Source organism: Lissotriton vulgaris, chromosome 3_1, assembly GCF_964263255.1.
Source record: "Lissotriton vulgaris chromosome 3_1, aLisVul1.2, whole genome shotgun sequence".
In the NCBI taxonomy this organism is placed as follows: Eukaryota; Metazoa; Chordata; class Amphibia; order Caudata; family Salamandridae; genus Lissotriton; species Lissotriton vulgaris.
Genome location: NC_141689.1, coordinates 668,082,316 through 668,154,404, shown reverse-complemented (window position 1 = coordinate 668,154,404; position 72,089 = coordinate 668,082,316). Strand labels below are relative to the sequence as shown.

At 46.2% G+C, this 72,089-nt stretch overlaps 1 protein-coding gene across 1 annotated transcript; it reads right to left on the bottom strand.

The window, feature by feature from the left end:
- Window positions 1-18,812: 18,812 nt before the first annotated feature.
- On the bottom strand, window positions 18,813-54,288 carry LOC147726900 (uncharacterized). The gene is made up of 4 exons (XM_086963532.1): window positions 54,246-54,288; window positions 21,858-21,947; window positions 20,189-20,332; window positions 18,813-19,234 (listed from the first exon to the last, which is right to left on the bottom strand). Exons 1-4 carry the CDS (start codon window positions 54,286-54,288, stop codon window positions 18,864-18,866), a joined length of 648 nt encoding a protein of 215 aa, XP_086819658.1. The 3' UTR covers window positions 18,813-18,863.
- Between the last annotated feature and the right edge of the window lie 17,801 nt (window positions 54,289-72,089).

The following is a 72,089-nucleotide window of genomic DNA, read 5'->3' as shown; positions in this document are numbered from 1 at the left end:
CTCAAGGCGACCCCAAGGACCTCAAGAACTTCTGGCCCATCTCCCTGCTCCCTTTCCCGGCGAAAGTCACGGAGAAGACTGTCAACAGACAGCTGACCCACTACCTCAAAGACAACAACAACCTGGACCCATCCCAGTCCGGCTTCCGCAGCAACCACAGCACCGAGACCCCCCTCATCGCCGCCACCGACGACATCAGGATCCTGATGGACAAAGGAGAAACAGCCGCCCTCATCCTTCTGGACCTATCAGCAGCCTTCAACACAGTCTGCCACCGCACCCTAACAGCACGCCTCCATGATGCCGGAATCCAAGAGAAGGCCCTGGCCTGGACCACATCCTTCCTCTTCGGCAGAACCCAGAGCGTCCGCCTCCCACCCTTCCGCTCCAAGGCTACTGAGATCATCTGCGGTGCCCCAGAGGGATCTTCTGTCAGCCCGACGCTGTTCAATATCTACATGGCACCACTCGCCCACGTCGCACGACAACATAGCCTCAACATCATCTCCAATGACGACGACATCCAGTTGATCATATCCCTCACCAAAGACCCCCACACCGCCAAAGCCAACCTCCACAGAGCAAAGAAGGCCGTCGCTGAATGGATGAAGGACAGCAGGCTGAAGCTAAACTCAGACAAGACGGAGGTCCTCATCCTCGGCCCCACCCCATCGGCCTGGGACGACTCCTGGTGGCCAACATCGCTAGGAACAGCCCCAGAACCCACCGACCACGCACGCAACCTGGGGGTCATCCTCGACTCCGCCCTCTCCATGACCAAGCAAGTCAACGCCATCTCCGTGTCCTGCTTCAACACCCTCAGAATGCTCCGTAGGATCTTCAAATGGATCCCCTCCAACACGAGAAAAACCGTCACCCAAGCCCTCGTCACCAGCAGACTGGACTAGGGGAACGCCCTCTACGCAGGAACAACAACCAAGCTCCTGAGACAGCTACAACGCATCAAGAACGCCTCAGCACAACTGATCCTCGACGCCCCCGACGCAGCCACATCACACCCCACCTGAGAGGCCTGCATTGGCTCCCCATCAACAAGAGGATCACCTTCAAACTCCTCATCCACGCACACTAAGCTCTACACAACGCCTGACCAGCATACCTCTATGACCGACTCAGCTTCTACACCCCCACCCGCAGCCTCCGCTCTGCCAACCTCGCCCTCGCCCTCGCCACAGTTCCACACATCCGGAAAACCACAGCCGGCAGCAGATCCTTCTCCTACCTCGCCGCCAAGACCTGGAATACTCTCCCTACCGACCTACGACAGACCCAGGACCGGCTTGCCTTCAGAAGACTTCTCAAGACCTGGCTCTTCGATCAGTAGCAGCCCCCTCCTCCCCCCAGCGACTTGAGACCCTCACGGGTAAGTAGCACGCTTTACAAATGTTTTGATTGATTGATTGATTGATTGATTGAAAACGACATTCATAACATCCTTACAACACTTAAACCCTCAAACCACTTCAATGACCCTTTACCATCAAACATCTTTAGGGAGATCAAATCCTCTTTACTCCCACTTTTCACCAAGATAGTAAATGCCTCACTTCACCAAGGTACTGTCCTGGACTGCCTAAAAGTTGGACAGGTAACCCCTATTCTGAAAAAAGCACTGCTGAATGCTCGGACCCTAAGACCTTCTGCCCTATTTCTAACATTCCAACTTAAGCTAAGCTCATTGAAAAATGCTTTCAGATCAAACTTTGCGATCACATAATTTCCAACTTATTGACTAATTCTAATAAAGCTTCTGTCAAGGCCACAGGTTAATCAGTCCCTGCTCAATGCCAGTCCCACAAAGATCTTTCTCTCCCCTGTCCTCTTCAAATTTTCATGGAGCCTCTAGCCAAAATGTCTCCAACACTCACTATCACGTGTATGCAAATGAAACCCAACTATACTTGAAAATCTCCTCCCCAGAAGATTTTGAACCCCTCAGCACAACCCTTCTAAAACCCCAAACTGGCAACCACCTCAAACTTAATGCCATCAAAATGAAATTCCTTCAAATCATCTTACCCTATCACTTGCCCGATATTGATCTATGCTTGAATCAGCTAAACGCATTTGGTAGTATTCTTAAATAGCTATACTGAATTAAAAGTCCTTAGTAACACCTGGAACTCTTGATAAATTCCGTTCCGCCAATGGATTTCACAAAGATTTGCCCACTTCACATTACGAAGTTCTGGCAAAACTCTGCCAACCGCCGTGTGGCAGAGTTTTTTCCCAGGTGCAGCTCGCCAATGTTAAATTGGCAAGCATGCGTGAGAATTTGCGTCCCCTATTGTGAATTTCGGGCAGTAAAACTGTACCCACCAAGATATTCTCAACATGGGCAGTCACAGCAGGTTGCAACCATTTGCGCTGAGAAAGCTGCAACTCAAGTAGAAAATCTACTTGAGTGGTAGAAAGAATCAACATCTTCTGGCGTGCTACATGGTGCCGTATGTGCAGATTTTACTGTGTGGAACAAGCTCCCGGCACTAAAAATCAGAGCAAGCAGCTCAACATGCCGATGTTCACCTGTTTGCAGAACTATGCGGAATCTCGCAGAGTTTCATGTAACTGAGGAATTCTGCAGAGTGAAACTCTGCGAGTTCTGCCCATCCCCAATAAAAAGAGCATATCAGTATTGGAGTTTGTAAATATGGATCCTTACAGACACATCCCCTAAAGCCTCAACTATGTAGTACCATGAGATTCAATTGTGTCCTGTTGAAGCTGGCCCTCCCTGCAGGGTCATCCTCAAACGTTTTGACTCTACCCTCTACTTTGTTGCTGAACTTGTTGGCCCTCAGGACTCTGTGCACTTTAGCACTACTAGCTAGTGCTAAAGTGTGTGTGCGCTCTCCTCTAAATATGTTAGAATTAGCTCACACCCAATTGGCCTATTTAATTTACTTGTAGGTCCCTAGTGAACCGGTGCTACATGTGCCCAGGGCCTGTAAATTAAATGCTACCAGTATGCCTGCAGCACTGATTGTGCCACCCACACAAGTAGCCCTTTAAATATGTCTCAGGCCTACCATTGCAGTCTCTGTGTGCCATTTTAAACTGCCATGTTGTCCTGGCAAAATAATCATTTTGCCAGGCCTAAACCTTCCTTTTTGATACATACAAGCCTCTGCTAGGATAGGCCCTGAACAGACCGGATGGCAGGGTGCAGTGTATTTAAAAAGTTGGGCATCTACTTTTAGGTTTTACATGTCCTGGTAGTTAAAAACTCCTAAACTCATTTTTAACTACTGCAAGGACTATCACTCCCATTGGATAACATTGAAGTTACCTTATTACATTTAATAAGCTGTAACTTCCAACTGTCAGGGGGTTGACAGTTGATTTTGGTGTCTAAAGATTTGTCATAACCATTTGGTGTCTGCTGCCTGTATCCTGGGTCACATGACTAAGTCTAGTTGGCAGTTAGTCTGTTGTGTATTGATCCCCGACAGTGAAACAAAGGAAAGATTGGGCCGGGGTTAAGATGCCCTTGTAATTCCATTCCTTGAACTTCCTTATTGTAATCACCTGTGGAGAACGATTTCCCAGCCACAATGGGGCTTCATCTGTATTTTTCTGTTTCCAGTTAGTTTAAAATACACTTTCGAAGTGGTGATCATTAGCCTTGTTGCTTGGTGTGTCTCATTTGAGTTTCCCTCTATATATATATATATATATATAGTTTAAAGGACATTTATTTCCCAGTATCGACATTTCACCTCTATATGCTTGTCCATCTGCATGGCCATATATCTCACCCTGGGCGAAGAACTACGCTCCGTTTGCGGAGTTTCGGCAACTCCGCGTTCCGCGGACAACGCGTAGCTGTCGATTACTCCTCGATCCGGTGCGTAGCGTAGTTCTCGCACGCTGAATAGCATTATCGCGTGCGCGGCAATGGCTTACCTTGGTTCTGCGTTCGCTTTTTCCCGGTCGCGTGTGCCACCATGTTTGTAAACCCTCCTGCACAATTCCGTGCGACTGTGCGAACGCGATAACGTCATTTGGATGCGCAATAGCGTCATAAGGACGCGCGAGGATGCTTGTTGGTAAGATCGAGTTGCCGAACACGCAGAAACTGCAATCTTGCACAGAATAACTCGCGAGCATGTTAAAAGTAAAACCATAATAATAAATTACCATTTTGGTTCGCAAAAAAGTGAGAAAACCCTTAAAGTTGTACCTTTGGCTGTATTTTTTGGGGGGAAGGAGTCCTCTTTTTGTTTCTACTCCTTTTTTGAAGAGTAAGGAGGAAGGGCCCTTGAGTTTACAACTTCCTGTTCCTGTCCACCAGGCTCCTCCCAGTGCTTTGTCCATGAGGTGCTCACTTTCATTTGGATTTTGAGCTGGAAGGATCACTTTCTGTGTGTGTTGGCTGCATTACTGCTTTTTCTTGAATTTTATTGAGGACTTTTGGATTTGGAATTCTCTTTTTCAAGTAAGTTTGAGTAATGTATGAGTGAGTATGATGTTGTAGACTTGTGTTTGTATGATTTGAGATTTTTTTAACTACAGTATTCAATCCTGGATTTAAATTATTGATGGGGGCCTGTACTTTTATGAGGTCCCAACTTGTATTTCTTTTTAAATTTCATCCAGGCTACATAGAGAGGTACCCATGGGTCCAATCATGTTTCTGTGGTCTGTGTTTAAATTTTTATTCAAGTTTGTAAACAAACATCATGGATGGCATTGGATTATGGTCATTATGGAATGTCTGTTGTGGAATTTCTGTTTGTGTAATTTAAATGTTTTTATTTTTTTTAAGCCAATAGCTGACCCTAGTACTCCATGTAGTTACAGTGTGTAGGCATGCTTGAGTTCATTGTATTAACTTTCTGTGGTTGGCCTGGCCATGTGTTGGCGGCCATTTTATGTTTCCAGCCACTTTGCTCTTGCCATAGGCCTCCAACCTTGTGGCCTACTCTGCCAGTAGGCCAGAGGTACTACTCATAGGGTCATGAAAGTTAATCAACTGTTTTTGTGGTGTACCCTTAATTAGAAAATCATGGATGGCTTGGATTGATTTAGAAAATCTTATTTTTATGTGTGGGGTATTTCAGGTTTTGGGTGTGTTTAACTAATCTGTCAATTTCTGCCATTAGGTAACCCTAGGAATACAGCTTGGGTAGTTTTGGTAACTTCGCACAGTGTGAGAACGTGACCTTACATTTTTTGTCTTGTTCGCGCGCTTAATGTTCATGCTCAGGAACTCGATAACGACGTTTGTACGAATTCGCGCTGCCGAACACGCCGATTTTGCAATCTCGCGAACAATATGTCCCGAGTTGCATAAAAGTTTCTCGAAAATGTTTAATGTGTTTCTTGTGCTACAAAAAGTCCTCATTTATGTGTCATTTGGTTGTAGTTTTCTCTTATTGGAGCATGGACCACTTCCAGTTTCTGTCCTCTATGTAATGATTTCTTGTTTATGGGTGGGGTGACCAATTTGGGCGGTGGTGTGCCCATTTTGTGAAGCTAAGCATTGTCCCTTTGCCATAGGCATTTATTGTCTGTCTTCTCTTTCTTTTCATGTTGTTGTGGGTGGCCAGGCCATGTGGTGTTGGCCATTTTGTGTGTACTTCCTTTGTGATGATTTTGCCATGTTGTTGTTGGTGGCCAGGCCATGTGGTGGCGGCCATTTTGTGTATGCTTCCTTTGTGACTGATTTTGCCATGTTGTTGGTGGCCAGGCCATGTGGTGGTGGCCATTTTGTGTATACATCCTTTGTGATTTTTCTATGTTGTTGTTGGTGGCCAGGCCCTATGGTGGTGGCCATTTTGTGTGTTCTTCCTTTGTGCTTTTGCCATAGGCATCCAAGGTTTTTGACTATTCTGGCAGTAGGGCAGAGGTACTACTACTCATAGCCATAGGTGCATTAAAGTTAATCAACTCTTTTTGTGGTGTATCTTTAGTTACATCGTGTATGGCTTTGGATTGCTTCACATTTTTTGTAAGTTGGTACTTTCAGCTTTTGGGTGTGTGTAACTAATATGGCACTCCCTGCCAGTAGGTAACCTTAGGAATACAGCTCGTGTACTTTTGGTAACGTCGCACAGTGTGGACACGCGACATTACATTTTTTGTCTTGTTCGCGCGCTCAATGTACTGGCTCGGGAACGCGATAACGACGTTTCATTCAATTTGCGCTGCCGAACACGCCGATTATGCAATCTCGCGAACAATATGTCCCGAGTTGCATAAAAGTTTCTCGAAAATGTTTAATGTATTTCTTGTGCTACAAAAAGTCCTCATTTATGTGTCATTTGGTTGTAGTTTTCTCTTATTGGAGCATGGACCACTTCCAGTTTCTGTCCTCTATGTAATGATTTCTTGTTTATGGGTGGGGTGACCAATTTGGGCGGTGGTGTGTCCATTTTGTGAAGCTAAGCATTGTCTCTTTGCTATAGGCATTTATTGTCTGTCTTCTCTTTCTTTTCATGTTGTTGTGGGTGGCCAGGCCATGTGGTGGGGGCCATTTTGTGTGTACTTCCTTTGTGATGATTTTGCCATGTTGTTGGTGGCCAGGCCATGTGGTGGCGGCCATTTTGTGTATGCTTCCTTTGTGACTGATTTTGCCATGTTGTTGTTGGTGGCCAGGCCATGTGGTGGAGGCCATTTTGTGTATACATCCTTTGTGATTTTTCCATGTTGTTGTTGATGGCCAGGCCCTATGGCGGTGGCCATTTTGTGTGTCCTTCCTTTGTGCCTTTGCCATAGGCATCCAAGGTTTTTGACTATTCTGGCAGTAGGGCAGAGGTACTACACTACTCATAGCCATAGGTGCATTAAAGTTAATCAACTCTTTTTGTGGTGTATCTTTAATTACATTGTGTATGGCTTTGGATTGCTTCACATTTTTTTTTATGTTGGTACTTTCAGCTTTTGGGTGTGTGTAACTAATATGGCACTCCCTGCAAGTAGGTAACCTTAGGAATACAGCTCGTGTACTTTTGGTAACGTCGCACAGTGTGGACACGCGAAATTAAATTTTTTGTCTTGTTCGCGCGCTCAATGTACTTCCTCGGGAACGCAATAACGACGTTTCATTCAATTCGTGCTGCCGAACACGCCGATTTTGCAATCTCGCGAACAATATGTCCCGAGTTGCAAAAAAGTTTCTCGGAAATGTTGAATGTGTTTCTTGTGCACCAAAAAAAACTGGAGTTGTCATTTGGTTGTAGTTTTTGGAGCATGGAACAATTCCTGTGTCTGTCTTCTTGTTTCTGGGTGGGCTGACCACGTGGGCAGTGGTGCAGCTACTTTGTGAAGCAAAGCAAAGCATTGTCCCTTTCCCATAGGCATTTATTGTCTGTCTTCTCTTTTCTCTTTCTTTTCATGTTGCTGTGGGTGGCCAGGCCATGTGGTGGTGGCCATTTTGTAGGTACTTCCTTTGTGCATTTATCATTGGCCTCCCTGCTTTTGGTCTGATCTGACAGTAGGCCAGAGTCCCAGAGGTAGTAGTTAGCGGGGGTGCTTTATGTAGCTGTTTCTATTCGGTCTATTCAATTAACATCATTAGGGCATGTTTGTATGGCATTGCTTTCCCAAATGTGTTGTCTGGGCAGGAGTGTAGGTAACTTTTTTGTGTGTGTAATAATTTTATGCCTTGTATGTGTTTTTGCGGTGTAGGTTTCCAACCTCTTAGCCATGGGGTATTTTATTCCTTGCATTAACCTGTCATGTGTAGCGGGCATCCTCCTTTTTCTGTCCATATTGGTATATATAGGCCTGCTTGACTTTATTGGTTCTTTCTGGACTTCATGTGGCTGGGAGCTGTGGTGCTGGTAGTATTAGTCTTCTGCTTTTTGTTTTATACATTGGCCTGTGTGTCTTTCAATTGTTCATGTTGGCTTACTGCTTGTTTGACTGATGTTGTTCTGCCTTCTTTGCTTGTAGGTGCACAAAAAAAGACTGATGAGGTGCTGGTTGTTTTCATCCATCGCCCGTTCTACTGCCAGACGGACGTCCTTCAGTTGTACGCCACGTGTGGTGTGTGACTCATCTGACCAGACATCTCTGCAATTTTTGCTACTGAGTGCTGCTGTGTGCTGACATCAGAAGAAGATGGGCCCTAAGAAAGCAGGTACCAGGTCATCCACCACCAAGAAAGTTGCTGAGAAGAAGGTACAGAAGAAGGAAGTGTCACTTAAGTCTGGTATGGACCCCAAAACCTTTTTTGTGCCCCCAAAAGGTACGCCTGCAGCAGCGGTGTCCGGGGTGCAAGATGGGGCCAGCACATCCGCATTACCGGGGGCAAGCCACCAACCCAGGGCCAAGCACATGAGGGTCGAAGAGGTAGCCAGCCTAGTGTTACAAAGCAGTGATACTGAGCCTGAACTAAACTTATCGCTGTCTCAAAGTAGTACACAATCCACGCAAGATGAAAGTGCTCAACAACCACCGCCAGCAGTAGATGTTCAACAACCACAACCACTTCCCGCAATAGTTGTTGAACAACCACAACCACCGCCCGCAATTGTTGTTCAACAACAACAACAACCAAATCCCACAATAGTAGTTGTTGAAGAACCACAGCCCGCAATAGTACTTCCTCAAGAACACCAACCACCATCTCCGCACGCAATAGTAGTAGTTGTTCCTCCCGAAGTCGGGGCAGTTCAGGAAGTAGAGCCTCATTCCGAGCAAGAAGAAAAGGAAGCCACTTCTGGAGGTGATCTATTGTCTTTCAATTCACCAAGGGAAAGGAGGGTTAGTGGCAGTGCATCGAGTTCTTCGCCAAGTATCCCTTCAGATGACCTTGATAAGGATTGGCATCCACAACTATCTGAGCATTCAAAGGAGAGACATCCCAAGACCAGGCTAGGAAAAAGGAAGGATCCACCAAGGCTTGAACTTATGGAGGTCGATGTAGGTGAGCAGGATACTGCTGGTGATAAAGACGGGTCTGACACTGTCATCATCACGAGCGTTATTCCTGGTGCAGAGGATGTAGAGACCAACATTTTCACCCTATCCAGAAGGGCTGCGATTAGTGATGAGCAGGTAGCACGTATAACTTCTACACACTCAGCACCCAAAGTAACACCAGCTCCCATTTTTTCATCAGCGAAGGCCCGGCAGCGTCCGACATCCAGCACAAGCGCCACCTCAACAGAAGGAGGTAGTGGCAGTACTAGTACTGAGCTGTCACATAGGGAAATTCAACAAAAATCCTCCAGTTCATCCGGCATTGGAAGTGGGTCCTCTTCCTATGGCAGGAGACAAAAGTTTACTTCCCCAGTGTGGGACCTCTTTACGGTTCACCCACATCAGGAGAACATTGCTATATGCACCATTTGTCATGTCAATGTTAGTCGTGGTAAGATTGGTACAAACTATGGTACTGGAGGCCAAACGACCCATTTGAAAAAAACACACTTAATCACGTGGGAGAACCACCTTGCAAGCTTAAAAAATGTAAGCACTGGTGTTGGTGGGGATACAGTACTACAAGGTCCACTCATGGTTGACCAGGAGGAAGAAGAGGGAGACGATGACCTTCTATCTGGGAGTGGTATACAAATGAGCCCTGTCGCCAGCACTGGAGTGGTACAGTCCACATCCTCCGCATCAGCAACTTCTCAGTGGCACCAGAGTCAGCCGGAGACACCAAGGAGTGCAAAGTCTGCGATGCAAGGTGGTCCGTCTAGCATAACTGAAAGAAATACCAAGCAGCGTACCATTACTAGCATGTTTAGGCAGGAGGGAAAGTACGAGCGGAACCACCCAATAGCACGTTTGTACAATGCGAAACTTGCAAAAATGTTGGCACTCGACCTTCTCCCATTTTCATTTGTTGAGGCAGTGGGATTTCGGGAATTAGTGGCAACACTCGCCCCAAAATGGGACGTTCCCAGTCGCTACTATTTTGCAAGAGTTGCTATTCCAGCACTACACCACGACGTGCTGGAATTGATTGGGAAAGCCTTACAACAGAGTGTTGTCCATTGTATCCACCTGACAACAGACATGTGGAGCAGTTGCGAAGCCACAGATTACATGTGCATCACCGCACACTGGATCTCTTTTGCAGGTGTTAAAGACAAGTTAACTTCAGGCCTTGACGTTGATACTCGCAGACATGCAACTGTAGCCATGTTTGGTATGGAGAAAACTCATACTGCTGAAAACATTTTGTCTGAGTTTAACAGCGAGGTCTTTGAATGGCTGCAACCAAGAGGCCTTAAGATTGGTTTTGTTGCCACCGACAATGGCAGTAATGTTATTATTATTATTATTATTATTATTATTAAATCAGTTTTGTACAGCGCACGGTTACCCTAGAGCATCCCAGCGCTTTGCCAGCAGAGAATGTCGGAAGTAGCAAAGACAAGAAAGGTTAATAGAAGAGGAAAGTTTTGAGTTGTTTTCAAAAGCGCAGACGACAAGGTTCCGCGCGTAAGCCTAGAGGGAGGGCATTCCAGAGGGTGGCGACGTTAACGGAGAATCTCCTTCCTCCTGATCGGGCCTTTTTTACCCTAGGAACAACAGTCAGGTGTTGATGGTCTGAACGTAAGGTTCTACTGGCTTTATACGGGATCACCATCTTTTGAAGGACGAGGGGGCCTTTGCCTTGCAAGATTTTGTGTGCAAGGCAAAGGGACTTAAATTTCACTCTTTCCCGTATTGGCAGCCAATGTAGCGCCCTCAGTGCTGGTTTTGCAGAACGAGACATGGGGATGTTATAGAGCATTCGTGCTGCCGCATTCTGAACTTGTTGGAGTCTGTTCAGAGTGCTCTCAGGGGCACCGAGGTACATCGCATCACTGAAGTCTAACCTAGACATAATCAGGCCCTGGATTAAGAGCTTCCTAGATGGAAAAGGGATGAGGGGTAGTACCTTACGTACCGATCGGAGGAGACCAACACAAACGCCCGCTAATTTTGAGGCCTGGGTTCTGAGAGAAAGATCTTGTTCCAGCCAAATGCCAAGGCTCTTGATCTCAGCCTTTGGTTCAGGAAGAGGACCTAGGCAACTGGGCCAGGCCAGGCGTGAAGTATCTGGGAGTTTTCTATGGATTGGGAGAGGGCGAACACCAGTTGGGTGTCATCGGCATAGCTCACGATCTTGATGTTGAAGGGAGCCACCACTTCCTCCAAGGGAGCCATATACACATTAAATAGTGTAGGGCTCAGGGAGGAGCCCTGAGGCACGCCACAGTGGAGGTGGGTGGATGCCGATCGTGCGCCCCCTTCCCAAACCTGGAAAGATCTTTCGCTGAGGAATGACCTAAGCCAATTCAGCGCTGTCCCCCTCACTCCGGCATCCAACAGTCTCTGGAGTAACACTCGATGGTTAACAGTGTCGAACGCTGCACTCAGGTCCAGGAGGATCACTGCCACTGATCCCCCCGAATCCAAAATGCAGCGTGTCTCCTCCATGACTGCCAGCAAGGCGGTGTCAGTGCCTTGACCCGGGCGAAAACCTGTTTGAGAACTTCTTAACACCCCATTGGACTCAACGAAATTAGATAACTGAGAGTTAACTAATTTTTCCGCGATTTTACTCAGTCCTGGGAGGAGCGAGATAGGCCTGTAATTGGCCATATCTAGGGGGTCTAGGGAGGTTTTTTTTAAGAGGGCTTTCACTATTGCGCTCTTCCAATTAGGTGGAACCGTACCCGTACCTAATGAGGCGTTGATAACTTCGGTGATGGGCTCCACGATGGAAGGGGCAACCTGTTTGAAGATCCTCATGGGGGCAACATCCCGGGGGGAGCCACTCTTGATTGAGCATAGGACTTTAAGGACTTCATCCTTAGTGACTGGCCCAAAGGATTCCAAGGTTATCTGAGGACGACCGTCCTCCTCCAATAACTCAGGTCCTATCTTGGGCTGGGGTAGAGAAATGAGAATATTTTCAATTTTTGAGTGGAAGTATTCTGCCAGATTGTTGCATTTAACTTCCAAATTGTCAGTGGGGGCAGAAGGTGTAGGAACCTTCAAAAGTTCTTTGACCACCAAGAAAGTTTCTCTTGAGGAGTTGGAGGCATTACTAATTTTTTCCTCGAAAAACTGAGTTTTAGCCAGCCGGATGGAGATCTTGTAGCTCCTCATTGCCGTTCGGTATTCCATCTTACTAGCTACCTCCCAGTTTTTTCTCCAGGCACGCTCTAATTTTTTGCATGCCCTCCGCATAACCCTCAGCTCAGGTGTGTACCAGGGAGCGGTGTGTAGTCTTTTCTCCTTTATTCCTGTCGATCTTATAGGGAGGACGGCGTCTAAGGTGTTCGACATCCACCTACAAAAGTCTGCTTCGGCTACGACAGGGTCCTGTGACAGTAGTGGTCGTGAGGCTTCCAGGCTACAAGTGAAAGTTTCCACTGATAGCCTGGCCCATGGTCTGTCAGGAGCACCAACAGTAGAGGGGGGGATGCTCTCAGACTTAGTTTCCCAGGTGAAAGGGATCAGGAAGTGATCCGTCCATGGCAAAGGAATAGGAGGGGAGGCTTTCATGATCGAAATATTAGCAAAGATGGGATCTAACAAATGGCCTTTGTTATTAGTAGGCTCCAGGTTTATAAGGTCCATCCCATAGGTTTTGAGGTCATGTAAGAGGGCAATCGCCGACCGCTCTTCCTGGTCATCAGAGTGGAGATTGAGGTCTCCCAGAGCAATGAAATTTGTGGCAGAGGCAGCACAAACCATTACCGTTTCCGTAAGTGAACTGGTGAAGTTTCCATTATATCCTGGGGGGCGATAAACTAACAGCCCTGACATGGCAACAGTAGGTGAGATTTGGAAAGAGAACTTACAGCTCTCGCAATCTTCCACCTCACCTTTCTGAATTCTGCAGGTAAGTGAGTTCTTGTACAGAATGGCAACGCCTCCTCCTCGACCCAACGGTCGATCCTGTGAGAGAATAAGAAAGCCAGGGGGAAGGGCATTAACCATATCTGCTTCTGAGCCCTGCGTCAGCCATGTTTCTGTTAGAAACAGGATGTCTAACTTCTGTTCCAGAATGAGGAGATTGACCTCAAGCGAGTGCCTGGGGAGAGATCTGCAATTCAAGAGACCGAGACGTAGTGTATGTTTTCCCACTACTTGATTAGGGGGGTGACATAGAGCACAATAAGTAAAAGATAGAGGGTCCGTCTTACAAAGGGTACAATATGAAGGTGGCAGGGGACGCAAACGAAGTAGTGCATCTCTGGAATAAGTGCGAGGGGTACCTGGTAAAATCGGCAGAGTGGCTGGCCCTAGGCTCGTCTGGGCTCGGACGGGCGTAGACGGGCCTGACTGGCTCGACTCCGGCGCGAGTCAGGCGCGTCAGCTGTGCGCGTTCGCTGCGCGAAGGCATGGCCATCCCCTTTTATGCGCAACTAGAGCGCACTCGATCCTACCCAACACACAAGATGGCCGCCGCTATTTTTATGCTCGAGGACCGGCTCCACAGCGTCAATGCTCGGCTGGTAGTGGTCCTAGGCTGCTGAAAAGAGGGGGAGCAAGGTAGTCAGCTAACACTTATTAAAATCAAGCTATTTAGCTAACATTTCAGTGCAATAAGTAAAACGCCGATTTTGGCTGCAAATACAGTTAAAAAAACGGGATTAAGAAGTAATACAGCGCAAAATGTACAATATCATGCTACAGCCTCCCGGCTTCCGCCTCAGGAGGTGCTCAACAATCAGGCAATCAAGTGCTAGGTGTTCTGGGACCCCTTTTATGCGCAACTAGAGCGCACTCGATCCTACCCCACACACAAGATGGCCGCTGCTATTTTTATGCTCGAGGACCGGCTCCACAGCGTCAATGCTCGGCTGGGAGTGGTCCTAGGCTGCTGAAAAGAGGGGGAGCAAGGTAGTCAGCTAACACTTATTAAAATCAAGCTATTTAGCTAACATTTCAGTGCAATAAGTAAAACGCCGATTTTGGCTGCAAATACAGTTAAAAAAACGGGATTAAGAAGTAATACAGGGCAAAATGTACAATATCATGCTACAGCCTCCCGGCTTCCGCCTCAGGAGGTGCTCAACAATCAGGCAATCAAGTGCTAGGTGTTCTGGGACCCCTTTTATGCGCAACAAGAGCGCACTCGATCCTACCCCACACACAAGATGGCCACCGCTATTTTTATGCTCGAGGACCGGCTCCACAGCGTCAATGCTCGGCTGGGAGTGGTCCTAGGCTGCTGAAAAGAGGGGGAGCAAGGTAGTCAGCTAACACTTATTAAAATCAAGCTATTTAGCTAACATTTCAGTGCAATAAGTAAAACGCCGATTTTGGCTGCAAATACAGTTAAAAAAACGGGATTAAGAAGTAATACAGCGCAAAATGTACAATATCATGCTACAGCCTCCCGGCTTCCGCCTCAGGAGGTGCTCAACAATCAGGCAATCAAGTGCTAGGTGTTCTGGGACCCCTTTTATGCGCAACTAGAGCGCACTCGATCCTACCCCACACACAAGATGGCCGCCGCTATTTTTATGCTCGAGGACCAGCTCCACAGCGTCAATGCTCGGCTGGGAGTGGTCCTAGGCTGCTGAAAAGAGGGGGAGCAAGGTAGTCATCTAACACTTATTAAAATCAAGCTATTTAGCTAACATTTCAGTGCAATAAGTAAAACGCCGATTTTGGCTGCAAATACAGTTAAAAAACGGGATTAAGAAGTAATACAGCGCAAAATGTACAATATCATGCTACAGCCTCCCGGCTTCCGCCTCAGGAGGTGCTCAACAATCAGGCAATGTAGTGAAGGCAATGAGAGAAGGACATTATTTCAGGGTACCCTGTTTGGCACACTGCATTAACTTAGTCGTGCAAGACTTTCTGAAAACTGAAGCCAAAGTCAGCAACATACTGACCATCTGCAGAAGAATATGCACGCATTTTAACCATTCTTTTAAAGCACGGAAGCTGCTACGGGTCATTCAGCGTGAGCATAAATTGCCAGTCAAAGCACTGATCCAGGAGGTCCCAACACGTTGGAACTCTACTTATTTCATGCTTGAGCGTCTCTTTGAGCAGTACATACCACTGAATGCTTATGTCATGTCAAGAAGATTAGGGGATCCTACTGTTAATCTTAAAACCCTGACTGTTGAGATGTGGCAGTGGGACGTCATTAAATGCTTGATAGAGATGCTACTACCTTTGAGGTCTTCACACGTGCAGTTAGCAGGGAGGACTGTACTATGGGCCAAGCCATCCCATTGTTGTACATGCTTGAGCTACAGCTGAAGGAGGTCTGTGAAACATACGAAGGTGACGAAGAAAAAGTTGATGCATATACCTTGGCCAAGGCCTTAGCCAACCGCTTATCTCTAAATGCAAGGCTTCAAATGATTGTGTCAGATCAACATTACATAACTGCAACAATGTTGGATCCACGGTACAAATTATTTGTCAGCAGTAGCACAGTAATTCCTTTTTCAGATGGGGATGTTGCCAATTACAAAACTTCCATAGCTGTGGAAGCTAATGATTTAGAAACTGAACGGCTGTTACTTAAAGGCCTGCCAGTGCGAGCCCAGGACAGTCAAAGTACTCCAGGCCATCCTCCTGAGGCAAGTTCTTCAAAGCATGAGAGCAGTGCGTCTGCTTCCCAGCAGGCACCAACAGTACCAAAAGCAGCACCTACACGATCTGATTCAGCAGACACAACCAAAAGCATAACTGCTTTTTTTCTACAAAAAGGGATGGGTAAGTCCGTTGCTGTTGCAAAGGGGAAAGAGGACCAGCAAAGCCGAGCACCAATGAACACTGAGCGGATGGTTCAGGCCTATCTGGATGACACAACAGAGGTGTTCATGGAGCAAAGCCCATTGGTCTATTGGTATGAAAGAAGGAGACAGTGGCCAGTGCTGAGCAGGCTGGCGATAAAGTATCTGGCTTGTCCTGTAGCCAGTGTCCCTTCTGAGCGGGTTTTCAGTGCTGCTGGTGCTATTGTGACATCGAAAAGGACCAGTCTCTCCCCCAAAAGCGTGGAGAGGCTGACAATGATAAAAATGAATCAACACTTCATACCACCAGACTATAAAGTACGTGAATCAGAGCAGGATGAAGAAAGCGAGTCCGAAGACATCATCACTACTGTGTTAGATGACCTACTTCTGTCCGAACCCCCAGAGTTTGAGGACGAGCTCCTCTTCCCTGACAACTAGGCTTTTAAATTGTTACTTTCTCCCTTCCTTTATTTGTGTTATTTATTTTCTTATTAACAATGGCTATCAGGTGCAAAACTGCTTTTAAAAAACATAACCAAATCCATCCCCACCACTGATTATTTTTATGTACCTACTGGAGTTGCACGCCTGTGCATTTATTTTCACTGTATCTTTTTATTTACCTCCTGGAGTTGCACGCCTGTGCATTTATGTTCCATGTTGACTGCACTCCTCAGAGTCTTGCTCCATCTTCTTGACTCCCACTCAAGTCAATACAATTCCATCTTGCCAGCCATACATTGGATGTTGTAGATGGAGTATAGTACAATAATGTAGCCTCTAACAGTCCCTCCATAACAAGTGAACCGTACATGACTACAGCCATCCTCTATTTCATTTGAAATCTGCAACTCATCACTGTCTTACTCTTAAGGCTACCACCTCTGTCTGCAGGCATTCATAGACGACTCTTCAGTGTCAAAACTTGAGCAGGCATCCACAACTGAAGTCAACTTGTTGTGACTCGTCATTACTTTTAAAAGGCTCAGCAGCATCTGTGATCAATCATCTGACAGTGAAAGAGAAGTGCAAGACAGGTATATTAAATGAATGATGCCATGCATTGCATTGGATGTTTTGCTGACTCTGAGCAAATGTGCATGGAGTTGAAGTATACTAGTAACTTCAGACTCACGTGATAGCCAATTTTTCCATGTTATTTAATAATATAAATTATTTACGCACTTGTGTTCCTACTACTACAGGTGCAGTCAGGACTTAATTTATCGTAGTCACTCACTACAGACTGAGTTGCTGTTGCTGTTGGACTAGACGTGCCACACCTGATAATGATGGTGACCACCATATCTTTGCACGCTGTCAGGCAGTTGGATCTGAGCTGATTGATGTACGATGTTTCTTGGAGTGGAATACAAGGTAATAAATACAAATAAGAGGCACAGCACAGTAGACCCAGGCTACTACATGTGTGTGCACTGTGCAGTGGTAGAGTACAATAGTGGTATGATTGATTACTGAGAATGACGCATTGATTTTGTTGATTAATTTTGTAAATGCTAGGTTGCTTTTTTATGCCCCTTTCTGTGGCTCAGTGAAAATTTTAGGGAAATGCAGTTTGTGTTACGGGCGACCCTGTGTCGTGGGCCTGTTCTGTGCTGGCTCCTGTCTTTTCTTGTACTTCTAGATTAATAATGATGTGCAACTAGTAGACTTATACATATTGTATCGAAGCCGCCTCAGTCTGAAAGTCCTCTCTTACGACTACTCCTCTTGTATTATTTTTTTGATCTTCACTGTATTACAATTTGTTTAGGTCATTCACATTCTTTTGTATTTGCCTTTTCTTTTTCAGGCTGGACGTTTTTCACCCACTGCTATTATACTATGAGCATCAACTCACCCTTACCACTAATCCTCATCATCAAGCAATTGGATGGCGGGAAACCAAGAATGATATTCAGTGTGTCCTTTTCATACGTTTATTCCTTACATTCATTGGCTAGTGGATCAACATCAGAAATCATCGTCTTCATTGTTTTGCTTTTGTTGTCTCCATGCGTACTGTTTTTCTTTCTCAAACCTTTCCCAAAACCCCCGTACCCATCCATTCAACAAACCCTAACCCTCTTCCCCCGGGCTGCGTGGTTTCATTGAGGTGTGATGTTTGTTACATTAAATATACACACCAACAATTTGATCACGCGCTTGCTGGGGCAGATGTGGTGAAAGCAACAATAGTGAAATTTCAACAAGGCATTGCCAGGATCTTCTTCGGCTTCCCAACTCAAGCTCTGTGTATAATGCCAAATAATTTACCATTACCATCAAACAACGAATACATCTAATGAATTGGCGTCATTGTTTGGGTTTAAGTTTAAAGCATTATGATTTAGAAAAGTTTGACGTTGCCGTGAGTACTACAACTACAGTTGAACTTCTTACCTTCTCTTGCACTTAGTTTCCAGTCCCCAAAACCATTGCTTTGTTTCAGTTTAGCAGTTGCAATATTGTTGTTGGGTCAGTCGTGTAATGTACTGTACTTAATACTTATACTACCCCCACATTGTCTGTCACGCAAATGACTGCCTCTTTCTTTTTGTCTCAAAACGCTACTGGCAGGGTCTGTCTACTACTAGTACTATCACAGAAGTTCAGAACCACAGATTCTTCTCCATTGTCTTGGGAAACAAATGCAGCCCTTGCAGTGCCACACTTCATCATCAATCATCATCAGCAATCACAGGTAAGATAAGTTTGCTGTGAGGTATAACGCAAGACAGACTGGTACTTCTTCTAATACTACAAATATAACTCGGTGAGGGTTTACTGCATCTATCTGTCTGCATGTTAAAGATGTGGCCAATATATTTTTTTATTCGAAAGCACTGTCCGCTGACCTGCATGGCCAATTAAACCTTGCGATGTTGCACAACGTACATTATTTGGTGAAACAGTCCCCCCTCCACCCCCCCAACAAACACAAATGAACTTCAAATGTTTTCTTTTGAACATAACTTTGTGTCTCATTTATTTTAACATAATATAAATAAAGATGATACAAAAATAAAATATATATTAAATCTTACCCCACAGCTGTCCCTACCCTCCCCTAACCCCAACCAAATTTCCAGGTTCAATGTAATGTAAACCAAACACCCAATTCCCACCCACCAACAAAAGGATTGAAAAAGGGGCAAACAAACAGGGTCCATCTCAAAGCCGGCGGGCTTTCAAGTGTTTGTCCACAATGAGCTTCACCCGCTCCTCTATTTCATCCTCAAGCCTCGCTACCCGGAGGAGAATCTTTGTTTGGAATTGACGGCACCTACATTGGCATGCATGTTGTGGGGGGGTGGCCGATGCTGAAAAAATCTGGTGGCGTGCGGCTGCCTGACCACGGCGACGTACTCCTGCAGGCTTGGGGGCCGGGGCATTGGAAGAGGCAGCAGCTGCTGCCGCCGCCTCCTCCTCCTCCTCCTCCTCGGCCTGAGCCACCAGCCGGCGGTAGGCCTCAACGATGGCCTGCAGTTTCCGCTGCCGGGCCCGGACTGCCAATTCCTTTCTTGTTGGTTTTGAAGGAGTAACTATAAAGAAATAGACAGAATTGTTGTAATCCAAAATCCCAGCAAATCAAGAACACAAAATTTATTCAACACATAGTGGCACATTACAGTAGCACTAGCAAGCAAGCTGAGTACAAAAAATGGTGTTGTATCTATCTTGAACATTCTACGGCCTATATAATTAATTTGTTGGACTTTTTGGCACGGCATTATGCCTGCCCTAGTAGCAAAGCATGGGTGTACTTCAACGGTCACACACATACGAACACCTGTCTTTTTCATATCTCGTTTTATATCATATACTCTGTGCTTCCGGGAACAGTGACAGTCTCAAACTAACATTAATTACCAGGGGCCAGCTAGTACTAGTAAATGTCTAGTAGAGACTATCATTCTTTATATCGCGCAACAAACCTTAGGTGGTTTGTGTTTCGCCAGCAACGACCCGGAATGCATCCAGTCGTACCCTCCTTCCCTTGCCTTTGGGTTTGACCAAAACACCGCTGCTGAGACTATCCACTACCCACCGATATTGGGTGTGTCTCCCACCCACGCAGGCAGCTGTGTTTTCCCCTTTCCATGCTTCCACAACAACCCATGCATCCGACTGCTATCAGCCACCTGCATTGCTGATTCCAAAGTATCCTTCTATATTAGATGATTGGTGCTTTTTCCTTGCTCCTTTCATCATACTTAAAATCGATCTCCTTAGTGTTAATCCATCGCGGTCATGTAATGTTGTGGATAAGACTTTTAGTCTGCCACCAACCTTTCACAGCTGAGTTGTAGTCAGATAGAAGAGGCCTGTTATTTGATCAATTATCGCCGGTGGTAATGCTAAGCTTGGTAATGACAAATAAAGGTGGCGTCATATATTGTCCAGTAGAACTTCAAGTTCATTATAAATATCAGAGTACAGTGAGGAAGTTTTCCCCACCCACCAAGTAATGCGGATCACTATTGAATGTAACTTACCATCGCCCACCGTTGTTGGCTCCTCCCCCACTGCTGCTGGTGCTGGTGTAGGTGCCTCTGGTCCTCCTGTCCCCTCCGGGTTCGCCTCTGCTGACGCTGCGCAGCTGTCCCCGTCGGCACTGGTGGATGGTACTGGTTCTGCACCTATAAAAATAAGTACAACTTTTTAGATGGATGCACAGCCCCCATTGTACTTTTTCACCAAGAATGGAGTTCTGCAAAACAGTTAAGTACAACGTAATCAGTAGTAGTCCACATTGCCTAGTACAGCAGAGTCACTACACATATTAGCATTCATTTGTTATGGTATGGTACCCAAGCTCATCTCATCTCTACTGCTACTCTAGTCCTTGGAAATTTAGACTGAACCATGTAACCAGTTTGTACATCAATGTCTACAGTTTTGCGCATGCTACCTCGCAGCTTGTTGCGCAGTACGAGAAGACGCCTTTGAGGCCACATGATTGTTCAAAGCATACACCTGAAGAGTTTGGAAAATAAAAAGGCCTGTATTTACTTTTTGAATGTGGATTGTGGAATCGAGTTTGCTTACAGCCTCAGGTTACACCTTTTTTTTAGCATGACTGCTAAAAACTTGCACAAATGTATTTATTTTCATACTGTCTAACGTGCACCACTTTTGTCATTATTTTTCGGCAGCTGAGAAGATTTCCTTCTACGAAGCAGATATTTCCAGAGCTTACCAAAAAGAGGCATATGTAACCAGTATACGTTCAATGGTGAGGGGTCTCCGACATTTCCCACATTTCCCTATCGTGCACTGGTAGCTGTACAAATGTAGATTACTTTATTCAGCCTTTTTTAACTCTGGATTTTTTCTGGTGGGCCTTGACGTATTTCACGGAACAACTTAAAAACATTGATGTTACTTACTTAGTTACTTCTAACAAAATAAAGCTTTTGAAGTACCACATTGACTCGGAAGTATATTTTCAGTGTCTGTTGTCTTGTAGACTTACACGAGTGAGTGAGCAAAAGGGGGTTACTTAGGTTATGGATTGTGTAATAAAAGCATTGGGCATCTTGGTATTGGGGTTCAGGAGTGGGATAATTGAATAATTGACCAATGACTGAGCCCATATAGGTTGTCGTTCAGTGAATTGTGGGTTCCTCAGAGTTCTGTGACTGAGGTGTAAGTAAGTAAGGTCCAACCTGCCTATCACCAACATCCAATTTTCTGGATTGGATAGTTATGTATGTGACTGCATAGAAGAATACCCGCAAGAGTAGTAGTGGTATACTAACGTTTACAAAATACTAGACCAACATATGGATGCATACTTGGTTGGTGTCAATTGGCAAAGAAGAGACATTACAGAGGAAAAAGCATAAGACAGGAGTGGACCCTGTGCCTACAGCTATTCTATCACAGATTTTTTGAAAAGATTAATACCTTAACTAAAGAGTGGGCAACAGGGCAAGCTTACCTACAGACAGTCTAGTAGTAGCACAGAGAGTCATAGCAGAGAACAGAAGGAACAGAAAGGCAGGGACAGATACCCAACATTTTGAAAACATAATCAAAATCAAAAAAGCATTTGTCAAAATTTATTTAGGAATGAAATGTCATTAATCGGTTGGAAAAAAAAGCTCAGTTAGAAAGTTAGGGAAATTTCATAGTTCCAAAAGAAAGCACTGTTGGACTTACTGGGGACAGAAGCAGGATCCTCAGTAGAGGAGCTCTGTGCCTGTGGTTCACCCGCCGACTCGGTCCCAGCCTTCTGCTTGCCCCTGGGTTCTGTGGTTCATGTAAGAAATAATAAAGAAAGAGAAAAACATTGAGTGCTGTGAAACATAGACATCATTTCAAAAACCACTGCTAGAACATTAAAAGAAACAAACATTGATCTACCAAATGACTACTGCCTTGCATGATTCACTGACTGTATATACTTGGAGAAAACAAATCAAATGTTCCATAAACATTCTGATTGCAGATTACTAAGTAACACAGAGGCAGTAACACCTGAACAACACCACCGATTCAAGAATGGGGTAATTTCTTTTTTATTTTGTCAGCAAAATGCATAGATCACAAGGAAGAGACATGCTTAACTTTGTGCATACTAACACGAAATTGTACGTTCGTTGCATCATATTTTGTTCTGCTACTGACTGAATGCTATTGCTGCTAAGCCTACCCACTCACTAAACAAACTACATCAGTTCTATGGAGGGCTGAGGCAGGGGCGGCTCTAGGCTCATGGTGGTCCTGGGCAGGGAGCGTAGGTAGGGGGGCCCGGAAGAGGAGGTCGGGGCGGAGCATGGAGGCCAGTGAAGAGGGGGGAGTCAGGGTGTTTGGAAGTGGAACAGAGCCGGAGGCACCAAATCCCTGCCAGGGGCCGCCACGCAAATATGTATCCATCCTCAAAGGATTATTAAATTAAGGATATATATTGGTGTGGTGGCCCCTGGCGTTTGGTGGCCCTGTGCAGTTGCACAGCTTGCACATGCCTAAAGCCGGCCCTGGCTGAGGTAAGAAGAACAAAGTAACTTTAGCATTCATTGCCAGAGGAGGATTCATGCAGAAGAGAAGTCCGTGAAAAAAAAATGATACAATATGCAAACTACGTACAATTATCCATCAACCGCTATTTCACTGACGGACAAAGGAAGGACAAGACTTTATTAATAGCATTAACTAACTTCAGTTCTCTACAATAAAGAAAATCTCACATCAATAAACAGCAAAAGCTAGCGCCAAATTGAACACGCAAGAGTCAGTGAAGAAGCGCAGCACAGACCAGTGTCATACAATTACAGTAGATATAACGGAATACATCGGATATGTAACTAGGAGCACCAGTCATCGCGTTACTTATTCAGCCAAGATTTAGAAAGATACAATAACAATACTTATACTACTATAGATATATATACACACACTTTTTTTTTGGGTAGCCACTCACCAAGACCCACGACCTCGACACCAAGCAGGTCCAACAGGTCCTGCTCCCGGTCCAAAATGTCTGCCCAGCGGTGGGTCAGCTGATGGTGGGTACGCCGGATACCGGAGCAGCGGAAGACTGCCCGGCGCACCTTCGCCCACCGCCGGAGACGCTCTTCAATCTGGTGGTAGCCGGAGCCCGGCCTGCCGCCTGCTGCCAAGATCAAGGGGAGGTGGCGCTGGAAAAAAAGACCAGGGCAGCCACCTCCTCCTCCCCAAAAAGTTGGCGGACCCTCACCCCTAGGGGGCACATTCTGCCGCAAGGCAGCTGGGTTTTTTGGGGCACAGGCGCCTTGCCCTTTGAGCCGCCGCTGCTGCTGGCGCCCTTGACCATGGTTCTGGGTGGAGGGGAGAAGAAAAGTTCAAGACAAAAAGGTAGGGGAAAGAAGAAGCAAGGTAAAAGAAGGAAGTAAAATAAAACAATAGAAAAGTTGTAAAAGTAGAAATAAAATGAAAAATATAAACCTAGGCACAGAGAGAGATAGGTAATAACTAAAGAAAGTTTGAAAAAGTGGGTAAAAAGAGCAGGATTGAAGAGATATGAGCTAGATGCTAAAGAAGGCCCAAAACCATAGCCAGAGTGTGTAATCCAAGATGGCTGCGCCCATCGCGACCGCGTGGGTATGTTCGCGTGATATTTAGCGCGATCACGCACTTTTGTAGTGCGAACGAGAAGATGAGTTCCCGAACATGTCTTGCACAACCCGAACACGTTACTTGTGACCCGGAACAGGAAATAAGGGAACGCAAGCGGGCGGGACAAACCTCTTGGGTAACTTAGCGCGCTAGCCATCCCGAGCATGCAGGCAACGCCCCGAACACGCGCACCGCGCTCCCGAAGATGAAAAACGGCACGCGAACGGGTCTAGCAAGCAACTACGCATGGCTGCGGAGCTACGCGTGGGTCGCAGAGTGCAAGTGCGTCTTCGCGTAGCTCCGCGGAGTGCGACTCCGCGAACTACGCCCAGGGTTACATATATCCAGTCATTTAATAAATACAGTTTGACCGCCATGTAGCATGATATAAAGTCCACCATATATATTGTTGTAAGTAGATTTGCAGCATTTAATAAAGCTCACCTTCGGGGATCCACCCTGCCATATGAATCTTTTCAACTATAGAGTTAGTGTTTCCGAAGTGATGTCGTACATATGGAATCGATAGTTCTGAAGTGTTTATATAACTTTGGGTACCACCAACATCTTAATCAAAATAATTCTCATGTATATTGAGATTGGGAGTTTCCACTAATGAAGTGTTTGTTTATGCTCTTGATTTAGTAGTTGGAATATTATTTCGGTTCTAGAAACCAAGTTGTTTTTTGCAATTTGGATCATTGAAGCATTCGCACGGGCACACCTTGCTCCTTCCTCTTCTGTCTTTATTAGGGGAAAGAATTGTGTCTTGCTCCAATTCACTCTGTGATCAGATTATCCCCAAATTTGTGTATTGTTTTTTCTTCTCTTTTAAGATGTGCAACATTTGACATTATTCTCCCCGTTATAATATCTATGTAAGCTTCCCAAATAGCTGAACTGCTCATTGTGCTAGAATTTAATTGAAACTACTTCATTGTTTCATCCTTAAGCGTGTTAATGAATTTCTATTTGGTTAACCAGCAGGAGCTTCACATCCATGTAGGGTGGGTCCTTATGTTGATGCACTGTATCTGTATGTCAATTGGGGCATGATCTGATAATCCATGTGAATGAATTTGCATTTTGCTTATTGCGTTTATGTATGATTAGGAGTTAAGGTTCTAAGAGGAAAAAGTACTTGGGCACCCCAGGGAAAAACATGTATCCTCCCACCTTTGGGTTTGCAGTGATTCTATTTGTCACTAAGGTCCAGGACTTTTAAGAAGGGCACTAGCTGATCTAGCTCAGGTGCTGTTGTTTAGCCCTCTGAAGGACTGTACCCCTTTTGATTTTATCGAGAAGGTATTTTTCATTCCAGGAGCACCTACTTTTGTGGGGTATCAAGAGCCTGTGGGTGAGTAACTAAAGCCATGTGCAGACACTGTAGGTGCAAGACTGTTAATGCCAAGCGGAAACTATTGGTATGAATGCCAGAAGTGAACATTATAGATTGCTAACATATCACTCCATGCAGTTAAACGGAAAGTATCTACTGAACAAACAAGCACAACATGCCCAACTTGTGTACAGGTATAGGTACTGAAATCCACCTTAACCTACATCATTATAACCTCTACTGGGTGTAATTTTTTGGTCTCGGTTCTAGACACCACACATGCGCTGTCTCAAAAAGAGACCTGTTGTATGTACGTTGTAGGCTTCAGCCTGCCAATACGATTGGCTGGGTCCGTCGTCCCTCCATTATTTGTTCTCCCTATTTGTTCATGGCATGAATGCGTAATGCCTTTTCCAGGGTTTAGCCCTACCCAAGAGCGGCGACCAATAACTGCTAAACATATGCAGCAGTCATTTTAAGGCATTGTTTTTGGACTACGTTTATATTTCTTTAAAATAGTTTTTCATGAGTGCTACTGTTTTTATTCACACCGTTCTTTGTTACCTGCTAATGCCACCTCTTCATTTCTTTAAGAGAGCTCTCATGATCACTACTGTTGAAAGATTTATTTTAATAGTTATAACCATAGAGACAAAAGTACTATACCAAGTGTAGCAGGGATTCTGCTCCTACACAGAACTGTGCATAGAGACTTAGAACCTCAGTGAATTAGGGTGTACCAAAACTCACCTTAGTATCCAAAATCCCCTACCAGACTAGCAATCAGTGTCTCATTGGTACTTACAAAACCCCAATGATTTAGACAACCCAGAACATGGACTTAGAACACCTCAGTAAACGTAAAACACATGAACACTCTTTCGTTATACTAACATATCAATCCAGAACGAGGAGTCAATGAGGACACGTGCGAGTTTGAAATGTTTATTTCTAATGCAATGTCCTCAAATGCAGTATCTTAGCTAATACAAGCAAAAATATTATAAAGATCAAGGTCAAAAGCATAGTTACTATTCCATAAAATACAAAGGGTGAAAACATGTTAAAATGCTAAAGGAAACAGGTCTAAATAGAACCTCAGTTTTCCCTCCCTAGCTAGTATATTATAATATATCTACAGAAGGTCTCTTTGGGTTTAGAAGGGCAGGCCCATACCTTTAGGTTCATTGGAAATGGATCACATCATCTCCTACACCAACACTTTGCATATGGATATTCATCAAGTGTGTGTCTCCTGCCTTGCGCAGTGCAGTATCATTCGCGCCTAAATCCAAAGTTGGCCACAGCTGCATCCATATTATGTCTACTCTGTGCGCTGATCAATCCACACAAAAAGCGCTGTGTTGAGATAACCTTGAAGGCCTCGGTACTCACTGTACAGACATAGCTTACAAAGCAAGACTGATATTATAAGCAAACATGTTATTCTCGTTTAAAGCAAAATACAAAATGTGTCGTGTGCAGAGGCAGCAGGAAAGGAAAAATGGCGTTTAAAACTCTAACTAACACATGCCAACTTAACACAGTGCAAAGGTGAAACCAATACACAAGACACCCTCCCTTTGATCCAAGCACTGATAGGACAAGTATAAAGGGGCAATTTAGGAACGCAGAGTTCAAGTTCGATAATTCAAACACAAGTCTCCAATTTGTCACTTAAAAAATCGAAGGAGATAATAAAAAAAACTGCAATAGTCGTGAAAAAACTCATCATTGGACATTGATAAAGTCAATAGGCAATCTTTTCCCAAACATTTTTAAGGAGAGTCCAAAAAAAAAATTCTAATCCAACGAGATGTTCAGGTCAAAAACGTGAGACTGCAAACCCAGTTCATCCTAATAATGAATAGGCAAAATAAGTCGCAGCAGCCTCCAACAGGAAGTCACTGTTATCATCTGAGAACAGATCAGCCATCCAATTTAACAAAGGGAAAGAACATTCGATTCGATTACCGGAGCCTCTTGCACCATCAGAGGACAACTCTGTGGGTTCTCGAGGAAACTGCAAGCCAAGAAATCGTGCGCCGCTGCGAACACATTCCAATGACCCAGAACACCATGCATCGCTGCAAGGGCCATAATCCCTTCATCAGAACAAAGCAATTCATGAGCATCTAAGAGACTCATAAGCTGATTATAATCCGCTTCGGGAGATACCGTATTGCAGAGACACAAATCCATGGCCCATTCGAAATTGCAACTCATGCACTGGAAAACAGGCTGAACGCATGTAAAGTAGGAAAATCGAAACGATAATCCATACACTGCACTCAGTGTGGCAAGCGGCAGCGCACCATAGTACTTCAGCATCCGGGCGCGAAAAAGCTCTAGCCGAGACAGCCCGTCTTGCAACACAGGTTGTGCATCCATTTCGAAATAGGCAGAACAGCAATAGTAGGCCAGCAGCAAGAGCCAGTAGTAAGGGAAATCCACCAAACAGGCTGGAGAAAATAGAATGGAAAAACGCTGGAATGACTCCGAAAATATTTTGGAAGGAAGTCACTAAGCCACTGCTTACAACTTTAAAAAAGTGAGCCAGCCCCGAAGTGGAAGACGCATTGAAGATTGTATGAATTAATTCACCAAAGTGCAAGGGCAGATCAGTATTTAATAAGGCATGTACTTCTGTGCGGGTGTTAGCCACGTGAAGGACAAATGTTTCAAGCGCAGAAGTGAGGGCAACTTCTTTCTGGGACAATAGAGCTCTTATGCGACTCATCTTATTGAACTCTGCCTTCAAGGTCGGAACCTTAGGCCAGATGGAAACATCAAGTTTCCCATGCGGGGGTGGATACATTACATTCATGCAACAAATTACTGACTGTAACGACATAAGCAATCCCTTTAATTAACCCACAGCAATCCTCATTGTTTAAAAGTAAATAACTCCTGTTAGCCAGCAATGTGAATGTGGGAACTATTGCAGGCACAGGTGTACCTTTCAAAACACAAGCTAAATTAGGCTTGTTTTGGTTGCAAGAGCCATGTATTTGGATATGTCGACACATTAAGGAATGATCTGGTGCTTCAGTGCATTCTTCACCATTTAAATAAACTTCTCTTCCTTCCCTAAGACATCTGTATGTAAAAGGAAGCGACCAGGCTTCATGGAGGTAAGAACTTCCTAGAGGCTTGTATCTGCCAATGGCAAAGTACTTCACACAATTTGTAAATGCAAATAAAGGAAAAGGAAGAGTAATCAAACCATGAATAAGCCAAGTAGCAGCATTGGATTCAGCCACAGAAAACGGTAAAGGTTCTAACTTCTCAATGTGTAGCATTGAAAAAGAAGCATCCTTCATTGATAGTAAGCGTTGCTTGTCAGTCAAATTAAAGGGGGCAAACAAGGCAGATGTATTCATGTAATGCCATGGCACTTTAGAGGCTTTAAGTGCCTGCAAGGTCCATGCAAACTTCATAATGGAACATAATTGATTTTGACCATGGTACAGGGCAGATACCTCATCTTGCACAATATCCACAACGGATGACACAATATTATCTAATGTGTAAATGCAGGAAGAGAGCGTGTTAATGCTATTATCTACAACTGCTAGTACTTTTTCTAAATTAGCATGATCTATAGCCCTAAGGCGGGTAGCCGCCTCAATCTGGGAAGCTTTCCAGAATTCGTTATAAACAGCATATATCTATCTTTTTGATCTACCTTTAGCCGGGCCTTTCATAAAATCATTCTGATCAACATCATCAGTCAGTTTAGATAAATGTAGTTTAACTGATGCCAAGTTAGAATGTCTGAGCCAGTTCTGACACAATTTTCCCACAGAATAGGTAGTTACAGAATGGCCACTTTCAAAACGGGGATCTACCCTGACCTGTGTATAGCCGTGAGCTAAACCAAGAAAGCACTTCTGTGTCAGAGCAACCAGCTTTCAGGATCTAAACTTGATATGTTAAAGGAGGAATTCAATAATAGAGATAGTAACTCTCTCATGGAAAATTTAGTAAAATGACCCCAAACGGAATATTCCTCTAAGTCAGGAAAGGAAGGAGTATTCAATCTTTTAGGAGTAGCCAATCCAAAGCATGTTGTCTGAGAAATACTAGAATTCAAAAACAACATAGGGTTCGGGATGAGGCATGCTCAGTGCAAAGCCAATGGGCCCAATTCACAGAATGAACTTAAGACTCAATCCTAAACTTACTACTGTTTTGGTATTCACAGTTTGCATTTACTACTTTTGGTATTCACAGAATGAACTTACTACTTTTGGCATTCACAGAATGCACTTACTACTTTTGGTATTCACAGAATGAACTTACTCATTTCGGTATTCACAGAAGTTAGGAGTCCTAACTTTAGGACTCCTAAATGCCTTCTGTGAATACCGAAAATCTTAAAATTAGGATTTTTCTCAATTTAGTAGTAGTAAAGTTATGAGTCCTAACTTTACTACTACTAATGTGTAAATGCAGGAAGAGAGCGTGTTAATGCTATTATCTACAACTGCTAGTACTTTTTCTAAATTAGCTTGATCTATAGCCCTAAGGCGGGTAGCCGCCTCAATCTGGGAAGCTTTCCAGAGTTCGTTATAAACAGCATATATCTATCTTTTTGATCTACCTTTAGCCGGGCCTTTCATAAAATCATTCTGATCAACATCATCAGTCAGTTTAGATAAATGTAGTTTAACTGAAGCCAAGTTAGAATGTCTGAGCCAGTTCTGACACAATGTTCCCACAGAATAGGTAGTTACAGAATGGCCACTTTCAAAACGGGGATCTACCCTGACCTGTGTATAGCCGTGAGCTAAACCCAGAAAGCACTTCTGTGTCAGAGCAACCAGCCTTCAGGATCCAAACTGGATATGTTAAAGAAGGAATTCAATAATAGAGATAGTAACTCTCTCATGGAAAATTTAGTAAAATGACCCCAAACGGAATATTCCTCTAAGTCAGGAAAGGAAGGAGTATTCAATCTTTTAGGAGTAGCCAATCCAAAGCATGTTGTCTGAGAAATACTAGAATTCAAAAACAACATAGGGTTCGGGATGAGGCATGCTCAGTGCAAAGCCAATGGGCCTAATTCACAGAATGAATTTAGGACTCAATCCTAAACTTACTACTGTTTTGGTATTCACAGATTGCATTTAGTACTTTTGGTATTCACAGAATGAATTTACTACTTTTGGCATTCACAGAATGCACTTAACACTTTTGGTATTCACAGAATGAACTTACTCATTTCGGTATTCATAGAAGTTAGGAGTCCTAACTTTAGGACTCCTAAATGCCTTCTGTGAATCTTAAAATTAGGATTTTTATCAATTTAGTAGTAGTAAAGTTATAAGTTCTAACTTTACTACTACTAAATTGAGAAAAAATCCTAATTTTAAGACTTTCGGTATTCACAGAAGGCATTTAGGAGTCCTAAAGTTAGTAGTCCTAACTTTACTACTACTAAATTGAGAAAAATCCTAATTTTAACACTTTCGGTATTCACAGAAGGCATTTAGGAGTCCTAAAGTTAGGAGTCCTAACTTCTGTAAATACCGAAATGAGTAAATTCATTCTGTGAATACCAAAAGTAGTAAGTGCATTCTGTGAATGCCAAAAGTAGTACGTTCATTCTGTGAATACCAAAAAGTAGTAATGGCAATCTGTGAATATCAAAACAGTAGTAAGTTTAGGATTGAGTCTTAAGTTCATTCTGTGAATCGGGCCCTCTGTGCATTGCACTTGCCAACTTTTAGAACCTCAAACTGATTTAAGGTCAATTGTATCCTTCCACAACTCGTAGCCCCCAACAGCAAACTGGTCTAGAAAGAACTTCGAATACAGTAATTTAGTATCGGTAAGTCTAACTTTGGAGATTGACTTTTAAGCTATTTTAAAATAAAAGGCATTAGGATTAGATTGATTAAAATCTGTAAAGTAAGTGGACCTTTTCAAAAAGGTAGCAGAACTGCCTTGTATAGGAGCTGGACAGTGTTCCCACTGGGTGTAATTTACAGTGAGTCTCCTGGTATTAGCTTTATGCAGGTAGTGATTGCCAAAATGTTGATAACAATACAAATCACCGTAATTAGCAGACTCCAAGTACAAATCTTCAGCATCAAAGGCAGCATAATATTTAAAGTCAGAGAACAATGATTCAACGGCCTGAACACCCCAATCATCAGAATGTATATTTTGTTCAAGCACATCCCCCATTGACACTCTAAGCACATTGGGGACATTTATAACCTCAGTGGGCCCATGAATTTGAAATCAAACCACATCCCACACAACCCCATCTAGGACAGGCCAAGCTGTGATGTTAACAAAAGCTAAGTCTCTTTGCACTCTGTGTGATGAGGAATGGGGAGCCAAAGTTCCATTGATATGTCGAATGTCAGTTCTTTCCTCGACATAGTGTCCATTGATGAGACGGAAAAAATAAAACACAAAACTAATTGTCGTAAAAAGGTAAATCGAAAAAAGCGCCATCCAAATATAAGTTCAAGGGGGAATCAAAAAATGTTTTTTAAACAGTCTTGCCAAATTAGAAATCTTTAAGGGCTTATTAGATGTTTGTGATACAGTGTCAAATGAAAATCCGGATTCTGTAGCCAATCGAGTTTGCAAATCAGGCATCGATAAGTCAGTAGGATAAGTATAGTCAGTTCCATCATGTTGAGTACCAGGCAGTACACTCAGTAAAGGACTGGAAATTTCCGGCAACTTGAGAGCAACATCAGGCGCAGGACTGGAAACCCGGGCCAAAACAGAATTTCTCAAAATCAAAGGACATGAGACTGCCGGTGTTATACTAAGAAGAATCGGCCACTCTGTGTATCTTGACATTGTCAATGGAGATATACCTGTTCTCCTTACGAGCTGGAAGTGGTGGTAAAACAACTGTTCTTGTGCCCTTCACACCAAGCACTGGAACTGGATCTCGATAAGAGGGACCAAATTCTTTCTTATTATCGATCTTCTCACAAACTAGTTCTCCAACTTGGGGTAGCCAGCCAACTACTGGGATCTGCAACGCATCATCCGAGGTGGAGGGCAAATGTTCCTTTGCAAGACTGTCTCTTGTATTTTGTAGATCCTGTAAAACATTGCAATGTTCATCTACGTCAAAGGAGGCGGCTTGAGCCACCGAGTCTAGACCGTCAAGGTCCGGTACATACATCTTGATACCAAAGAGCATTTCGTATGGGGTCCGCCCACCCAGAGACCTACTAGGAAGATTATTAAGAGCATGTTGCACGCCATTGAGATGGGCCAGCTAGTTCCTGCCAGTGCCTATAACTCGAGCCGTCAAGGACTGCTTTAAATCTCGGTTCATCCGTTCCACAATACTATTATCCTCAGGTCTGTATGGAGACGAAAACTTGACTTGTACCCCCAGCGAAGTCATGGCATCCTTATACGCCTTAGAGGCGAAAGTCGGACCCTGATCCGAATGGAAGGTACCACAGGCAAAAATCCCTACAAAGATACGCAAGTCTCTTATGACTGTCCGTGAATCAGCGCTGCGGTGAGGCCAGACCCACACAAAGCGTGAGCATGAATCAACTGCTACTAAGATGTACTTATACGCAGTATCAGAAGAAAAGGGACCGCAGTGATCTAAATAAACACACCCAAGGGGTTTATTAGAAATGTACAACTATGTCTGTGGCGGACGCGCAGCAGTTGAAGGCTTAATCTGCTGGCAAATGTCACATTGAAGGACATAATCACGTGTCTGTTTGTACAGTCCGCGCCACCAGAAACGTTGTTGTAACTGAGCTACAGTAGCCGAAGCGCCCGCATGCGCAGACGCAACACCTTCATGGGCTGCGGTAATCAGAGTAGGCATGTGGTCCGCATTAGAAAGCAATTTCTCACCAACATCAGGAATTTTCACATAAGGAATTTTATCAGGACTTAAGTGGTATGAATACTTCGAAGGGTATCCTTTTGGATATTTACCTCCCTTCTCAGTTGCAGAAACGGCTGCCAAGATATCATCATTAATCGTGGAACTGCTGCAACCAAATATGTCGATACCGCTGATTTTGCTGCCTCATCGGCAAGCGAATTGCCAACAGCGTGGACTACCACGCGCTGATGACCGAGAGTATGAATCACAAACACGAGTGGCAACTGCTCTTTAAGCTCAGCCACTCGGACCCAGATCATTTTATGTTTTACTGTGCTACCCTTGGAATCACGAAAATCATTCTGAATCCAAAAGAAAAGGTTTCATTGTAAGACTGGACACAGTAGTAAGAATCACTCACAATAAGAGTTGACACACCAGGATCAGCATACTCCAATGCAAGGATCAGAGCACGAAGCTCTGCCAATTGTGCGGTGCAGTCCCCTAGAGTCTGCGTGTGCACGACTCTGGACTTGAACTCGTCATTCACCGTGGCACCTAACACAATAGCGCAAGCGGAAACGTATGCGTGTTTAGACCCATGCGCAACCTGCCCAGAACCATCAGTGTATATGATGCAATGGAAGTCCTCCAAAGGCCACATAGCCAAAGGCGCAGGATGAACAAATTTATGCTGCAAAAATTCCTGCGACTGTAAGGGGGCATCAAAAATAAACGTAACATCCGGAGACGTCAAAGATACTGCCCATTGTATCCATCGAGGGTGCAAAGCTTTAGAATTTGGTATACTGGCTTTCGTCACTGCCTCTAATGCAGTAAACGGGGTTACAACCAACATGCGTTTTCCCTGCGATAATGCACATTCCTTGAGAATCGCCATTTTCCCTGCTGTCAAACTTTTTCCACAGAGGAAACCGCATTTCAGCCGAAGTGTACAAGTGTGACTTGTAAGCAATAGGTACTGTGTCTCCTTTGTTAAAAGTAAGGTACGTGAAACCCAGCGCCCCAGGGATGATTCTTATCACCAGGTTGGTGTGGTTATCACGGGTCAGTAAGAATTTAGATTCTAGAAGATTGCAAAATAGCTGAATGTTCCGGCAGCCAGCAAGATTTGGTAAAAGTAGGTTGTATCAGAGCATACAAAGGCTTGATACGCTGGGCATATTCGGGAATATAAGTATGCCCGAAATGTAAAAATCCCAGCAAGGACTGTAATATTTTCAGAGTTGGAGGAGCGTGCAGTTGTGCGCATTTCTCCAAGAAGTGAGGGGCCAATCCTCGACCTTCATTGTTGAGCTCATAGCCCAGGAACAACACTGTGTACTTTGCAATGTGTGGCTTTGCAAAGTTAAACTTGTAACCGAAGTCCGCAAAGTTACAGATTATGCGGACAACGCGACACAGAAGCGCCCAAAGTTCGTCTTCTGTGAGATATATGTCATCCACATTCGAACACACATCAGTGTCTATCCTCTCTAAAAGAGAGGCTAAACGGGCAGCAAACACGCCTGGATTATTCTTATAGCCCATCGCTAAGCGTTTAAATTGGCCCTGTTTGCCGCCACAGGTAAAACTGGTCCACTGGGAACTTAGGGGCATATTATCAAGGGGGTTTATCTCCGCTTTTTTGGCTTTAAAAGCCAAGAAAGCGGAGATAAAATTATCTCCCTATTACCTAGCTGCTGCTAACACCAGTTAGCGACAGCTAGTAGGAGATAGCGACCATCTTGGGCCCCACTTTGCATGTCAGTGATATTTATCACTAATGAGATGCAAAGTGGGCGTGCCAAGATGTTAGAGACTGAAAACAGTCGCTAACATCGCTATCTCCTATTACCAACTTTTGGAGATATTCGCGCTAAGCGGGAATATCTCCAAAAGCTAACACCTGCCCTGAGCAGTTCTTAGCCATGTTATCCAATGGGAGGTGGATAACATGGCTAAGAGCATTAGCTCGCTAATGCATGAATATCGCTGACTTTTCAGCGATATTCATGCTTTGCGGTGATTTTTACCGCATTTGCGTTAAACCTTGGTAATACCAAGGTTTATTTGAGGTAAAAATCGCCGCAGCGCTGCGGTAAATTTTTGTCTCTAACCAAGCAATAGCGATAATTATCGCTATTGCTTGGTAATATGCCCCTTAGTCCGTCCAAATTGTGGGCCAAAAAAACGTTGGAAATGTCAAGTGTAGTTTTAAATCGTTTACACACTAGACTATCCACAAGAACAGAGCTGTGGGTATTCTGTACTGCACAGGTACTGCAATGCGAGTTCAAATGCAGGTAATCCAATACCAATCGATACGAACCGTCAGGCTTGGTCACAGTAAAAAGAGAGTTATTCATCAGTGACACACAAGTTTCAATCACACCTTGATATTCCAATTGTTCAAGGATTTCCGCGACAGAAGCCTTAGCTTCGCGTTGGATGGAATATAGATGTTGAGGCTGTGGCATAGACCTAAAGGAATCTCGTGGTGTGGGGAAAATGTATCCCAAACACATTGTGAATGGTACAAAGCCGGCGCAAGAGCCTTAGCCCACTCTTCTGCAAAATTCAGCGCATGCTCTTTCGAGACCGTGTGCGCGAAACTAGGAGCTCTCGGAGCTGCGAGCACAAAAGGTGGGGGCCAGTCAGCCTCCGCTAACAAAATATCATATGTAGTCGTAAGATTCTCCCAAAACACCCCTTTGATTGTACGTTGTATGTCACCTTCAATTAAAAGGACTTTTTCATAAAGTCTATCAGGGGGAGCTACACTAGTATCAGCCGTCTCCACAACAACATATCGATCAGTCGCAGTCACCTTCAGTTGCGGACGCAGGGCCTCTCGCACTATGGTAATCTCTGCCGCGCTGTCCAGCAAGGTCAGAGCCCATGTCTGATTCCGAAGCTGCGTTCTCACTATCTGTGGCATATCTCGCTGTTAAAGCGGCAACTTTCTTTTTCTGAAACTGGGGTCTCTTCGGTGTTGAATCGTCCTGCTTGCCTTTTCTGTCTTTCGGGCGGGGCTGTTCGCGTCCTTGCTGGCCACCCCGACCTCTGCCACCTCCTCCACCACCGGTCGATGAGGCCGGTGAGTCCTGAAAAGAACGGAGAGAGCGTTGTTCAGAAACCTGAAATCAGTCAGGTGATTTTATCGTTGTGGGATCGCGCAAGTCATAAATACGTTCTGTAGGCGCAGGCACTGGTGTTGCAGGACAAGACTCCTGTTTCTGCTGTTGTTGTTTACCCTGATTTCGTTTTTTTGGCCAATTTTGTTTTTTGGACTTGGGCTGATCGTCATTCTCTGAGTTCGGCCCTTGGGGTTACTTTTTCTCCTTAGTGGAAAAAGGCTTGAGACCCACGCTATTGCGGCCCACGGTTTTATAAGCCGCCACAATAATCCTCTGTAACTGTCGGGGTTTGTCGGCATCAGGAACCGCCTGTAATGCATTGGACACCTGAAAGTTCACTGCATCCCCCTTGACATTAGCAAGTATGAGATCGGAAACTACATCAAAGGAGCCGCATAGGCGCATACCCAAATCAACTGCTGCCTCAGGTCCGGGCTCATCTTGAACACGTTTAACCCGTTCGATGCTGATGACGGAACCACTCCGTCATTCGCTGCGGTTGGGCTGTGCTGATGACGGAGCGGTTCCGTCATGGCCCTGCTGCCGCGCCTGCACGGCGCTGATTTCATGCCTGCGCGGCGCGTTCAATTGAGCGGGCGGGGCCATGACAGAACCTCTCCGTCAGAAGCACAGCCCAACCGCGGCTGGTGACGGAGCGGTTCTGTCACCAGCATGCGGCCGCCGTGCATCTGCCCCGCCCACTTATCGCTGCGGCGGAATAGCCGCCGCAGCGATGTGGTTAATGACCGTTGGAAGGACAGTCATGGACGGATTGCCGAAGCACCTTGCATAAACTGCCGCAAAGATCTTCCCACACAACTCACAGTCACCAATTTCTGGGGTCAAGTCCTTAGGCATGCTAATTGTCAGAATCCTGTGTTTTTCACCAGGAGTCGTCTAAGGAAGTACTGCTTCCAGCTGGTCAAACTTCTCGGCAAGCCAGAAAGGAAATTCATCCTTATCCTGGGGGTGCTTGCCCATCACTGCGTTGACCATTACAGGGCTAAGTTTCATTCCACCCTGTCCAGCAGGAAGCGCCGCACCACCCGGGGCCCCGCCCGGGAGATTGCGGGTAATGTACTGCACTAACGACCTAATTACATTAATCGCGACAGTATGTAACTGCCGCACATCGGCAACGGCAACTGCTCCATGTCGAGGATGTGGTGTAAATCCAGCCAAAACAGGCCATGTAGCACCTGGAATGGACAAAGGACCTAACCTCTGTGCCATCAAGGAGTGTGGTAGGGCGCCATCAAACCAAACTCGGTGCTGCCAAGCATCAATCGGAACTTCCTGTGTCATATATGGAGCATATACCTGCGGCACAGCGGTGGGAGTGTATGTGTTGAACACATTGGTATTAGCGTTCACAGCCGGGAGGGTCACCCACTAATAAAATATTTCGTATGGGTAAGCCACCTCTGCACTCACCACCATAATCAAGGCCATGCCATCCACAGGGACATGATAATTCTGCAAGTGATTGCGCACAACAATGCGACTATGTTGCGGAATGTCCACTGCGGCCATAGTGAAACAGAAAGAGAAAGTTACAACAAAAGGTACGTAGCACATCTGGGTAGTAATTCAAGGAAACCGTTTAGTAAGAATCAAGCTTGAAAAGACCTATATTAATATAGGTAGGTTTGTCCAACACTACTGCTTTCCGGAAACAATAGCGAAAGGTGTTAAGGACTTATAATAAGTACTACTCCAGTGTCAGGTAATAAGTCCACCAACGATCGGGCGCCATGTAGCAGGGATTCTGCTCCTACACAGAACTGTGCATAGAGATGTTGTAAATCAACGGCGATTAGGTTAAGCATTAGCAGAAGGCATGCTGTATTTGACTATTGTCGTAGCAATTGAACCAACTCCATTTTGTATTTGTGGCAGCCATTTTGTCTGCCACATGTTGCCATGTGCTCATCATGTGCTTTGTCCTACTTCCTTGTTAACTGCGCCTAAAATCTGCCCAGCAGCAGGCTATATTTAGCATCCCCCACTTCAGCATGCCCAGGCATGCCAAGTAGGGTCTGCAGCTGTTACTAATTAGTTCCAGATAGGAATGTTTTTACTAGTTTCTGAAAACTGTTAACTCCGCCCACTCATCGATTGTGCCTTCCAATATGCCCTTATATGTACATAAAACTTGCTCTTTTATTTTGTACCGCCTTCTTTGAGCCCCCTCATTGTGTATAAAAGGGGCCATGTGCTTTAGTTCGGTGTGCTACTCTATGCAATACTGAAGGGTGTTGTGTGGACTGTAGTGCCACCTTTAAAGGTTTAATAAACTATGCTTTTGTATTTTCCAGCTTCTGTGCCAAATTCTTCCTATGGTCTGAGGACTCTGTGCAGAGAACGGCGAACCCCTTGCACTGGTAGGCCTCGGTGAGGCTTGCTTACATCAATTGGCGCCCGACACGTGGGGCTCATTGGTGACTCGGATGCCCGAAGGAGTGGTCGTGATGAAGGATTGGAATCTCGCTGCAGATGTGATCTCTGCCAGAAGAGACCTGAATCTTTGCATCCAAGGCGTTGTTCCTTTCTTTCCGATCTGACCATCTAGGTGGTGACAGTCCTCGACTGAGATCTCTTCTGTTGGCTTGCCGTGCAGTGTCCGTTTGGTCGAATTTAGAACTTGGCATTTGGAATCTGGACGCCCTGTGATTGGTAAGAACCGTTGTACGGTACTTGCTGTGGGTTTTGGAAGCCTGGGATTGGCAAGGCAGTTTTAGGATACGTTTGCTGTGGCAATTTTGGTTTGGTACGACTAGTCATGATGTGTATTTGAAAGTGAAATATATGTGTTGCAACACATATAGGCAGGTAATTAGGAGATTTTTCACTAAAATTGTGATTTTGATTTGAACGGCACAAAATATTACAGGTACTTTAAGTGCTACTTTGATTATAATACTGCATATTTTGCACTATTTTTGGCATGCCTTCTTTTAGCGCAATTCGAAGGATGTGCTGCTTTTGTGGAAATAACCGGTTAAGACTTGAGGAATCGCAGTTGGCTCCCCCAGAGGGGACGCCTAATAGAGATATGTACATAAAATATGGTCTTTCTTCTATAATGTACAGCACATTATGGAGGAAATACACGCGAAAAGATCCTGAGTTACGTTGGCCAATGTATGGGTCATTTGATATGCGAAAGATTGAGTATGTGGAACAGTGTATGTTCGAGCGGAAATCCAGGCAAGACATGTTTGAATGTGTGCGAATGTGGGTGAAAGAAGTACGTGAGCGTGAGAAACGTGAGCAAGCGCTGATTGAAAAAGAGCAACCTAAAGAATGTGTATGAAAAAGCGCAAGAGTTAAGGAAGAAAGAAGTGAAAGAATTGGAAGAGAGACAGGAGAAGGAGCGCAGATTATAGATATCTGGCCAATATGCTGTTCGGCAACCTCTTTATCCTGTCCTTAATAAATCACAAGATGATTTCTCATTGCTAGATCGTCCTCCGCCTCCGTATGCTGTTCCGTCCGCTCCATCAGACGAAGATGACGATTCGAGGGCAGATCGAACAAAACCAGATACTCGCTCTATGCTGTCGGTCGAACGTGCGGCAGAACTTAGAAAGACTGCTCGTCAAGCACTTCATGATTCTGTTACTGTTTCTAACATCTTAGATATTTTACAGGGGTGGCAGGACAGGGAGTGATTATATTTTACTGAGCACTTTGCTGAAGAAGTTGTTGACATGTTTCGGAAAGTCTCTGGTGTTTTAGAACCTGATGATGTAGCAGCCGATTGTAAGCAAATATGTAATGGGCTTTTTACTCTCCCCAGGTGGCTGGTATGATAAGACTGTTGTTCAAACTACGAACTGAGACGCTGAGAGGAGAAATGGAAAACAGATGCAGATGCATGGACGGATTCGCTCGGCGGGAAACAGTCATCTATCTTTGGAACAGATAAGACCGCAATAGTGCATGCAAAGCCTATGCGAGAGGCTGCGCCTTTATATGTTCCTCCTAAGGGAGCGGGTACAAGTGATGATAAGTCCTCTGTAGATGCTAAAGGTTATTTAATTTATAATTGGGTGTCCACTCCCTGGAATAGGGCAGATGTAATGGCACGGAAAAATCCAGCCGCTTTCTATGAGGAAGTTGAGGGAGCCATAAATTCTTGTACCATGACATTAGCTGATATCGATTTATTTTTCGGGCTAATATTACCGCCTGATATGTGGAGATCTGTGCGTAAAGTTGATGATCGCGCAGCGTATGGGGCATTATTGAAGGAGATAGAGACGGAAGATTAGGATAGGGAACCAGCAAAAAAGCCATGTCAGTTGATTTTAGACCTTCCTGTTGCAATACTAACTAAGTTAAAAACGATTATTCCCCCTAAAAAGATTGATTGGACTATTTTAGCATCATGTAAACAAAAGGCAGATGAATCAGTTTCAGATTTCTTTACGCGTTTTGAGGAAGCCTTTCATGATTTTAGTGGTCAGTCGCTAACTGACTATACGGGCCGACATTTGTTTGTAGATACATATGTTACGAATCTATTACCAGGAGTGGCTAGCCGTTTAAAAGCTAGTGAAAGCTCTTGGACTACCTCTTCTCCGGCATCCCTCTTGACAATGGCTCAATACTATGAGCGTCAGGAATTAGAAGAGAAGGGTAGTGAGGATAAAAAGTCTAAGGAATTAAAAACAAAGGTTATGTTATCTCAGGTTTATGGTCCACCTCCTAGAGGTAATGATGGAGGCGGACAAGGATATTTTGGCTCTTCTTACACTCGTTTGAATTTGGCTGTTGATCAATGCGCGTATTGTAGGAAATTTGGCCATTGGGCTGATGAGTGTCTATTGTTGCGCTCACAGCGCTATGTCCGTGGTCGAGGACCAATGAGAAATTGCGCGGGATATTCAGGTCCTAGGGGCAACACGAACGATAGCGCTAGGTTTGATTCTAATGTGCGGGTACAAAATGGGTTCAATACTTTTGACAGGCGCAACCAATACCAGATGCCCGATTATGTGCAGCCTGACTTACATGATTCTGCTTATGCATAGGATTGCGTAGGATGGGGTAAGGAATCAGTTGAAGTTCCAGTAGATCAGAAGGGTCCTTATGTTACAGCACATGTTTTGGGTTCTACTGATCAGTTTCTGGTTGATACAGGAGCTACTCGTAGCGCTCTGTCTAAACAATTGGTTCCGAGGGCTCCCCTGTCTGGCTTAACGATCACATCGATAGGGTTCGATGGAACACCCTCCCTTAGCCCATTATCACAACCACTTGCATTACATGTTGATAAATTTGCTGCTCCATGCCCGTTTTTGCTCTCCCCAAATACACCAGATAATATTGTGGGTCTTGATATGCTTAAGTATTTCAGAGCTACAATAAGATGTTCCCCTGAAGGAGTACGTGTGATTTTGAATGATAATTACCCAGTGATGGACATAGTTTGCATTGCTAAAGAGGATACTGCATTAGCCTCCCTACCTAAAACTTTGTGGGCTACTTCAGATACTGATGTGGGACAGATGGTTATTCCCATGGTGCATATTAGTGTAAAGGAGGGAGCTGTGTTACCACGTTTGCCTCAATATAGAATTTCACAGGAGGGTGAGGAAGCACTCACACAAATTGTACAAGATCTCATTGAAGTGGGGGTGGTTGAAGAAGTTCTATTTAATGTTTGTAATAGCCCGATTCTCCCAATTTTGAAGAAAGACACTGATACTAGGATTTATCGATTTATAATTGACCTACAGGAGGTAAATAGGATAGTGGTGCCATAATACCCAGTGGTTTCTGACATCACGACACTTCTTACTTTAGTTCCACCTACTGCAACCACGTTCTCTGTTATAGACTTGAAGAACGCCTTCTTTTCGATCCCTATTCATCCTGATAGCCGATATCTGTTCGGTTTCACTTTGAATAATCGATCGTATAGATTTTGTAGAGTTCCTCAAGGCTATACTGAGAGTCCTAGTATTTACAGCCAAGCATTAAAGAGACAACTTGATTCTTTTGTTCTGCCCGAAGGTGTGGCGCTCATACAATATGTTGATGATATCTTCTTGGCAGCCGATACCCCTGCACAATGTGAAAAATGCACTTTGTCCTTGCTTTCTTTCCTTGCTTCACATCATCACAAAGTGTCGAAAAAGAAATTGCAGTATTGTAGATCAAAGGTAACCTACTTAGGTCACCTTTTGTCTAAGGAGGGGCGTGGACTCACATCAGATCGCATTCAGGCAATTTTAGACATACCAGTACCTTCTACACAGAGAGAATTTCGAGCATTTTTAGGTCTTACTTCCTTTTGTAGGCAATGGATATTGGGATTTTCATACATTGTTAAGCCTTCGTTAGCACTTTTGACAAAAGACACTCCAATACCCTTTCCATGGACAGATAAATGTGAGAATTCTTTTCGACAGTTACGACAAGCCCTTTGTTCAGCACCAGTGTTAGGTACTCCACGAAGCCCTTTACATTGTGTGTACATGAGCGAGATGGATGTGCATTGTCAGTTTTAGTGCATACACATGGCGATAAGCGACGTCCTTGTGCATATTTTTCAGCAGTACTTGATCCTGTTGCTCGAGCGTTTCTTGGATGTTTTCACTCAGTTGCAGCAACAGCTGTGTCAATACTCCAGAGTGAAGGGATAGTCTTATCACATAAACTGTTGGTGCTGGTACCCCATGCTGTTAATGCCATTTTGAATCAAACAAAGACGCAGCATTTAACTAGTGCTCGTCTGACAGGATATGAGCTGACGCTGTTAGCTCCTCATATTACACTGAAGAGATGTGCAACACTAAACCCAGCCACGTTGTTGCCATTTCGGGCGACTCAGCCTGAGGTGAAAGAAACACATGATTGTATTTTCCTGACTGAGGAACAGACAAAGGGTCGCATTGATTTGCAAGATATGCCCCTTCCAGATGTAGATGGAGAATTGTGGGTTGATGGGTCTTGTCTGAAGTTACCAGATGGTACAACTTCAGCCGCATAGGCAATTACTACGCTTCACACAATAGTGGAGACAGCTCGCATACCACAGATGTCAGCTCAAGCAGCAGAACTCATAGCTTTGACACGAGCATGTGAGCTTAGTACAGGTTTGCGTGTGAACATTTATACAGATAGCCGCTATGCTTTTGGAGTGGTGCATGATTTTGGTCTGCTCTGGAAGGAAAGAGGTTTTCTGACATCACACGGGATGCAGATAATGTACGGAGAACTAGTGCATAATCTTTTGACTGCATTAACATATTCAAAGAAAATAGCTATAATGAAATGCAGTGCGCACAAGAAGGTGACTGATAAGGTGGGACAAGGACATGCTTTTGTAGATCGAGTTGGATGCAGCCTAACACTACTTCTATGTATGTAGTAAAATCACAAGCTGAGCGGTAGCATGATCCTAGGAAAGAAGTACTAGAAATACAAAGGACCGCTTCTGACAAAGAACGGGAGAAATGGTCGAAGGATGGGGAGTTGGATGATGAAGGTTGTTGGCGAAACAAACAGATGGATAGATGGAAGTTGCCTATAGCTTTTGTACAACCTATGGTTCAGATGGCACATGGGCTAGCACATGTTGGAGCTTCAGCAATAGTGAAATTGCTTACGCAAGTTTGGGAGCATCCAGAAATTGCTAGTACAGCTAAGAGAGTAGTACAGTCCTGCATGTTTTGTCTGCAATTCATCCCTGGAAAAGGGACACAAACTCCAGCAGGAGGATTTGCTACACCAACTGCACCTTTTGAAGTTTTGCAGATGGATAATATTCCGCTTGAACGCTGCAATAATCTGAAGTATGTCTTGGTGGTGGTATGTGCCTTCAGTAAATGGATTGAGGCGTACCCTACAAAGGACAATACTGCAATTACTACGGCAAAGGTGCTTTTGAAGGAATTTTTTCCTCGTTATGGTGTTTGTAGACTTTTGTGGATTGATAACGGACCTCATTTTATAGGGAATGTTATTAAGTATGTCCTGAAAGGATTAGAGATCAAACAGAAGTTTTATGCAGTGTTCCACCCACAATCAGCAGGATTAGTGGAAAGATACAATGCTACTCTGAAGATGAAATTAGCCAAGATACATGCTTCTACTTCTCTGACTTGGCCAGATGCATTGCCACTGGCATTGTTGTCTATTAGATAAGTGCCTCATTCTCGGACAGGTCTCACCCCTTACGAGATCCTTTTTGGTAGGCCCATGAATATCTGGAGAATTCCTAAACCAAGTTCTGTGTATGATGTACCTTGTGTCTTAATGAATGACTCTGCGGCACAATTAATTGATAACTTGGCTTCTATTCATCAACAGGTTCGGGTATCACTTCCTGACAGATCTACAGGTGAAGGCCATGAACTCAGACCTGGCAACCATGTGATGATCAAGGTCTTCGAGAGGTCGAGCAGTTTGGAGCCAAGGTGGCGTGGACCAGAGCAAGTGCTACTTGCCACGAGGACAGCAGTTCGAGTCACAAACCGGACAAATTGGATCCACAGCACCCATTGTCGGCAAGTACTTCCTACCTTGGTGGAGCCTGCTGTGTTGGCAGACCATCAAGAGGTTCTGACTGCGGAGAAAGGGCGTGCTGTGACACCTGACGGATCTGAGGAGTTCTTCCCGGACCAGACAATCCCTGGAGCAACGAGATATAATTTGAGACTGAGAAAGGAGTCTGCAGTGTTTGTGAAAGTTGTCTGAGCATGCCCTGGGTTAGTGAAACGGAGAGCTGATGTGGAAAGGGGGGGGGATCAGCCCTGCATTAGAGTAGTGACACCCGTCTTGGCACTTGGTGAGGAAATCAACGGCTGTCCAGGGGTAAGAGCTCTGACAACTACTTTAGTTTCAGAAATGTAAAAGAAGAAGATTTTTTGTGCTGTAGGGCTTATTGTTGTCTTGGTGATTGTGGCAACAATAACATGGTCTATTGAGGAGACAACTCCTGCTCGTGAGTTGTTTGTTGTTACTACAACAACACCTGAGGAGCATTATTTCTTCACGCTCTCATATCAAGAATTGAAGCACCGACAATCCTACCTTAATAACACTTTTATTCAGATGCTACACCATACCCACATTGCTACAAATGCCACAAACTGTGGGATGATGCCTGCACATCAAAAGAAGAGAAGTACACCGTTTATACCTCTCCCTTTTTCGCATATTGGCTCCTGTCGAGCCTGCTATACCCTGCTTTTTGCAACTAGGAAGCCTACCGTGGGCAGACTGCTATTCCGGTTGAATAAAGAATGTCATCAAGACAAAGATGGGTAATCCCAAGCGAATAGAACTAAATGGGAGTGGGAGGAATATCGAACGGACAATATTTCAACGCCATATATCTTCACAAGCACAAGAGACTCTATTGAAAGTGAACATTTTGTTATCTCTGTCACTCAGGCACAAGCAGAATTATGTGTACAGAGCATTGGACATATTCCTGTTGGAATTAGTGACTGTATTACTGTTTTGAATATAGATGGATTGAACAGTAGTACCTTTTTGGCTTCACATAACACCTACTTTGTGTGTGGAAATCGTGGATATTATCGATTGCCAGCTGGGTGGACAGGTGTATGTTATGTGTCATTTTTGTTGCCTCCTGTATTTCTGGCACCTCCATTGTATCACCGAGATCTTAAACTATTCAACAATATTACTGTAAATCGTTATAAGAGGACCATGAATACTGATGATGTAGATCAAACCGATACTAGCCAGCAACAATATGTAGATTTTAATTTAGGATTGTTCTTCTTTGTGGGTGCTGCATTAAATAGTAGAAAAGTGCGACGATTAACTAGAGTTGTAGAAGCTGTTACAGATCAAGAAGCTGTAGCCCTAGGAAACCTCACTGAAGAATTGCAAATTGCTAGAACTGCTGCTTTGCAGAACCGAATGGTTCTAGATGGTATGTTAGCAGATAGAGGTGGTGCATGTCGCATTATAGATAGTAGTTGCTGTGTGTTCATCCCAGATCACACACCATCAGTGTATTGATCAATAAACTCCATAAGATCGCTGCAGACCTCCACACAGAGAATGGTACGTGGATTCTTGCAGGATGGTTCTGGACTCTAATTTCTGCCTGGGGCTGGAAAGTACTGACTGCTCTATGTATAATAATTGCAATAGTCTTCACATGTTGTGTGTGTATCCAGTGTAGTCGGATGATATGTTCTATGTGCATTACTGCTTGCATACCGACCAAAAGAAATGTTGCAGAAGTCAAAATGCAGAATAATTTGAACAAGGAGATAGCTGAGATGATGGTCATTGATATAAGGGATGAGTAGTTAGCTTATCCTAGGAAGTCGAATGTCTTCAGCTAATGCTGAGAGGGTCGTCTGTTGTAAATCAACGGCGATTAGGTTAAGCATTAGCAGAAGACATGCTGTATTTGACCATTGTCGTAGCAATTGAACCGACTCCATTTTGTATTTGTGGCAGCCATTTTGTCTGCCACATGTTGCCATGTGCTCATCATGTGCTTTGTCCTACCTCCTTGTTAACTGCTCCTGAAATCGGCCCAGCAACAGGCTATATTTAGCACCCCCCACTTCAGCATGCCCAGGCATGCCAAGTAGGGTCTGCAGCTGTTACTAATTAGTTCCAGATAGGAATGAGTTTACTAGTTTCAGAAAACTGTTAACTCCGCCCACTCATCGATTGTGCCTTCCAATATGCCCTCATATGTACATAAAACTTGCTCTTGTATTTTGTACCGCCTTCTTTTGAGCCCCCTCATTGTGTATAAAAGGGTCCATATGCTTTAGTTCCGTGTGCTACTCTATGCACCACTGAAGGGTGTTGTGTGGACTGTAGTGCCACCTTTAAAGGTTTAAGAAACTATGCTTTTGTATTTTCCAGCTTCGGTGCCAACTTCTTCCTATGGTCTGAGGACTCTGTGCAGAGAAGGGCGAACCCCTTGCACTGGTAGGCCTAGCTGAGGCTTGCTTACATCAGAGACATGGGGCCTGATTCACAGAATGAACTTAAGACTAAATCCTAAACTTACTACTATTTGGTATTCACAGAATGCACTTATTACTTTCGGGATTCACAGAGTGAACTTACTACTTTCGGGATTAACAGAATGAATTTACTACTTTCGGTATTCACAGAATGATTTAAGACTACTAACTTTACGTCCGCACTCGGGCTGGAAATTCCGGCCCGGAGGTGGAGTTTCTGGCATGGGGGAGAGCTAGCGGCCCAGAGGTGGAGCTTGTAGCTTGGAGGCGGAGCTTCCGGCTCGGAGGTGGGGATTTAGCCATGGCTGAAATCTCCCCCTCTGGGCCGCAAGCTCCGCCTCTGGGCTGCAAGCTCTGCCCCCAAGCCAGAAGCTCTGCCTACGGGCCAGAAATTCCGCCTCCGGGCCGGAATTTCCGGCACGAGTGCGGACGTAAAGTTAGTGGTCTTAAATCTTTTCTGTGAATACCGAAAGTAGTAAGTTCATTCTGCAAACATCGAAAGTAGTAAGTTCACTCTGTGAATCCTGAAAGTAGTAAGTGCATTCTGTGAATACCAAATAGTAGTAAGTTTAGGATTTAGTCTTAAGTTCGTTCTGTGAATCGGGCCCTTAGAACCTCAGTGAATTAGGGTGTGCAAAAAACTCAACTTAGTATCCAAAATCCCCTACCAGACTAGCAATCAGTGTCTCATTGGTATTTACAAAACACCAATGATTTAGACAACCCAGAACACTCTTTCATTATACTAACATATCAATCCAGAACGAGGACTCAATGAGGACACGTGCGAGTTTTAAATGTTTATTTCTAATGCAGTGTTCTTAAACGCAGTATCTTAGCTAATACAAGCAAACATATTATAAAGATCAAGGTTAAAAGCATAGTTACTATTCCATAATTCCATAAAATACAAACGGTGAAAGCATGTTAAAATGCTAAAGGAAACAGGTCTAAATAGAAACTCAGTTTACCCTCCCTAGCTAGTATATTATATAATATCTACAGAAGGTCTCTTTGGGCTTAGAGGGGCGGGCCCATACCTTTAGGTTCACTGGAAATGGATCATATCATCTCCTACACCAACACTCTGCATACGGATATTCATCAAGTGTGTGTCTCCTGCCTTGCGCAGTGCTGTATCATTCGCGCCTAAAACCAAAGTTGGCCACAGCTGCATCCATACTATGTCTACGCTGATCAATCCAAACAATAAGCGCTATGTTGAGATAACCTTGAAGGCCTCAGTACTCACTCTACAGACATAGCTTACCAAGCAAGACTGATATTATAAGCAAACATGTTATTCTCGTGTAAAGCAAAATACCTAACTAGGCGAAAAGCATTAATAACAAAATGTGTCATGTGCAGAGGCAGCAAGAAAGGAAAAATGGTGTTTAAAACTCTAACGAACACATGCCAACTTAACACAGTGCAAAGGTGAAACCAATACACAAGACACAAGAATGGGAGCTGCAGTTGGGAAAAAAGTAAACAATGGAAAAACAATCACATACTGGAAAGGGTTACTTGGCTCTACCATGTTGCACTATTCTCTACTAGATTGGGTCCTGGAAAATATGCTGCTGCTCACTCTCCCCCTCTTCACCATAGAGCGGTTGCAGTCGCAGCTGCTCCTCAAAGTCCTCATTCCTGCTCGATGCGCTGCTCCCTGCTGAAAGAAGATGGGCCACACAGTATACCCAATAGGATACTCAGTCCGGACTGATTTCCTTTGATCCTTCCACAAGGTCAGTAGAGACTGTGACCAAACCTGTGGGACAACACAGAGAGAGATGCTCCGCCAATAGCACAACACCCAACATGGAAACTGAGACAGGACTACTCTGCGCATGTAGAAAACTGGGTTTTTGTTGCAGTTGTCCTCCCACCTTTTGCCTAGTATGTGATGTAACTTTGGCTGAAGTGCACTGTTAACCAGGTCTCCAGTGCCAATTATCATTCCCAAGACAACTGGTTGCTTGATTTCCAAGTGACCAGGCCTTTAGCACCTCTGTATGTTCCTGTAAAGTAAGTGATACCTCTGGTACCTAGGACATGGGTACTAAAGAGGGTCCCTAAGAGTTGTAGCATATGATTGGCCAGTCTAAGGACCTAGCTCAAAACTCTTACAGACTACCACTGTAGGCTACGTGCCAAGTTGCTTCAAGAAATGAAAACACTACATTTAATATTTGTAAGACACCCCAACAGTCGGTGTTGCAGCCCTAAGGCAAAGTGCACTATATTACATGTGAGGACATATCTCCATGAACAGATATGTCCATGTGTTGGTTAGTTAAATTACTGACATTGCAAGTGAACAGGGAAGCCATCTTAAGGTATGTCCTGGGCACTGGTCAAAATGAGTTTCCAAGCTAAAAAATGGCTTCACTAAAACCTATAGTGTTTGGTACCAAACACCTCATGTTAATAATCCCACACTGATTCCAGTGTGGGTTGTATTAATACATGCACCCAGAGGGTACCTTAGAAGTGCCACCACCTCTAGTGTTCTGGCTGACTGGTCCTGTTCAGCCTGCTACCACAGATGATTTTCTGATCCCCAGGCTGAGAGCCTCATTCTTAGGAGGTCAGAAACAATGCCTCCTCTGGTGAGAGGTGTTATCACCTCCTTCTCTGGGAAGGCAGAAGGATTGAAAGGCCTCTGTTGCCTTTGATATGTGACCCCAGGCTTCCCCAGACAGAAATAATGCCACCCCGGCCCTGGGCCTATCTGGCACCAGAGCTTGCGGGGAAATTAGCTATGGAGGAGGTGTGTTACACTGCAAGCTGGAAACACCTCTGGGGTGACCAGTACGACGTGAACAGGAAGTTAGAAATTCCACCATCTTGTGTGTGGTGGAGTTAGGAATCCTGAGACAGGGTGATGCCCACTCCCCAAAGGAAGTGGTGATCTTGGGGGTGTGAATAGCCCAGTGGTAGTACCCCATTAGCTACTACCCTTCACTCCCTTTAATGCCCCTAAATTGAGTATTTAGGGGACCTCCAATACCAAGACTTCAGATTGCTATGAACACAAAGAAGGAGTGGACACAGAAGACTAGTACCCCGAGAAATGAGGAGCACAATTGACTTGGCACCAAACCTGCCTGATGCACCGACCCTTGTGGCGCAGACGACTCATCCTGCTACTGTGCATACTCCAAGAAACCCAAAGGGCTGCAAGTGGTTTGCCAATTGCCTAAGAAATTTCCTTAAATGTTGAGGAGCTACTGACTGCCCTGCAGCCACAGGCATTAAAGAAGCACTGCCCGGTACACAGACCTTTAGCCTACAGGGACTACTAATGCAGCAGCCACCCAGGAAGAGGTAGTTGTGCTCCTGCAAATCAGATCCATCCTCCCTCCAAGTGTGAAGATGCCAGGACTTATAGGACCCGCACAACACCAATACCGGGGTTACTGGACTCCTTGCAGCAGCCAAGGCTTACAGTCCAAACACCAATGCCAAAGAAACCGACCTGCAGGTTATGGGACTCCAGGGACAGTGAGGCACAGATTGAGAGTGGCCCAGCTGCCCTGTTTGCCTGTTCAGCAGAAACATAGGCAAAGAGTGAGTCTCCGACCGCCGCCACTTGACACCTCAAAATACCTATGCACTCCAAAGCCCGAGTCCAAGGGAGGTGATGGTACCAACGGGGTCCCCAAACTCATGAGAGATAAGCCCACTCTTAGGTTTGCCCCAGACTGAACTTCCATTCGGTGCCTGCAATCTCTTTCTGCAGACCCCTTCAAACAACGAATTACTATAGCACTGAACCCGAAGCCAAAGGGCACCACCGAGTGCCACAGCCCAAGAAGTGGATCAATTGTGTCTCTATGTCCCCAAGGATCTCAGGGGTCAAGCCACGTTGTGCATTCCCTCGGACTGGACCCTCAGTCCCTGCTTGCAGCCTCTTTATGATCGGACTGTTCCCCTTTGACGTGAATGGAACATCCGACATCGTAACACACCTCTACACTCGGATGCCACATAGCCTCTTGAGATTACCTGTTGGTGTGGCCTTGGACCTTGACCCATACTTACCTTCTGTCCTGGGAAACAGTACCGTAAGTCACTATTAAGTGCCCAACTTCAGTACATGTTTTTCACCCGTAGGATAACATTACCGCACCCAAAAATTGCCATTTGAAATTTTGACTGTAAAAAGTCATAAGTAGAGAAGTACCTACCTACCTGATGTCAACGATCTTGGTATCTAAATTCATATAAAAGTATGTTTTATTTTTATAAATGGGTAATGAATTTCTTTATCGTGTGTGCCTCATTTACTGCCTTTCTGTATGCAATAAATGCTAAGCACTACGCTCTGATGTGCCTAACTGCTCACCCACACTACCACAAAAGAGCCGTTGGGGTGTCATTTTTGCCTCTGTAATGCCTTTGGGGTGTGCCTGGACTTTTTACATAGTGTACCACTTTTTGGTTCACTATATAGAGCCAGCTTCCTACAGCACACTAGTACAACACCAATGCCAGTCTAAATATCATTTTTTCCGGTTCTAAATGTCATCACTTTATTCAACCTGAAACATTCCAAAAAGGCCCATATTGCAAAACATTTTTAGTTGCATCCTTAATTACAGAATGAAATGCTTTAACAGCCTACTTTTAAATTTCACAGTAAGGTAATGCATGAACTGTTTTAAAATATTATCATTCACAATTTTGTGACTGTCTAGGGTTTTTGATATTACTCAACCTTTTGCTGTCTCCCACTATTTCTCTCTTTCTCGCAATGTCTGGCTAGCTCTTTCTGTCCCCGTCACTTCCCCCATTTTGTTTATTTCTCTTGCTTTCCTATTTTTTTCTGTCTCTGACTTTCTATTTCCTTTGCTCATACACTCTCAGGCTGTCTCAGCCTTTCTCCTTCTGGCTCCCTCTGTGTCTCCTTCACCCTGCCCAGTTCCCTTCTCCCTCCCCATCTACACTTGCAAAAGGTAAAAAAAATTAACATTGACAAAGACAATAGCTCTTGCATAGCCAAGACCTCTTGTCTTTGTCAATTCTTGTTACTCTCGGTCTTCTACATGGGCAATGATATAATGGTTAAGCAAAGTCATAGACCATACTTAGCTTCTTCCAATTATGCTTATTTACATTGGGTCCAATATTGGCTTACAGCTGCTTCCACTGCGGTTCTACAATCTATTCCTCCATTTTCCCTACCTCCCTCTGAGTTTTATCAGGTGTCACATCTATCTCCATACCTCATGTCCAACAGGATAGAGCAACTTTTATCGCCCTATGAATTATCATCTGGATCTTCCTGAAGAGTTAGGTGAGTCTCCTCGTAGTCCAGCATTGACACCCTTATTTGATTGGATTTTTCCTGATTCTGTTTCTCCATCCAGGTTGTGAGCTATTTCAAAGTGTCAGTCTTTGCTTTTTGGGTTTAACTATATCAAGCAGACTAAGTTTGGCGAGCCAAAGGCAAGCCTGTCTGTGCCCGTACATGCCCAAACGCGGCCCGGAACCCTGCTCCTTTTCTGTCCGGTTCCAGCCACCATATTTGCTATTCTAGAGAGGTCCTCCTTAACCTTGGTAAGACCCAAACACACGCGGTAACATCCTGTAACAAGATGACTGCAGGGGAGATTGAGGGTCCTTTCTCCTGCCTTAAGTGCAAATGGGCCATCAGGGCAGTGACAGAACAGAGCTCTCGAGATAAGGGCAACTTGTCTGAGCATCCATTAAACTGCATTTTTCTGAACTTAAGATTTCTGTCCAAACACTGTCTGGAGATCTGGGACATTTAGCAGAAAAAAAACAGACCTGGTATTTATTACAGAAATCTGGCTAGATAATTCCCCTGATATTTCCTCTGCCCTCCCTGTTGGCTATAAACTATTCAAATGTGATAGAAAGGGGCGGAAAGGAGGTGGAACAGCTATCATTTTTTGAGACTGTTTTTCCTGTTTTCCTGAACTAGTATCCACACTAGGTGATCATGAAATACTGGTATTCCAGGTCTACAGAGGGTAATACAAAATGTTTGGAGGAGCAGTTATTTATAAACCTCGGGCGACATGCCCGAATTTAGTGCCAACTTACTAGCCCAACTGTTTCCCTCTTGCCTGAAACATAATCACTTTCTGGTTATAGGTGATTTCAACATCCATTACAAAGACAGAAAGGAACTCCATAGGTGAGCAACTTAAAGATGACATGAAGATTCTACAGCTCATACAATGGGTTAATGGACCCACCCATTCCGCCGGACATACCCTCGACCTTCTATTTTCTAATATTGAGTCTATAAAGATTGCTGAAATTACACCCCTCAAATGGACCGACCATTCCCTAATAACTTTTTCCTTCACTTTGCCGACCTACAAACCCAGCTCGAGCACTTCAGAGACCCTGGAATCTTATTACCCCTGAACTGTTTGCCCCATACCAGACGTTTTTAGAATCAGTGTCTGGCGGCGGTGGGCGCCATCTTAGATGTGGCTGGGGGTGCGCTCTAGTCGCGCCGGCCTCCCACCCTCCTCACTCCCTACATAATGTGCATTACGGCCAGACGGCACAGCGGGCTGGCGCAGCGGGCGCGCCGGATGCGCGCCGAAGCCGCGCCTAAGCCAAGCCCGTCTGCGCCCGTCCGCGACCGGACATGGCCTAGGGCCACTACCCCTGGCCCCGAAAGCCGAATCACCTGGAGCAGGAGTGATTTAGTAAGTCTGTCCTCCTATACTTGCACACCAGGCCACCATAGTATAAAAGTAGGGGAGGTTGAAGGGTGCAGACATTGCCAATTCCGTTTTTGTACATTGACTGCTGATTCCCGGGATAGTTGCCCTTCTCTGTCCTGTGGTCTGATCAATGTGAGGTCGCTCCGATGCCATAAGCTTGACATATACGATCTCCTTGCGGATATACAACCAGATCTGCTATTTATCACAGAAACGTGGCTGGATGCCTACTCTGACCCTGACATTATTCAGGCACTACCAGACGATTACCGGATGGTGAGACTGGCCAGGCCTGAAGGCAGAGGGGGGGAATAGTGATTGTTTTTAAACGGCACCTTGCCTGTCAATTGGAATCAGTCCATTTGACGGGAAGTGAGTGTCTTTACCATAAATATTGATGGGAGCACGACGGTGAAGGGCTATTTAATCTACCGCCTACCGGGTCCTCTGGCAAGGTTCAAAGGCAACCTTTTAGAGGGCATCACGGAGACAGCGATGCGGAGAGACAAGTTTCTGTTACTCGGAGACTTGAACACGCATTTTGAAGATTTGACCGACAATGGAGCAATGGAGTTCCGCCAAGAACTTCAAACCCTACAGTTAGAGTTAAAGGGGCAGCTTCCAACACACCAGCATGGGCACCTGCTAGATCCAATATTCGCCAACTGGGAGGAAGTCATGGTGGCTTCTCCTGTGCCCCTGCCTTGGACCGATCACTTTTTTGTACCATTCTCAATCTATCTTCCTAAACAAAAAGCCACTGACCCCTCCCCCCCCAACTACCCCAGGCGTAAATGGGCTAGGTTCACCCTGCCAGAGTTCAATAAGGCTCTTACCGCAGGGGGACCCCCTGGAGGTGACGATGCGGACACAGCAAATAAATTGCTTAATGACAGTATCACGGCCGCCTTGGATTGCACGGCCCCATTAGGCCGGTCGAAGGAGGGTGCCCGTAAACAAAGAACTGCACCATGGTTCAACGAGGCACTGCGCTGTGCCAAGAGGGATTGTAAGCGTGCAGAAAGACAGTGGAGAGTGGCCTATGATAGCCAGATGAAAGAGAGATACCTCGTCAATAGACGGGCTTATCACAACCAGATTAGGATAGTAAAAGCCGCCTATTATGCTGACAGGATACTGGGTGCAGAGAACTCAGCTAAGGAACTGTTCAGTGTATATAAATCCCTGGCCGTCCCTAAAGCCTCCACAGGAGGGGAAGATCATTCAGCAGCTACCTGCAATCGAATTGCTAATTACTTTCGGGACAAAGTGTCCAAGATCCCCTCTGCCTTTCCTGCCCAACCCTCAGTAGGGCACGAATTAGAAGTATCAGTAGGAGAGGAAGCTGGACAAAACATGCTGCTTAACTTTACCACCCCTCCAGCAGAAGACCTAATTAAAATATGGAGTTCAGTGAAATCGGGCTCTCCTCGGGACCCAGCCTCTCCTAAACGGCTGGGGGATAGCCTGATGACACTCGAACCTTACATTAGGCATCTGCTGGATGTTTCCTTCCGGTCCAGTTCTATGCCTGAGGTATGGAAACAAGCTGTGGTGCTTCCCCTCCGCAAGAAGCCCAACATCAGCTTTGAGAAGCTGGATAATTTGCTCCCCATCTCCTTGCTACCCTATTTTTCTAAAGTGGCGGAAAAGGTGGCCAACAAGCAGCTAATGCAATTTGTGGAAAAGACCAACCTTCTTCATCCCACCCAATTCGGGTTCCGGCCTCGGCATTCGACGGAGTCAGCTCTCCTCATGGCATCCGAAACCATCAGGCAGGGTGCTAACGAGGGCCAGACTATGGCCTTGATCCTTCTAGATCTCAGCGCTGCGTTCGACACTGTAGCACATTCCATCTTGCAACAGTGTCTGAACAAAGGAGGGGTGAGAGGTGCAGCGCTGAAATGGATCCAATCATTCCTATCTGGCCGAGGTTTCCAAGTCAGGCAGGGCGACTGCTATTTGGAGCGAGTAGCCTTGGACCAGGGGGTGCCGCAGGGCTCGTCCCTGAGTCCAACTCTTTTCAATCTCTACGTTGCCCCGGTTGCCACCATAGTGGAGAGTCACGGCCTGCGCATGGTGTCGTATGCCGACGACACGCAGCTGGTTATCTCCCTGTCACATGCGCCCAGTCTCGCGGCGGACATCTTCAGAGCATGCATGCAAGATCTTGCTGCCTGGATGTCTGCCAATTGCCTCAAGCTCAAGGGAGGCAAGACTGAGGTGCTGGTCGTGGGGGGAGGCCAGGCGGCGTGGACGTCGGCGCGGTGGCCACCATGCCTGGGACCAGCACCAATCCCCTGCCAGGAGGCGAGGAATTTGGGTATCTGGTTCGATTCCAACCTGGCCTTCGGACCCCAGATCAATCGGGTGGTCGGATCATGCTTCGGGACTCTCAAGAGCCTCAGGAAGGTTCTGAAGTTTCTGCCTATCAAAGCACGCCAAACATTAGTGCATGCATTAGTCACATCGAAGATGGACTATGGCAATCTTCTCTATCTAGGGACCTTAGAGAAGAATCTGAGCCGCCTGCAGGTTTTGCAGAATGCTGCTGCCCGACTGGTGCTCAGATTACCTAGAAGAGCAGCCTCCAAAGCGGCGCTCCAGGCCCTGCACTGGCTCCCGGTGAGAAGCAGGGTGGAATTTAAAACACTCTGCACCTGCCACCGGATTGTCAATGGTAAGGCACCCCTTCCACGGCAGGGACTGCTGACACAATACGAGCCTTCCCGTTCCCTAAGATCTTTCGGCACGGGGCGCCTGTCTATTCCCAAGGTGTCTAAAGCTCGGATGGGCGGAAGATCCTTTAGGTATCTGGCTGCGTCAAGCTGGAATAAACTTCCTGTGGCGTTGCGTCTAGAACCATCAGAACTTATCTTCAGAGCCAAGTTAAAAACATTATTATTTACCAGGTAACAGGTTCCCGCCTCAGTACTTTTCCCACAGCACTCGCTCCTTAGCGCGGGGACACGCCGTTGTGCGTCACCAAGCGCTTTATAAAACCCCCTATTATTATTATTATTATTATTATTATTATTATTATTATTATTATTATTATTATACTTCCCATTAAGGGACCAGGCTTTCCTAGTTACTCCTACAGTCCAGACAATGGTTGACACCTTAAACTCTGTGACAAATTTCACACTGGACTTATGTGCTCCTGAGATAGTAAATAAATCTACAAGGAAATCACCCACTGAGAAGTGGTATTCATCCAACCTTAGGCTCTAAAAAAGAAAAAGTTAATCTTTAGAACGTAAATGGAGGACAAACAAAGATATGCACAACAAGATATCCTATAGTACAGAATAAAAGAATTACCATACATGGATTCATGTCTAGGCATACCCGTCCCACCTAGGGTGACAAATGTAAAAATAACAACTGAGGGACAGAATGCTGAACAATGCCAAACATTCACCCCCAGTACAGGGATCTGGGCCTAAATCCATCATTTTTATGATCACCATGCCATCCCAGGGATATGTAAATCAGTCCTGACCCTGCTCCCCATGGGAACAGTCCTGCCTGAACTGCCCAGTCAGATCCTCCCTAGACTGGAAACAAGAATCCTGGGAATAGTCTTTTGGCCTTTTGCACAATGTACTATTGAGGATGTACTAACATTCCTCTTTAATTTCAGATAATATCCAGTAGTTTGGTTCTTCATGTCTCCATCGCCTGGAAGTTTGGTGCATTGAGTGTTTTTCTCTCCGGTGATCTACTATGAAGCGTCTTTATTTTATTTTTTTTTAAGACGTATTTTATTGATTTTCTGTACAATGTACTCAAATATATATTTCTGTCAGTGATATAGTGATAATCTGTATTTAACTGTTAATCCCCCTCATACAAAGTATATGGCATGGTGCTGTATCAGCGTCATACATTCATTGCGTTTAGAAATCCCATAAATTTGCGTCAAATGTTCATCCTCAACTCCCTTTCTTCATGAACAGTTCCCACCCCCCTTCCTCCCCAACTTTCATCATTGGCGCGTAGGGTGATAATACTTCTGTCTCTTGTCACCGTGTTGTATTCTTCTTGATGTGCCTGTCATGTCCCGGGGCTTCCCCATGTAATAGGTGGTTTCACCTAATCTTCGCATGTCTCATAATCCCGCAATGCCTGCACCAATGTCTCTCATGCTGTGGCCGCTTCCAGTGCTTTATCATTGTTTAGCCTGCACGCTTGCTGATAACGTAGCATACTTTCGCTGTTTGCCCATTTTATGAACTCTCCCCTCCATCTCCTGCTGCTAGGTCCCACTGTTGTTTTCCAATGCTTAGTGATTTCCCGCTTTGTTAGTATGAGGCCCATGTCCACAAATTTACTTGTTATCTTGTTTTTGGATGTGTGGCGAAACCAAAGTAGAACGCTAGTGGTCATGTCAAACGTCAGCTGTCTGTCCGTGGTGTCATTCAGCGTCCCCCCCACCTCTTCCCAGTAAGGTCCCATCATTGGGCATGACCAGAGCATGTGTTCTAATTCTTCTCCTGTACGCGCGCATCTAGGGCATGCAGCCTCCTCTACCTTAAAGTATTTACAGATTCTGCCTGGTGTCAAGTACGCTCTGTGGAGCATGTAGAATTGCACTAGCTGGAATCTAGCATTTCTTGTACTCTTCCAGGCCCTACGCTCTATTTGCGTCCAGGCAGCATCAGGGATATCCTTCCCGATATCCATCTCCCATTTTCCCTTTAGTGTCTCTAAGGGTGCCAGTCCTTCATGAAGCATTCTGGAATAGAGGCACGTGACTGCTTTGAACGTCCCAGCTGCCATCATAGCGTATTGGCAAGCCATCATTGTTTTAGGCTCCGTGAGCCCTTCTCTCCAGTGTGCCTGCATCGCCCTCATCAAGGCTGCATGCAACAAATAACCTCCCCTGGGGAGGTCAAATCTATCCCGCAATGTCTGGTAGGGTAGCAAGACTCCAACTTTGTAGAGGTCTCCCAATACCTGGAGCCCGCGTCCTCCCAGGTCTGCAACTGTGACCAATCGCCGCCATGGGGCAACGCCGTGGCCATTCCCAGCGGGATTTCGGGCGCATATGGGTGTTCTTAGCCTTTAAAATCTCATGCTATTGCTTGTGTTAGAACTTGTAGCTGGGCAGCTAAATAATAGATCTCAAAGACCGGGACTGCCAGTCCTCCCTCGTCTTTAGGCCGTATTAGCGTGGTTTGTGCTACCCTGCGCTGGCCTGCACCCCAGGGGAAAGCTATCACTAGTGATTTCAGTGATTTAAATATGGAGCTCGGTATCCATATTGGTAGTGTCCTGAAATAATACAAGAAGCGAGGTAGAGCTATCATTTTTAACAGGGCTATACGGCCCGTCACTGAGAGCGGGAGGGTGGCTCAAAAGGCCATGCTGCTTTTCAAGGCTCGTACGCCCCTACCTACATTTCCTTCCAGCATGTCCGCGGCTATGTGGTAGATATGGACCCCCAAGTATTTCAGACACGAGGGTTCCCATCGCACCTCTTATGTTTGTTGTGGGCTGGGTTTTGCCCCACCTCACCGGAAACAGACATGTTTTCGACCAATTTACCCTTAGGCCCGAGATGTTACCGAAAGTCGTGAGTAGAGTTACCAGCCCCCATCAGTGCCTCACCAGCGTCTTCCAGGAACAAAAGCATATCGTCAGCGTATAACGATATATACTGTTGGTCATCTCTGCCTCTCAGGCCCCTGTAGCAGTTTCCTTCTCGTAGTTTCACCGCTAGAGGTTCGACCACTAATGCAAATAATAAAGGGGAGAGCGAGCATCCCTGCCTCGTGCCCCGCTTAACTGGGTACTGCGCTGATAACAGCGTGCCCATTCTTACCCTAGCCATAGCCGACGTATATAACACTTTCGTCCATTGTAGAAAGTCTGATCCTAGGCCAAAGCGTCCCATTACTTTATATAAATATCCCCACTCTAGACTGTCGAATGCCTTCTCTATGTCCACTGATAGTATCATAGGTTGCCGCGCTGCTGGATGGTCATCCTCCAGTAGTCGCACTAGTCTCCTGATGTTCGTCAAGGTATTTCTTGATGGTATAAAACCAGCTTGGTCCACATGGATCAATGTGGTCATAACATGTAAGAGCCTGGTCGCCAGCACACTACTTAAGATTTTGTAGTCAGTAGTTAACATCGATAACGGCCGATAAGAGGCTGTGTCCGAATGTCCCGACCTGGTTTCAGCAGTGGGATCACCAGCGCCTCTCTCATAGACTGGGGTAGCTATCCTAATTCTTTCGCCTCCTTATAGAGCTCCTGAAGTCTAGGTGCCAGGAGATCAATATATTTCTCATAGAATTCTATAGGTAAGCCATATCAATACCCGGGGTTTTATTATGGGCCATGCCTTTGATGGCTCTCCGAATTTCTCCCAGTTCTATTTCCTTTCCCAATTCTTTCGCCTGCTCTTGATCTACTTCAGGTAGGCGCAGTTCCTCTAAGAAGGCGTCGATGGAAGGGTCCCCGGCTATTATTGTGTTTTTATACATTTCTTCATAATAATTCATAAAGCATTGTAGGATCTCGTTCTGGGTATTGACTTCAGTCCCCTCCTCTGTGTTTAACGCCAGTATCGGGGAACCTCTTTAAGCAGGGTTAGCCTGCCAGGCCAATAAAGTTCCTGCCTTGTCACCCTCTGCATGAACCCTCGTCATATAGGCCTTGTGGTTGAAACTGCGCAGGCGTTCAACTTAGACCGCAACAGCCTCCTTCGCTTGTTTAACCTCTTCCTGTAATTCTGGGTGTCCGGGTCTGGCTAGTTCTGCCGTTCGCAATTTATTGTCCGCTATAGTCAGGTCATTTAAGAGCACTTATCGTACTCCCGCGTGTTTTCCTATACAAATCCCCCTCATAACCACCTTGAAGGCGTCCCACTCTGTCGCTCTCATGTCCGTCGAGTTAGCATTCTCCGCAAAATAGTGAGTAATCCCTTCTTTTAGTGCCTCAAAAAAAAAACCGGGTCATCGAGTATCTCTGGGCGCAGCCTCCAGGTGGGTATGCACGAAGTTCCAGTCATCCAGTGCAATGTGATCAGCAACGTATTATGATCTGAAACTGTCCTGGTCAGATATTCAGACTGCACGACGGCTGGCAGCACCGTAGGGGAACGCAGCACCGCGTCCAGTCTAGCATGCAATTCATGCATCCCAGAAAAAAATGAGTAGTCCCTATCCAGTCGGTGTTGCTAGCACCACACATCTACCAGATCCCATCTCGTTTGCCATTCTAACCTACTCTTGGTCAATCTGTGTATCGGCGAGTCGGCCAATGAAGGATGTGACCTATCCAGCAATATATCCGTGACGGAGTTGAAATCGCCACCCAGCAGTAGCGGTCCCGCTAGGCAGTGCGCCAAACATCCTGACAGCCGTGTCAAAAAGCCCAGCTGGTCAACATTGGGTGTGTATACGCTACATAGGGCGATGTCCCTGCCTCTAAGTTTCCCCTTGATGGCTACAAATCTGCCTTCAGGGTCAATCACCTGGCTAATTAACTGAAATGGGACTCCCGCCCTCAACCAGATCAAAGCACCTCTAGCAAATGCCGAGTTCGTAGTGTTCTAAACTTGGCCCCTCCATCTCCACTGCAGCGCTATACCTTCAGCTCTAGTTAGAGGAGTCTCTTGGAGTAGTGCTATGTGTACCCCTCTACGCACTAAATAAGCATGGATTTTATGCCGCCTTGTCATGGTATGATGCCCTCTCACATTCCAGGTTATACATCTTAAGTCAGAAGTGTCACCCATTCTCTAACAGTGGTCTGTGCAAAATTAAACATGACCCTACGTGTGCATCGATGACTGTCTCTCCCCATCTCGCCCCTGAATTTCCCATTCCCCCACCCCCCAAGAACAGGACCTAGTAACAACCACTTAGTTCCCATCCAAACCATAACATAATTCAACATATTTCTAAGCCCAGCAGTAAACACCGCAGGCATGCCTTAAGGGCAATGAGGGGGAGCTGCACGCCGGGTGGTAGCTACCTTGCTTCGCCTGACCTGAGTATTCCGCTGAGCCATTTAGAATTAGCACCTCCAAAAGCCCCCCGCCCCCCCAACAGCATCTGGTTAGTCAACTGCCTTTTCGGTTCCTCACCCCAGGAAGTCCATCATGGCTGCCACTCCACCCTTCAGCCGACCCCCAAGTCCAGCTAACCCTCATCCAGCATCCCGCCGGCCGTCTCAGGTGTGACCTTCGGCAATCGGTCGCTGTCCGCCTCTGAGTGTTCAATGTCAGAGCGAACATTGTCTTTTTCTGACTCCGTGCCGTCCAGCGAAGGAGGTCCATGCACACTCAACAGCGTGGACACCGTTGCCAATACATCTTGGCGCTCCGCTTCCGACTGTGAAGAAGAGGGTCTCCTCAATCCCTGCTGCCGACTGCGCAGTCGTCTTGATTTCTGCGGTGGAAGGCCTTCTGTGATGGTCTGTACCTTCCGTTCAGTGCCATCTCTTCCTGTTCTATATAATTCCAACCAAGCACAGACGTCATCCGGGGTGTCAAAGAAGTCCGTTTTGCCATCCACAAAGACCCTCAGTTTAGCCGGAAAGAGGAGAGAATATTGCAGTCCCTCATTGCGCAGCTCCCTCTTGACGGTCAAGAAGGAGGTGCGACGGCGCTGGGTTTCGTAGGTGTAGTCTGGGAATATGTTGACACGGCTATTCTCCACTTGGTAGGGGCCATCCACTCGTGCCTTCTGAAGAACCAGATTTCGATCTCGAAAGTGTAACAGCCGAGCCACCACCAGTCGCAGAGGTCGTCCCTGGGGGTTGCGGCCTGGCTGGCACTCTATGGGCCCGTTCCAAGGTGTAGAAGGTGGATAATCCCTCTAGCGCCACCACAGTTTTAAGCCAAGTCTCCAGATATTGAACCATGTCTGATCCTTCAATTTTCTCCGGCAGACCCACTATTCGGATGTTGTTCCAACGATTGCGCCCTTCTGCGTCTTCCGCTCTCTTTTCTAGGGCAACCATGCGCTCCAGTATGTCATTTAGAGATGTTTTGAGGTCTTTTTGTAGTGGCTCGTTGGCCTGCAGTGTCCCCTCCACCGACGTGACTCTGCTGGCCAGCTTGCCATGGTCGGCCCTCAATAAGCCCAGTCCTGTGGCCACACGCGCTATGTCTTGTTGGAGCGCCGTGCGGGTGTCCGTTATTGCCTCCAGGATTTTATCTAGCTGTTGCTGTAAATGGGGATCCCGTGTTTGCTCAGTTCCTCCTTGCTCTTTGCGGCCGGGTAGGCTCTCCTCCGCCGGTGGCTGAGTGCCGCTTTTGTTCATTTTCAATCTCCCTATCATCATGTACACCCAGTTCCGTCGGTGCTGACCCCGTCCTTTGGGTATTGCTGGCCAATCGCTTCTCTGAGGGTATCTCTCGTTGTCGCTCCCTCTGGGCTCGGCTCTCTTCTTCTTTCCGTCAGCGATTCAGCAGGGTCCAGTGTCAGGCACCGACCGACGCAAGCAGGGAGCGCCCCGCGTCAACCAATGTCAGGTGCGACTATATGTGGGCCAGCACTAGCAGGGAGCAACCCTTCGGTCTCTCACTCACCACTGTTCTGTGTGTTCAGTTAGAGGTCTTCTGGTCCTTGCGGCCGGAGGGTCCGACGGTCGCCATCTTGTGTCATTTACTGCAGTGTGAGGCCTACTTCCTGTCCGGCAGCGGATTTCGTCTCCGGCACCTGTTTGTGGAATTTTAGTTTACGAATTGAACATCATCTGCGCCAGCTTGTCATCCATGTACAACGTGCACGACGACCATTTTAGGTATCATGGTCTCCCTGTCCACGATCGGTTGCCAGCGCGCCCCTCTGACCCAGCAAGCATCCTCCGCGCACCCTGGCTCCCCCTCCCTCCCTCTCACGAGCCTAACCCTTCTGCATGACCCTGTCCTTGGGAGTCACGCCTGCGCCTGACCAGCATCTCCTCTCCTCCCATGAATGCCCCTCTGTTGGTAAACCTTCCCTCCGCGCTCGATTGTCCACGGGGCATGAATACCACTCCTTTGATGACCCCTTCCCCCGTGTCCAGCTGTCCACACAGGTCCGAGGCCATCGCCTAAGCCGGGAGATACCATTTACTGCCCCTTATTGTATGAAGTCACTCTTCTTCAAAGGACCCCCCCCCCCCTATTGATCAAGACCTCCCCACCCCACGGGATATGATCAGGCGCACACATCCTAAGAATCGGCAGAACACTCAGCTGCGCAATGACCCCCTCCTCTTATCAGCCGGTTGAGGACCTCTATTGTGAAGGTATATGGGGGTGGGATTGACACGAGGATTACGGGGATGTGTCTTTCCTTGTTGTTCACAATGTTCTGATTGTAATAAAGAAAGGTCACATGCCATAAACCAGTGTATAAGAGGCCAGGCCTCGGAGAGGCTGTTAGAGCACCTCGAGACGATACCTTGTTGTCCGATCTGATGTGTTCTGCTCCGTCGGAATAAAACTTCTGTTTCCTGCCTTCTGGTCTCCGGCGCCTGCCTCATTGCTTGGTAATTTGAATGGTACAAGGGCGGTTAGCGCCGGGCAAATCTTGAGAAAGGTCCTAGCCCTACCTTTTTCCACAATTGGCGTCCCAAAGCGTGGGGCCCATCAGCGACACGTGGATCCAGTGGGAGAGGTCCCGACGACAGAGTGAACGACTGCAACGATCGGGAAGAGCTCGTGTCCGATAGACCCTCGTCTGACAGCCGATCATCCGACCTTCACTAGTTCTGAACAGACCTCTCTCGAGTGATCTACGGTCCTGACTGGGAACCATCAGGAGTGCCACGGGCATCACGAAGGAGAGAGGACGATCGGGTGCTGGATCCAGAGGACAGGAAACCGTCCATGCGGTCCGGGTAAGGTCGTGTAAACACGACAAATTGAAAAAATATTGTTTTGTTTGGATAATACTAGTATTACGCTTTGTTGAAACCCTCTGGAGATTCACCGCCTGCAAACGGAGAAAATAACAGGCTCTCTCTTTGCAAGCAGTGAAGGATAGGTAACGCAGACTTTTGTCCCCGTTGTAATCCGTCGTGCCTATCTTCCTCCCCCACTGTTTCCCGAACTGTCGTTCGTGGATTATTGTCTGGAGATTCTTTGTCTGCAAACAGGGAAGAACAAGGTCTCTCTTTGCAGGTAGAGAAAGAGTGGGTAACGATAACTTTTCGTGCCCACTTATTCTCCCCACTGAATTGTTTTGATTGACCGATTATTCGGTATTGGTTCGTTTGAGGTATTCACCGCCGGCAAACAACGGAGAATAGAAATATTCTGTCTAGTCTTTGCCCGCCGTGATAAGATAGGTAGTGCAGACTTTTGTCCCCGTTGTAATCCGTCATGCCTATCTTCTCCCCACTGGTTGGTAGCCTGTTTAGCCCGGACCGCTTATTAGAGATGAACCATCCAGCTCCACTGGAGGGCACCCCTAATAAGGACATGTTCACTAAGCATGGACTAGTCGCTATAGCTTATACTAAGTTATGGCATAAATATACAAAGAAGAACCCTGAAAGTCAGTGGCCACTGATAGGTTCCTTTGACGATCATAAAATAAAAGCATTAGCAATAGCGCTACAGGAAAATAAGACTACGCCCACTATGCTCGACAGTATCGGCATGTGGCGCAAAGAAACGGAACAACGAAAGAAAAGAGAAGAAGCAAAAATAGGGAAAGAATTACGAAAGGCAGCCCACCTAGCCGCAAAGCAACTAGAAGAAGAAATAAAAGAAAGAAAGGAAACTACGCGAAACCAAGAATCAGGGTCGACAGGCCAATGTCCTGTTAGGACCCCCTCTGCGCTCTACCCTGAATTGCCCTCCAAACAACGGGCGAACGATGAGTTACTGCTAGGTCCCCCAATCATCTACATGCCCCCTCCATATGCCCCCTGCCGACAAAGCTTTCACGCTCCGAGTGTGAGCGAAAGTGACCTTAGTGCTAGTGCACCAGCCATCACGGCCTCTGCACCAGCCACATTAACAACATCGTCAGACGACCCCGAGGCTAGCAAACAACCACCAGCCAGACCAAATAGGTTGAGCAAAGATGAGCGGGATGGGATCGACAAAATAGCAAAGACCTTAGTAGAACGAAGGGAGAGCGAAGAGTACACAATGAACATATATAATTCACATGCCGACAGCCACAGGCGGCATTTCATTTTGCGATTCAGCTACCACACCCTGAACGCATATAAAGATAGGTATCGAAGTAAGGGCCCCGCTAAACTAACAACACTGTATAGGAAGATTGATGTTGGAGATGGGACTGAATGTGAGGCGACGGAGCTCTTCATGCAGATGCTTGAGGTCTTCCGCCACCTCACGGAACAAAAACCAGAAACCAAGGTTACAGTCCCTGAAACGACCTCAGTAGCAGTAGCCAATACTATGATGCCCATCAGAGAGGCGGCCCCTTACTGGATCCCGCCACGGGGCCAGGGAACAAGCGATGATATCAATAATGAAAATGCAAAAGGGAGGGTTGTGTACAATTGGGTTTACCAACCATGGGACCGACAGGATATCCTAACCTTCAAACAAACACTGCCCGATTTAAGAAAGAACCCGACGGCATTTTATACCGAATTAGGCACAGCCTTGGGTTCGACAATAATGACTTTAGCGGACATTGACTTGTTCTTTGGGTTATGCCTGCCAGCTGACGTGTGGAAGCAAATCCGGAAGGCTGACCACGCGGATCTGTTTGGACATACCTGGGACCAACTCGGTAAACTAGATAGACAACGAGAACCTGGAAGGAAACCAGTAAAAGACATACTAGAACTCCCAGACAAAATAGTTCAGAAATTAAAGACACTGATCCCAGAAAGAAAGGTAGACTGGTCGATAGTCACGGCCTGTCGACAGAAACCCCAGGAAGATGTGTCAGAATACTTCTCCCGATTCGAGACAGTGTTCTCCGACTACAGTGGCCAAGACATGACCACCGCAACCGGACAGCACCTGTTTGTACAAAATTACGTAAAAGGCCTAACACAAGAGGTCTCCCAAAAGCTGCAGACGAGTGAGAGTAGTTGGGGGGCCTTCAAACCCGCAGCTATCCTTCAGATGGCTCAGTATTACGAGCACCAAAAGAATGAGAATGATAGGGCGTCCGAGAAAAAGAAGAAAGATTTAAAGGAAAGGGTAATGATAGCCCAGATACAGGGTATAGCGGTAGGACGGGAACACCAAAGGGGGAACTACCAATCAACCACCCCCAGAGATCTACCTCCTAAAGATCACACCCCAACACCCCACACTGGACGTAGAGACATTAGCAATGACCAATGCGCCTTCTGCAAAGGGTTCGGCCATTGGAAATTCCAGTGTCCGGTTATGCTAGAGATGAATAGAAATAGGGACTCCAGGGATGTGGCAGGTGGTCCGAAAAATAGAGGACGAGGGCACACCAACGACACCACCAATGACAGATCAGGGAGACTGAATACATTTGACCGTCCCCGACAGAACCAATATCAGCTGTCCGAAGGTGAAAATGCCCCCGACTTTGCATAGGACTGCCAGGGGCAAGGGAGGGATCCAGTCGAGCTCTGTGTTGACCAGCAAGGTCCTTATGTCACCGCTAAGGTCCTGGGTACAGAGTCTCCATTCTTGGTAGACACTGGGGCGACACGTAGTGTGTTATCAAAACGACTGATTCCAAGGGCACCCTTGTCTGGCTCACACATAACGTCGATAGGTTTCGATGGAACGCCCTCCACTAACCCCCTGTCCGTACCTATTACCTTTGACCTAGAAAACAACACCACTGACGCGACGTTCCTGCTTTCCTCCAACTCCCCTGACGCCATTATGGGCATTGACTTACTGAAACATTTTCGAGCTACCATTAGGTGTTCCCCAGATGGAATACGAGTCATCCTGTACGACAACCCAGACATGCCCAGATCCCGTCCCCCACGACACATGTGCTCCATAACTGACGCTGACATGTCCTTGCTTGACACCCTGCCTCCGTACCTGTGGGCCAGAAATGACTCTGATGTGGGGCGAATGATGATTGATCCTATTCACATAACTGTACGACAGGACGCTATGCTCCCGAAACTCCCGCAATATCGGATATCCCCAGAGGGTGAGAAGGCACTGGTAGCGATCATTCAGTCTCTGGTAGATGCAGGAGTGGTTGAAGAGGTGGTTAGCAACGTCTGCAACAGCCCAATCCTACCTATTGTTAAGAAGCAAGGTGAAGGAGATGAGAAAGCGTACCGCTTCATCATCGACTTGCGAGAGATTAACAAAGTGGTTGTACCCCAATATCCTGTAGTCTCTGATATCACCACCATTCTGACCCTCATCCCGTCCACTGCCACCACCTTCACTGTTATCGACCTTAAGAACGCGTTTTTCTCTATCCCCATCCATCCAGACAGCCGTTATCTCTTCGGCTTCACTTTAAAATCCCGCTCGTACCGATTTTGTAGAGCTCCCCAGGGGTACACTGAAAGTCCCAGCATTTACAGCCAGGCCCTCAAAAGACAGCTGGATGCCTTCCAGCTACCAGAGGGAGTGGTGTTGATCCAATATGTCGATGATATCCTTTTGGCGGCCGACACCACCCCGCTTGCAACGACAGCCACCGTCCAACTCCTACACTTTCTTGCAGAAAATGGCCATAAAGTCTCCAAAAAGAAGTTACAGTTCTGCCAGCCACAAGTGACTTACCTAGGCCATCTTCTGTCCAAAGAAGGGAGGAAACTTACACCCGACCGAATCCAAACCATCCTAGACACCCCCATCCCAAAAACACAAAAGCAGGTCCGCTCTTTGGTTGGCCTAACCTCTTTTTGCAGACAGTGGTTGCCTAATTACAGCCTCATTGTGAAACCATTACTTGCCCTGCTGACCAAAGATGTCCCCTCCCCGCTTCCTTGGACCACTGAGTGTCAAGCCTCCTTTAAGGAATTACGGGATGCACTCTGCTCAGCACCCGTCCTCGGAACGCCGGATTACTCCAAACCCTTCTCCCTCTTCACCCACGAAAGGGAGGGATGCGCATTGTCTGTCCTAACTCAATCGATTGGTCCTAAGCAGCGCCCTTGTGCCTACTTCTCCGCCACTCTTGATCCTGTAGCCAGAGCTTTACCTGCCTGCCTTCGAGCAGTAGCTGCCGCTGCTGTCTCTATCCGTCAGAGCGAGGGAATCGTGCTTTCCAACTCCCTCACTGTACTAGTACCCCATGCTGTCGACACCCTCCTGAACCAAACCAAGACTCAACACCTGACTAGCGCACGACTGACAGGGTACGAACTGACGCTACTTGCACCCCACATCACACTAAAGAGATGCACAACTTTGAATCCTGCCACATTGTTGCCCCTGCCTGAAAATGACCCCGACGTTCCTCCCATCCACGACTGTGTGACCCTCACGGACGAACAAACTAGGAGTAGGGTTGACCTCCGAGACACTGCTTTTACTGACCCCGATGGAGAGCTATGGGTAGACGGCTCATGCATCAAACTCCCAGATGGCACCACTTCAGCTGCCTATGCAGTAACGACAGCCCGAACAGTAGTTGAGACAGCCCGCATCACACAACGATCTGCCCAGGCAGCAGAGCTGATAGCCCTCACCCGAGCATGCATCATAGCCGCAGGGACCACCGCGAACGTATATACGGACAGCCAGTATGCCTTCGGAGTGGTCCACCATTTTGGACTCCTGTGGAGGGAGAGGGGATTCCTGACGTCCCACGGCACCCCGATCCTCCACGGAGATCTAGTCTCCGCTCTGATTGAAGTAGTTCTCCTCCCCAAACGATTAGCGGTGATCAAATGTCAGGCACACAAAAGGGTAACAGACTTAGTCGGACAAGGGAATGCATTGGCCGACATCACTGCACGAACCACAGCTGAGAATAGGACGGCAACACGCATGTATGTGACCAGGTCACAAGCAGAGAGATGGACTGACGCAAGGGAAATGATCAGAGACATTCAGTCGGCCAGCACCCCTCACGAACTGACTAAGTGGGCAAGGGTGGGTTTGAAGGACGAAGAGGGTTGCTGGCGAACGAAGGATGCAAACAAGTGGTTGCTGCCCGACTCATATCTGATCCCCATACTGACAATGGCACACTCCCCCGCACACATAGGATCTGCACCCATGATCGAACTCATTTCCAAAGTCTGGCACAACGACAAAATCCCTGACTCAGCCAGACGCCTAGTTCAGCAGTGCCTCATCTGTTTGCAACACAACCCCGGGAAAGGAACTGTGGTACCCCGGGGAGGGTTTGGGACCCCCAATCACCCCTTTGAGGTCCTTCAGATGGACTACATCCAACTAGAGAGATGCCAAAACCGGAAGTATGTACTAGTCATCGTATGTGCCTTCAGCAAATGGGTAGAGGCCTATCCAACCCGTGACAACACTGCCATGACTACTGCCAAAGTACTACTGAAAGAATTCTTCCCTCGCTATGGCCTTTGTCGAATTTTATGGAGCGACAATGGCCCCCACTTCATAGCTGAGGTTATCCAACTAATCCTAAAGGGGTTGGGGGTGAAGCAAAGGTTTCATGCGGTCTTCCACCCCCAATCCGCCGGTCTAGTGGAACGCCATAATGCCACACTGAAGCTGAAATTGTCGAAAATAGTGGCCACCACTGGACTTAACTGGCCGGATGCCCTCCCACTGGCCTTGTTATCGATGCGCTCCACTCCCACCAAGCACCATTTGACCCCCTATGAGGTCATATTCGGGCGACCGATGAACCTCTGGACTGCTCCCAAACCGACCTCCATTCATGACGTCCCAGACGTCCTACTATCTGATTATTTGTGCAAGTTAACTAAAACGTTGTCTGTCATTCATCAACAGGTGCAGCAGGCCATCCCCGATGCTTCCAGGGGCCCCGGCCACGACATCCAACCGGGAGATTTCGTCCTAATACGAAATTTCCAGCGGACCAAGAGTCTGGAACCTCGGTGGACGGGCCCCTGGCAAGTGCTGATTACCACCCGAACGGCGCTTCGAGTGGAGGGGAAGAAGCACTGGCTGCACGCGCATCATTGCCGGAAGGTCTCTGCGAACCTGGCCACGACAGAAAACGTCAGCACCCAAGAAGAGCTCCTGAGCAAAGACCGACCGATATTGGACTGTTATCCCGATACTGAGGCACTCGAACTTGCAAAATTCTCTGATCCCACTGTGCCAACCAGAGAAGGGTATTTCCTGCGTCGAAAGGAGGGAGTTTCGGCTAAGTAGGCCACGGACTAAGTTGAATCTCAGAACGGTGACCTAAGCACAATCAAGGGTTACCGGGAGAGAAGCTAAACGAAGTCTGTGGTTCTGCCCACTACCGAGCCCCTTGAAGGTGATGGAAGCGCCAGATAAGAAGATGATGGAAGCGCCAGATAAGAAGATGATGGAAGCAACAGGAAATACCCAGTATAGAAATCCAAAGACTGACAACTTGCACAAATCAAAGACAATCGCACTCTTCATTGTCTTCCTCTTCTGCCTCCTCCTCATGACCTCCTTCTGGATTCTGGAGGAAAGCACGCCGTCTCATGAGGCATTGCTACCTACTGCACAGCCAACACCCCTGAAAGAGCATCACCTAATCTCTCTGTCACCTCAGCTCCGAGAGAGGCGCAGGGAATTCTGGAACAATTCCTTCGTGCAACTGTTGCACCAACACAACCTTGCTGCAAATGCTACGAACTGCTGGATCTGCGGGTTGCTCCCGCATGCCACAGGACACTCCATCCCCTTCATCCCCTCTCCTTTCTCAGTTCACGGCTCCTGCCTCGCCTGGTTGATCCTCATGCAAGAGAGCCACAAGGACAACGCCACCTCCAGCCAGACGGTGTCGCACTTCTACTCTGGTTTCTGGCTGAACAAAACCGGAAAGACTTCTGCTGCCCTGTCTCCTGCGCTAACGGGCGCCACCTTCCTTAAAGACATTCCAGCCAAAGAACGAGTCGAAGTACAGGTGCTCCACAATCCAGCCAGGACCACCTTCTCTCATCTGCAAAAACAAACTACCGCCACTCTGACTGTGGCCCTGTCCGTTATCAATGTCACAGGTCTTGTGTGTCTTGAAGGCCACGGAACACAGCTGGTGGGTCACAGTGCCTGCCGAATCACCAGAACATTGGACTCAGTTGACCCCCCTTCCTTCGTTGCTTCTCCAAATATGTACTTTGTGTGTGGCACCAAAGCTTACACCTGGCTCCCGAAAGGTTGGAAGGGTATCTGTTACATTGCCTTCGTTCTTCCACCCACATATGTAGCCCCTGCCAACCA

Bases quoted from the DNA above. Each gene is read 5' to 3' on its own strand.
- LOC147726900 (XM_086963532.1), bottom strand. From the start codon at position 54,288: ATGCCCTCTAAAAGGTTGCCTTTGAACCTTGCCAGAGGACCCG. The intron at 20,333-21,857 runs GTAAGTCCAACA...TTATTTTTATAG, and splicing joins GGATCCTGCTTCTGTCCCCA to GTGCAGAACCAGTACCATCC. The intron at 19,235-20,188 runs GTAAGTTACATT...ATTTCTTTATAG, and splicing joins GCCAACAACGGTGGGCGATG to TTACTCCTTCAAAACCAACA.